At 43.2% G+C, this 58,626-nt stretch overlaps 1 protein-coding gene across 1 annotated transcript; it reads left to right on the plus strand.

Moving 5' to 3' along the window:
* The first annotated feature begins 3,550 nt into the window (after positions 1–3,550).
* LOC140125652 (TRPM8 channel-associated factor homolog) lies at positions 3,551–28,167 on the plus strand. Its single transcript, XM_072144521.1, has 8 exons — positions 3,551–3,580; positions 6,925–7,551; positions 7,708–8,657; positions 9,726–9,820; positions 12,301–12,514; positions 15,897–16,136; positions 25,514–25,848; positions 27,791–28,167. The coding sequence occupies exons 2-8, from the start codon at positions 6,938–6,940 to the stop codon at positions 28,040–28,042; spliced, it is 2,700 nt and encodes an 899-aa protein (XP_072000622.1). The 5' UTR covers positions 3,551–3,580; positions 6,925–6,937; the 3' UTR covers positions 28,043–28,167.
* The last annotated feature ends 30,459 nt before the right edge of the window (positions 28,168–58,626 follow it).

Consider the following 58,626-nt stretch of genomic DNA (forward strand, 5'->3'; position numbering starts at 1 on the left):
ATGCTACACTATCCTTGTAGTGCCTATTCAGCAGGGTAGGCATAGTAGGAAGTAGGCACTGATGCGTATTTGGACAACTCGGAAGCACCAGAGTATATAGTGGCTCAAGAACAAGTTTTCCTTCGTGGAAGGTTTCTCCACCTCCTCTCCAGAGATGCCCGTGAGATGCTCTGGGTGTCACCCAACTCCACCTTCTCATTCTCCTACTCCAAAACTGTTTCCTGACTGGACTGAGCAGAAGTAGACCAGTGATCTAGGAACCCACCCTTTGAGCGTTATGTGGAGCTTTGTGTGACCTGTTCCTCCTCTTCTTCCTTGTCTACCACCATTACATCCTCCGCCAAAACCTGAAAGGCTTTTTCAAGCAAGGAAAAAATGGGGATGGTAGAGCTGACGATGGTGTCATCGGCACTGACCATACTGGTAGCATATTGTAAGCAGTGATACTTACCCTTGCCTGGCTGACCATACCCTTTGACAAAGGCAGTTTGGATAATCTCTTACATGATAACATCATCATCATGCAGCTGCATATCCAGGGTCAGAGTGCGATGTGTATGTGGTATCCACTTCTTAAAGATGCAAATACTATTAACTGTTTTAGCTACATTATTACTATTTGAGTGGCAGCCTTTCTATCATTGGGAGAGGCCTTCTATGGGGACTAGTTCCCTGCCATAGTGCCAGGTGTATATAAGAAAACAGTGAACTGCACTCTGGACAAATTTCCAGGAATATAGGACAATTTTTAGCCTTTGGCTGGCTGGAATATTAATCAGGTGAGTTTACTGATTCTAATGTTTTTCTCATAATAATTTCTTAGCTATTGGTGAATATCACTAGGATTCATGTAATGTCTAAAGTTAAGTTTGACTGTGACACATTGGGGGACATTTACTTACCAGTTCCTTGGAATTCACTAAGATTTTGCTCCCAATATCCTGTATTTGTCTCTTCCCCGCTCAGGTCCGCCGGAGTTCACCTTCTTCTTCCTGGTGCATGTAAGTGCATTGTCTTGCGAGACAATTTGAAAGTTAAATCCCGCGCTAAGTCCGAATCAGTCGGATCGTCGGTCGGCACACTCCCCAGTTTGTTAAATACCTATCAAAGCCGCGCAAAACCCGAAAATGTTGCAAAGTCCGAGGAAAGTGAGTAGTGTGACCCTTAGTAAATAAGCCCCTTTGAGTTAATGATTGTTTATGGAGGAAATCAGCATCGTATTAATCAGTGGACTATTTTTCTCAAAATGTCTCTTATCTCAATCTCTTTATCAACATTTCATTATAGGGTATTTTTCATAGGTAATTCCATTATCTCATAATTCAAGGACATAACTCCTGGACATAAGTACCTGGGCATGTAGTGACATATTACCAGCAGTGTTATAGACAAGTGTTGCAATAAATCTGCTGTAAATACTTCTGTAATTCAGGTTATTATTGATTTCTTACCACAGACCATGGATTATGTTTCATTCATGTTAACAGGTGGACACACATTATGAATTCTTTGTTTTGCTTTGCATTCAGAGGAAATTATATAATTACTAGTGTAGGATATCAGTATAGATGAAGTCTTAAATAATGAATGTTATGCTTGTTTTTCAGTAGATTCCCATAGTAACTGTATTTAACAATATAGAACTAAATACTAAAAGGAACCTGGGATGTAAATGTTCCACTTAACCCTTCACTGCTATGTAAAAGAATCCTGAATTGGGATCAATCTGTTTGGAGATTTTAAACTTTAGTCAAGGTAAGTTGACCTTGACTAGCTTTTGGAGCTTTGTATTGGAGCACACTTAAAAGTCGTATGTTTATGTGCATAACATCTGTGTGAAGCAGATATGACATTATTTTACCGTATCAATGACTACTATATTTACATAAAGCAAATACATGGGCCATAATCTGATATCAGAACAAAACAGAGACACTAAAGCAGTGAAGAAAGAATAGAGGGGAGGTGCTTAAAGGGGTATTCTCGTCTGGGCATTCACATTCAGTTTCATTAATCTGACATACGTAAACATTTCTTCAATTAGATGTTATTAAAAAAAATGTTCCTGTGTGAAGATAATTTCTCAAAAATGTAGTTATGTTGTCCCTTAGTAACCAGATAGCTTCCTCAGATACGGCCACCTCTGTTGGAGTGATTGCACAAAGAAACAAATTGTTTTTGTATATGAAATGTCCGGGAGTTACTACATGTCGCGCAGCCGTCCTATGGTAATAATTGCTGAATCCACGTGGTCAGGCAGGACTCTATAGCGCAAGTCAGGCCACCGCTGCCAGTGTGTGACGTGGTCGTATCCGAGGAAGCTATGTGGTTTCTAAGGGACAACATGACTACATTTATGAGAAATTATCTTCACACAGGAACATTTTTTTAATTAACATCCAATTGAAGAAATGTTTATGTAAGGCAAATGAATTTATGTAAATGTAAATGCCCAGATGGGAATACCCCTTTAAGTATCAGGACATTGAGTCAGTCAGTATTTCTTATTTTATTGTTATCAATTCATGCAGTTCTCTGGTTTTGGCCACTTTTTTATGCATTTGGACTTTCCTGTAGAACACATATTGGACTTCAGGACACAATAATCATTTTGCTTTTAAGTACAAATATAACATAAAAAGTGTTTATGCTTACAATTATATGGCATATTAGGGCCTATTTTTTGCTGAATAAGTTGTATGAGTTGCAGTGTACTGTAGAACATCTGATACTTAGGGGCACATTGTGCAGTATGCCTGTATAGTGTGAAGAGTGCCCCAGATTCTGGATTTCTGGGGCCCGTTCTTCATGAATCTGGCGCCCTCTGCACTGCTCCCACAGAGTGCAACACTTTTTTTTGGTGCACCTTTAAGATAGGGCGTGCAACACAATTCTGTCAAAGTTTGCATGATAAAACGGGCGCACAGTCCGACAGTGCAGAAATTTGTGTCACATGAAAAACTATCCCGTGTGCCACAATTGTGTTGCGTGCTACAGAAATATGGCACAGACACTTCTTAAATACCTGTGCTAGCAGTTTGCACGGAAAAAATGTGCAAAGTCAGATAGAAAACTGGCGCAAGGTCCTTAGTAAATTTGGGTGATTGTTTTTCTTAACGGAGGAGGAGACTGAATATACACAGCAAGTCTGCCATTGAATTTTGATTTTGTCTTTATTTTTATGGCCCTTATCATGCTAAATACCTGACATTATAACTTTTGTTTTGTGGGTTTAGAATCACTCTATTTCATCAAACGATACTATAGAAAGTCGTTGCAAATGAAATGGTTTAGAGCCAACGGCGGGATATATAATCTCTGACTCTTAATACATCATTTGTGTTATAATGTTAATTACATAGTATGGTTTGTACTCAGTTTTATGCTGTTTTGGAATCAGTTTCCACTTACCTACATCACACCACTCTCAAATACTGATAACACATAATACATTATGTGAAGATTAAAATTGTTGCTATGAGATGCAACCTAAGCAAGGTATAAAAGTGGAAATTTTGTTTGCAAGAAAACCTTTTCACAGAGCTTCATTTTGGCGTATTTTATTGAGCAGCTACAAAAGGTCTGTATAATTCTTTCTACAAGTACCATAAGGATTCTGGGCTAAGTAATATTTGAATCTATAACATTATAAAGCCTTTGAATTTTTATGGGTTCTAATCGTTACATTGTTGTACCAGGTGTGGTAAATTTTAAAACTGTACAAGACTGTATAGCATTATTACGTTAGCACAAAATAACACTGTTATTCAGAGACTAAAGAAAACTTTTATATGCATATTATAAGCACTATTATGTGGGCACTATTATTGGCATAGTATAATGGTATTATTATGGCAATTTATGGCACTGTTATTGGAGTAGAATTACATTCTCTATATCCCAAACATTGAGAATATATATTTGACCAGTGGCCGGTGGCTGGATTTTTTTCCAAGGTACCACACAACCTGAAATTCTCTTGGATTGGGAGCTGTATATGAAAATTGCATTCCCAACTATAACAGTGGATATCTCCAGTTCTGTGCAGGAGTGGGATTCAAATGTTTACCAAAAATCTCCCTACTTTACATGCAAAAAGTCCATTGTACAGCAGGGTGTGATTGAAGAATACTTACTGTATACCTACTTACTCAAGTAAACACATACTATATTACACTTACACTATTCAGATGTTGACAAACATGCCTGCTTTCTTCCAAAAACAGCAACACACCTGACCATGGTGTGTGCCCGTATTGTAAATTGGCTAAATAGAGATTAAGTCAAATACAGCCCATTTAATACCCCATAAATACAAAATTGTTATGTTTAACTCATAAATCCAAACTAGAACCAAGTTAAATACAGCACCAGAGGCAAGCTTTTGCCCCATAACACCAGAACCAAACCCAGTACATATAATAAATACAGTACCAGAACCTACACTATACACTAACGTATAATACCGCACCTTATGGATGCAGCCACTTTGTGGCTTCTTTGTACTGTATCACTTAATATGGTTATAACTTTCGAACCTTTTAATTTACCAAAGTTATTTTGAGATTGCTTTTTGTGACATGTTGTATTTCATGTTAGTAGTAAATTGTGGTTGATATGTTTTTATTTACTTAAAGAACTTTAAATTTGTCAAACTTATGGAAATATTCATCATTTTAAAACCTATAAATAATTTGCTTTTGAGACAGATTTACTACTAACTGACAAACATTTACTGACTAACATTTCCTATATTTTATTACAACATTAGACTGCTTACTTGATCCAGGATTCAGGAAATTTAAGAATAACATTTTGAGATTTGAAATATATAATACGGTATTTGAAACTGCATTCGAATGACCCCATTTTTAAAAAGCACACCCCTCAAACTATAAAAACCTGTTTAAACAATGCTTGTAACCCTTTAAGAGCTTCATAGTAATTAAAACAAAATGTAGGTGAAATTTAGAGTGGACTAATTTTGTCAGTTATACGTTAATTTTTGCAGGATTAGATGTATCTTTCAGTGATACTATTTTTGTGTGGCTAGGTCTTATTAATGAAAATTAAACATGTTATATTTATTTAATAGGCCAGTATGATTAGGAAAATACCTTATATCTATATTTTTACTTATACGTTATTAATTTTGGAGATGGGGTGAAAAATCTATTGTGTTTTGCATTACTATGTTCCACATGGCACAACATTTATTTTTTATCTACGGAGCTGGTTAAGGGCTTGATTTTTGATGGAGACGTTGTACTTTACACTGGTATCATATTGGTGCTTTGTTACTCTTAATTATATTCAACTCTAAATTAAATTCTTTTGAGACTTTATGGTCAAGCCATTTTTTCAGTTTTTCTTTTGTCACATTCCAAGAGCCATTACTTTTTACATTTTTGGTTGACATAGCTGTATAGTAGTTTTTTTTTTTACAATAACATTTGCAGTGCCTATTTCGCTTAAAGGGCATCTACCACCAGGTTGAAGGACTGTATGCAGATGAGCCTGAGGGGCTCCAGGCTCCATAAATGTTAATGAAGTCTGTAGTGCCCCCAGCTCATTTGCATACAGTCCTTCATCCTGGTGGTAGATGTCCTTTAAAATTAACCTATTTGTATGACAGAGCATCGTTAAGATTGTATGGCGGTGTTCAGAAGATGGCACTAATCAAACCCAGCTGTGGCACCTAAACATTGATGTGGACACCACCAAATGTGCTTTAGACTGTCATCAGATAACTGCGATCCTTTATGATGACACTTGAGAGGCTCTCAGAGACTTTCAGTGGATTGCAGGCTTGTTATTGAATACCTTATAGGAAAGCAGTATATTTCCAATACACAACAATACAATTGTATTGTAGCATATTATATGACTAATAAGACCCCTTTGAATTTCACACATTATAGGGGCCTAAATAAATGTAAAGAAAAAATAAATAAATATTAAAAAATTAAAAATAGTTAATTGACCTACACTCAATCTTAAGGAAGAACTATTTTGTTTAGATTTTTTCATTTTCTATCTTCCTATACCCAGGTACAATCTCAACTAACAGTATATTTCTCATTGATTTGGACAATCCTTTTGGCAGAGGCACAATTTTCTCTGTTCCTTCTTTGTTAAAACCACCCCCATCCCAACTTCCCCGAAGTAAAGACAGGTATCATAAAGCAATCCTGTACTCTTTGTGTTTGCCACAGTAGCACCATTGATGTGTCTGGAGGTAGTACACAGATAGTAAACTGGTTTCCTAGAGACCAGACATATAGAATTACTGCAGTATATGATGCAAGCGATCAGAATGATCGCACATGAAAGTCACATAGTGGGACTAAACAAAATAATAAAAATGTAAATAAAAATTAAATAGAAATCCCCAAGTTAAAACAAATTCCAGTTTCCCTTTAAATATTGCATTTAAAAAATAAATAAAAACTCCACATAATAGGTATCACAACATCCGCAAGAACCTGACCATATTAACTAATACGTTATTTGTTCAGTACAGTGAAAATGTAAAAAAAAATAACGCTGCAAGATTTGACATTTTTTGTGCAGCTACCTCGGAATAAAATAAAAAGTACCTCCAATTTTGTAAGAAAATCATAGGAGAGTATAAATAGGTAAAACGGAAGGCAATATATCAGTATCTGCTCCACTGCAGTGAAATTTCTGCATGTACTACTGGGCTTATCATCAGATTATTTGTGGCTGCACAAATCACTTCAAATTACCAGTAGCTGGTTAATGTCAAAACCAATCACCCTACTAATCAATAACATTGTCAAAAATAATATGCAAATTTAGTCTGCCTATAGGGACTCTGTTAACAAATCTGTATATTTTATATACTGTTTTGACAAATTTAGATTTGATCAAATTCTTTTTTTCTATTTATTATCTTTACAGTTACCAAAAAAGTATGTTGACTAACAAAGATTACCTTTCACTTACCAAAGGCATCTCAGATCTGGATTTCACAGGAGATAGTATTCCTTGTAAGCTCCTTGTTACTGGTGACACGGCATTCCCAGTACTGGTGACGCCTGCAAATGATGTTCTCATTGCTGCATCTAGATATGGCAAGGGCCGCTTGGTTGTCATGAGTCATGAATCATATCTCAATGTGCCACAGTTTATGGATTTTCTTCAAAATGTAATATCCTGGTTGAAACCCTCCTCAGAAGCGGTAATTGGTGCTCAACATGACCTAGGTCTTCTGGCACACACACTTTCTATTTTTGGACATGAAGTTGAAGTGACATCTTCATTTCAGAAAGATTTGGGTGTATTCTGTACAAATGGATATGAAGACACTCAAGCATCAGAAATGATGTCATTTGTGAGAGAAGGTGGTGGTCTCCTTATTGGGGCACAAGCCTGGCATTGGTCTGAATGCCACCCAGAATTGAATGTTTTCTACCATTTTCCTGGCAACAAAATAACATCTATGGCTGGTATCTATTTCACTAATAAAATAGCAGAAAGTGGGAGTTTCCCAGTGCATGAGAAGCCACCATTTCCCTTTCTTGATGAGTAAGTATAAATTATAAATTATTTTTGCTATTATTTCATTATATTTTTACTGCATTCTTTTTTTGCTGTTTTGTCTTCTATACAGTACATAATCTTGTGTCCATTGAAAAAGGCATTGTTGTCCATAACAAATAACCAAGGCTGATCTTTTTGCAGTGTGGACTTCTCCGTGGACCTAAAACAGCTTTTGAAGGGAGTTACCAGCTTGGATATTAATGGGAGTGCTATTGGATCAGAACTTCTGCTACATGGGCCTCTGTCATTTCCAATTGGGATAACTGACAGCCAACAGTGTTTTTTTGGTGCTGCATACTTTGGTAGAGGGCGTGTTGTAGTGGGTACACATGAATGCTTCCTTGATAAGCAAGAGTTGAAGTCATTTATTCTTAATGCCATTTCATGGTTGGATGCAGGAAGAAATGGAAGGATAGGTGTTAACAAGCAATTGCAAAGCCTTGTTTCTATGCTGCAGGGTGAAGGCATCTCCTGTGCCATATCCAATGCAAGTCCTGAGTTCAGTGTATATTGTTGTAAATCTTACAATGATGATGAAGTAGACAAAATCCAGCAGTTTGTCACAGAAGGAGGAGGCCTTCTCATTGCTGGCCATGCCTGGTACTGGGCTTATTCTCATCCAGATGTGCTTTCTCAGTATCCAGGGAACAAAATCCTTAATAAATTTGGGATTAGCATTCTGGAAAGAACTGTGAATAAGGGCAATTTTAAAGTCCCTGATCCAGAGTCAGCTAATAATACATATCATTTTCTGCGGGCAGTCTGTCACCTTCTTTGTGACCTGAAAAATGAAGTGGAGCTCAGGCCACCTCTAACCACCTGGCTGTCAAAGATGAGACAAGATATCTCAAGTTTTCTGAAATTGCCAGCCAGCCCCATCACTGTCTCCTTGTGGCAAGAGCTTTCACATCAGATACAAGGATGTAATTTACCCAAAGTCAGTAAAGAACACCCAGTGAAAAGCTGCTCCAAAGAGGCTTTAATACTAGGTTTAGCTCAAGAAATCAACTGTTTATATGAATCAGATCAAGAGGATACAGGAAAGCTTGATGGGAAGCCAACAATGGTACAGATTGATGTCGAAAACCCTGGTAAAGTATAACTGGCATGAATGTACGAAAATCTGTGTATGAGATAATCTGAAATATTTTCTCATGAATTTAGCATACTTCTTTAGCAAACTCTTTTTTGAGTTTATTGTACATGAACTACATCACCAGCTCAAAACTTCCTTCCTCACCTCACACAACCATTTTAGTTAAATGTGTTTTGGAGTTTACAATATATATGCCCGCTCCTAAATGATTTTTACCAATACATGTGATTTTTACCAATATATGTGATCCCCCTTTGCAAAACAAGTAGAACAATGTCCATTTTCTTTTGGTTTTAATTTTTTCCCCAGAGTCCTGTCATTTTTTTCTGTTTTGTAGCTAGTTTTCAAAAACCTTCCTAAGCAGTAGAGAAGTGAGCAAGGTCTCACCTTTTCCTATCTTTGCCCTCTATTGCATACAATTCTCCATTGGTGTCTTTTGTACTTTCATGAAGAACCTTAACAACAAATCAAATGAGATTTTAACACGTAAGTCTACTAAATTCCACATAGTATGTACATACATGATCAAAATTGCTCAATTGAACATTTCTGAGAGTTTCAGAAGCTAGTTCTCAACTAGTCCTCCACTGATGTGAAGTGACATCTCAATAATTTGGGCACTATAACTACATATGAAAAAATGTAACCATTACCAGTGGCTTATATTGTATAGGAATATATTTCTTGACACATCCTTTTCAATAGGACTTTTAATTTGTTTCTATTACAAATTTTTAACATTGCATGAACTTTGTGCAGTCTGTCTGCAAAGAGTCATGGGGGTGAAAAGTTACAACTGTCAAACCCTAACCCATACCCTCCTCTGTGGCTTTAATATCTTATATATATCCTACAGACTGTGGTACATCATTAGAAGCCAACAATGGTATAAAGCTTTACTGTATGGTATAGCTTATATGTCCATTGTATTACTGTCTGGACTCCACATAAACCTAAAAAATACAAGTCATGAACATATTATATATGTTTATGTGAGGTAGGATACAAGTACTACCTGCACTACTTTCACCGTAAAGAGTTAACATCTGTGTTATACCTCCAGGTGGTGATGCATGGAGAAGTACTGGACTTTACCTGCCTCCCAACAAAAAAGCAACACTACTATTCCCAGCCTCTGCTGTTGGGAAAGGTCTCCAGGTAACACTCACCTGCTTTTTAAAGTCAATAAACCAATGCGATATACACTAACCGGCCACTTTATTAGGTACACTATGCTAGTAACGGGTTGGACCCCCTTTTGCCTTCAGAACTGCCTCAATTCTTCATGGCATAGATTCAACAAGGTGCTGGAAGCATTCCTCAGAGATTTTGGTCCATATTGACATGATGGCATCACACAGTTGCCGCAGATTTGTCGGCTGCACATCCATGATGTGAATCTCCCGTTCCACCACATCCCAAAGATGCTCTATTGGATTGAGATCTGGTGACTGTGGAGGCCATTTGAGTAAAGTGAAACCAGTTCAAGAAACCAGTCTGAGATGATTCCAGCTTTATGACATGGGGCATTATCCTGCTGAAAGTAGCCATCAGATGTTGGGTACATTGTGGTCATAAAGGGATGGACATGGTCAGCAACAATACTCAGGTAGGCTGTGGCATTGCAATGATGCTCAATTGGTACCAAGGGGCCCAAAGAGTGCCAAGAAAATATTCCCCACACCATGACACCACCACCACCAGCCTGAACCGTTGATACAAGACAGGATGGATCCATGCTTTCATGTTGTTGATGCCAAATTCTGACCCTACCATCCAAATGTCGCAGCAGAAATCGAGACTCATCAGACCAGGCAACGTTTTTCCAATCTTCTACTGTCCTATTTTGATGAGCTTGTGCAAATTGTAGCCTCAGTTTCCTGTTCTTAGCTGAAAGGAGTGGCACCCGGTGTGGTCTTTTGCTGCTGTAGCCCATCTGCCTCAAAGTTCGATGTTCTGTGCGTTCAGAGATGCTCTTCTGCCTACCTTGGTTGTAACGGGTGGCGATTTGAGTCACTGTTGCCTTTCTATCAGCTCGAACCAGTCTGCTCATTCTCCTCTAACCTCTGGCATCAACAAGGCATTTCCGCCCACAGAACTGCCGCTCACTGGATGTTTTTTCTTTTTCGGACCATTCTCTGTAAACCCTAGAGATGGTTGTGCGTGAAAATCCCAGTAGATCAGCAGTTTCTGAAATACTCAGACCAGCCCTTCTGGCACCAACAACCATGCCATGTTCAAAGGCCTCAAATCATATTCTTCCCCATACTGATGCTCGGTTTGAACTGCAGGAGATTGTCTTGACCATGTCTACATGCCTAAATGCACTGAGTTGCCGCCATGTGATTGGCTGATTAGAAATTAAGTGTTAACGAGCAGTTGGACAGGTGTACCTCATAAAGTGGCCGGTGAGTGTATATGCGACATATATGAAAATGACAATGTTTTCAATATTTTTTTTCTTTAATGGATATAAATAGATTATTTATGTTTGCTCAGAAGGATAGCAGTATACTTTTAAACCTATAAATCTTTGTACGTTTATAGGCATATAGAGGTTCTCTTTTTGGAGAATCATACAGAATAAATGTAAACATATGTATTCATTATAGAGCCTTTGTCAGGAACCTGGCTGCTCGCTGAGTGGATCTGACTTAGGTTCAGGAAAGGGACCTGCCGGGTTTCACTGGAACGTACTCTGACAGCTCTCTGCCCTCCAAGAACCTGAGTGATATAGCTGCTACCACTTGTAATACATTATGTGACGCTTTAAGTCTGGTGCCTGGGGAAGCAGAAAGGCCTGATCAAACCGTCCACCTAGGACCCCCAAACAATGACCATTTTTTAGATGGAAACCTTCATCTAAATAGATTCTAATATTTCCTGACAACCCCCTGCTTGTGATGACACCAGGAGGCCTGGCATATGATAACTTCCTTTTATTACTAGGAGGTGTAAACCAACCTTGTCTGCCTCATAATATTTCTTGGCTGATATCTTTCCCTGAGGGCATCCAATACACTTGGTTGTAATTCCAGCTTTTTCCTCATAATACCTGCAGGAATACATACTATGCATGATGAGTTTAGTGGTAATAGTTTAGGGGTTATGTAATTACTCCCTGTTGTAGTGAAGCCACCTCTCCGCTGTTGACATATTTACTCCAGAGGTCTACCTGTAGTTATACGGGGACATTGGTGAAACTGAAATATGGATAGTGCCACATATTCCGTTGATGTATAAATCCAGATGGGGACTTATACCTTGACATTTAGTGAGTAGGCCATCACCCAAGGTTGACCTACTCAAAGGATGTAAAAGGACTCTTCTTCTCCCTCCATTAATTTTATGAGGGGTCTGGGTGATGACTGCATGTGTTACATTGCCCTAGCCTTGGCCTGTGTCTATATAGGAATAGCAGACACATTTTAGAGTCTCTCTCTCTCTTAGATCTTAGCACCACAGTCAGATCCATTGTCTATAAGGTAGACTACTATGTCCTCTGGATGTGCCACCACCTATCCCAGGAACCTATGACTAGTGAGCCATAGTGGCTCTGTATTAAGCTGCAAATGCATTAAGCTTGTGGCTCTACCAGTTGCATAAGGTCTTATTATCTTACTTGTTGTGTATTGCAGGTACAGGTTGGCTGCCACTCTGATAACCTAAGTTCAGCAGAAGAGTTGTGCCGTGCTCCAGTGGTTGTGCACAGAAAGAATGTTAATGGTGAAAAGGTTGTGATATCCTCTATCTGGGGAGGACTTGTGTATGTTATTGTCAAGGGAAAAAGCCAACTAGGGACTGTTCCAGTTACAGTCTATGGAGCTGAATCAGCTTCAACATTTATTAAAGGTAAGAACAAACATTCCTTTCTAGCTAATGTATCTTTGTAAATAGACATACCCAGCCTGACTAAATGATCTAAGCCACTTTTTCGGGTAAGTTTTACTATACCTGATTACCGGTTGTAATGCTTACAGACTCTAGAAGAGGTACAAAACTTACTGGTTACTGTGGTGGGGACAGTGTCTTGGAAAATGGAACAGAAGGGCAATTGGAGACTTGTCCAAATTTGTTCTGATTGCGCTTAAGATTTCTGGAATCTTCTGTATTGCAGATGGATCCACGGAAGACTTCCTCCTATCATAGCATGTTTCTTGTATCTTCTCAAATAGCCACTTTTATGTGCTGCCAAGTAGATGAAGGGGTGCTTTTAACTAAAAGGTCTCTATACGTAATTCAAGAGTTAGGCTTTGTTCACATTTTACATTTCAGTGGGCAAAACGAATGTACCATACACTCAATAATGATGGGTGGTGCAAATGTAGGATTCTCAATCCAGTTTAGTAGAGTATGAAGACACGACACACAAGAATTGCTTCCGCTTTTTTCCTTATTTTATTCAAGCATGATATTTAGCCTTTACTGAAAAAGCATTGCAGCGTCACCTGTCCTATGTCGTAATTTCCTGATCTGCAAAATATTGTACAGGAATATGCTTCTTTTGTGAAAACTAAATGTTATATTATGCTTGAAAAAATAAGAAAAAAAATTGGAGGCAATTCTGGTGTGTTGGAAGTGCAATTTAGTGGTGTTCATTCCAGAATGCATTTGTTTTATTAGAAATGCATATGTGTTCTGGCCAAGCCCCTCCTCATATGAGTTGCATTTAAAAATGCAACTAAAATGCTATGTGTGAATGAGGCTATACCTGCATCTGCAGAATGCCAGTTTCTTTCAAATAATCAACAGTTGCAGTTTTTATAGATGATTTTCTTTCAGAGTAGTATAAGTTCAAATTGTCAGTAGCTTCTGGGCCCCCCTTCTCTTTAAAAAAGATATAAATATTTGTACACACATGTTTATAGAATCACACACATTCATATACTCATATATACTGTACACACATTCCTATACTTATATACACATAGATAAAGTTCTACACACATACAGTACATACATGTATATATTTATATACACATTTATGTACTCATACTGTATATACATTTATACACTCATACATAGAGTATACACAAACTAATACAGCATATACACCAGGGGCGTTGCTAGGGTCTCAAGAGATCTGGGGCAAGGGATGGATGGTGCCAAACTGACCTTAACTGACATTATGTTATTTTTACATTGAAGTCAATGGGACAGATAGTAAGTGCCAGCTTTACATTTTTATATGAAAAAATAGACAGATATAGATAGACAGAAATGGTTAGTATACCGTATATACTCGAGTATACCCAAGTATAAGCCGAGGCCCCTAACTTTACCACAAAAACCTGGTAAAACCTATATATTTTTTTTACTCGAGTATAAGCCGAGTTTGGGCTTTCAGCACATTTTTTGTGCTGAAAAACTAGGCTTATACTCGAGTATATAAGGTATATATATATATATATATATATATATATATATATATATATATATCGAGTATATAAGGTATATATATATATATATATATATATATAGAGAGAGAGAGAGAGAGAGAGAGAGAGAAAAATAAAATAGATCATGGATAGACTATAGAGAGAAAGGTATAGAGAGAAAGATAGGTAGGCAGATAGAAAAGAAAGATGGATAGGTAGGTAGATAGATCGATAGGTAGATAGATAGATAGAAATGCGAGGTAATAGATAGAAAGATACCGTATATACTTGTGTATAAGCCGAGTTTTTCATCACAAAAAATGTGCTGAAAAACCTCAACTCGGCTTACACACGAGTCAATACTTAAAAAAAAAAAAACACTTAAAAAAAGAAAAAAGGCTTACATACTCACCCTCCGGTGGCCCCAATGTGCAGCGCTGCTCCCCCATTGTCATCGCTAATCCTCTTCTGGCTTCCCCGTGGCTCCTCTTCTTTCTTCTGTAACAGGCGGCAGGATGCATCCATGTTACAGCCGGCGCATAGTATGACATCGGCAGCGGCCGCATCATACTATGCGCCTGCCGGCACACATAACCCCTTATAACCCCTCACATTCAGTCATAACCCCCTCACTAATACCCCACAAAATTTTGTAAAAGGCCCCACACTCAGTAATAGCCATCCACTCACTCATAGCCCCCCAAACTTACTATTAGCTCACCACACTGTTTCACACCATCTTGTGCATTAAAGGAAATTTACCATCAAGATCAAGCAGGATAAACCAGGGGCACTTACCCATAGATCCTGGTGTCATCACAGCGGCCGCGTCATTCTATGCGCCTGCCGGCACACATAACCCCATATGACCCCTCACATTCAGTCATAACCCCCTCACTAATACCCCACAAACTGCAACACCTGCACCAATTTTTACATGTGGGGCTGTATGTATATGTATTACTAGGGAGGGGCTGTATATAGATGTATTACTTGGGGGGAGGAGGCTGTATAAAGGTGTATAACAAGTAGTGGGGGGCTGTTTATAGATGTAATACTAAGGGGGAGACTGTATGGCACTGAAGAGCTTTGGAAACTCCCACCAGAGCCCTTTAGGATCATTAGAATAATTATAAAAGTTAAGTTTAGAAGAAAGGAAGCCATGGATAACAAATAAAAGAACATTGCCACAGACACTGGGGCACATTTACTTACCTGGTCCCTTAGCGATCCCTGAGGTGCGTTGTCCGCCGGAATGCACATCTTCTGTGATTCATGAAGATCCTGTGCCCGATTTCCTGCATGTGTCGCTTCCCCACTCAGGTCCGCCGGAGTTCACCATCTTCCTCCCGGTGCATGTAAGTGCATGGCTTGCAACACTATGCAGCATGATACCCGGCGCGATTGCTACACAAAACGATGGCGTGCGGCGCAATCACCGGCGAGATCCCCGAAAGTGTCGGAAAACCCGACGGAAATGCAGCCGCGGGACCTTAGTAAATAAGCCCCACTGTGTCTACATCTATGATTAAGTGCCCCTGATTTATCATGCTTTATTTTGATGGTAGATTTTCTTTTTGAGGGAGATGTGTACTTATAAGAATCAAATAAATCAAGGTTAACAATCAGAAAAAGATCAAATTAATTGAAATACTATGTGGTCCGAAGCATTAAAGCAAAATATCATCAAATGATATGTTGCTGCAAGTTCTTTAGTAGACAAAAATACTTAGAAATGTAGGAAAGAGTTAAAGTTTTTACCTTATATTTTACTACATAAATGGAAAAATAGAATGTTATTGCAGCACATTATTTTATAGTATTGTGTCATGTGCCTAAATGTCTCTTTTTACCAGGACAAACCAGCAGTTCCTTATGGATGGAAACACTTCGCTCTTTAGCAGCTCCTTGGGCTGAGCTCATTACAGAGAACATTATCCTTACTGTCCCTTCTGATGCAATCCGCTCACTAGAGGATCCGGAAGCTGTGTTGTCTTTATGGGATAAGATTATGGAAGCAATAGCTGATCTTGCTTCTGTACCAAAGAAACTGCCTCGTCCAGAAAGAATTGTTGCAGATGTTCAGATCTCTGCAGGTAAGGAATAGTATAAATGCCCATGACTGGGTATAATCAGGGGCGTAACTTGAGGGGGTGCAAAGGTTGCGATGGCACCAGGCCCAAGAGGTTTAGGGGGCCCTTATGGGGTCACTATAAACCATACATAATAGTCAGGGGCCTGGCACAGACTTTGCACTGGGACCATCAGCTTCTAGTTACGCCACCGGATATAATTTAAAATACTCTTCCCGACCAAAGTACTGTGACCATACAGATTATTCCTCTAAATCAAAATCAACACACAACCACTGTTTCTATAAAATGATTTTGCCCCATTCAATATTTTGTAACGTAACAGATAAAATATATCCAAACTTAGTATTATGAATAAACTCTTGATAGACAGTCCTTGATGGTGGGTCCCATGTTCCCAGATGCAGTTTTTGATGTACAAACTTGGAATGGATAGACAACTAGCACCTCTCAATTATATTTTCTTACTCATTATGATCTATACCTGCTTTTGGCTTCAAAAACTGCTTCAGAAAAACTGATGTGGGAATGCAGCCTGAGGCTACCTAACAAATCACTAATTTTAGCACCAGCAGTCACCACCAGCTCTGAGGCACCAAACCAGCCATATTAAGCGGCTACACATTTTCTCCTTGACTATCAGGGGCTCCACCCTATAAGTAAACCAAAAATACTGTAGTACACCATAAATTTGAAGGTGGGGTATACCAACCTCAATAATCTTCTACCTACCATAGGAATCATGTTTGATACCTTAGGCATGATCCACAACCCACAAGAGCAGAGGCCTCCCCTCCTGCAATTGCAATACCCGCAGATCAATGCCAACAGCGTTGAGGTGTACCCCGTTGTTAAGCCAATAATTTCCCTTACCCTTCTCTAAACACCATTGTTGTCACAACACATGCTTCCATAAAAGGGCCAAAATAGCACAGTCAACTTTCACACAGGCCTTATTCAGATTGTGAACATATTGGGGCACATTTACTTACCCGGTCCATTCGCGTTCCAGCGGCGGCTTCTTTGACGAGCGTTCGGGTCTTCCGGCGATTCATGAAGGTCCTGCGCCCAATGTCCACCAGGTGGTGCTGCTGCGCCGAAGTCCGCCGAGGTGCCCCAGAGTTCATCGTCTTCATCGTGGTGCATGTTGTCTTTATGGGATAAGATTATGGAAGCAATAGCTGATCTTGCTTCTGTACCAAAGAAACTGCCTCGTCCAGAAAGAATTGTTGCAGATGTTCAGATCTCTGCAGGTAAGGAATAGTATAAATGCCCATGACTGGGTATAATCAGGGGCGTAACTTGAGGGGGTGCAAAGGTTGCGATGGCACCAGGCCCAAGAGGTTTAGGGGGCCCTTACGGGGTCACTATAAACCATACATAATAGTCAGGGGCCTGGCACAGACTTTGCACTGGGACCATCAGCTTCTAGTTACGCCACCGGATATAATTTAATATACTCTTCCCGACCAAAGTACTGTGACCATACAGATTATTCCTCTAAATCAAAATCAACACACAACCACTGTTTCTATAAAATGATTTTGCCCCATTCAATATTTTGTAACGTAACAGATAAAATATATCCAAACTTAGTATTATGAATAAACTCTTGATAGACAGTCCTTGATGGTGGGTCCCATGTTCCCAGATGCAGTTTTTGATGTACAAACTTGGAATGGATAGACAACTAGCACCTCTCAATTATATTTTCTTACTCATTATGATCTATACCTGCTTTTGGCTTCAAAAACTGCTTCAGAAAAACTGATGTGGGAATGCAGCCTGAGGCTACCTAACAAATCACTAATTTTAGCACCAGCAGTCACCACCAGCTCTGAGGCACCAAACCAGCCATATTAAGCGGCTACACATTTTCTCCTTGACTATCAGGGGCTCCACCCTATAAGTAAACCAAAAATACTGTAGTACACCATAAATTTGAAGGTGGGGTATACCAACCTCAATAATCTTCTACCTACCATAGGAATCATGTTTGATACCTTAGGCATGATCCACAACCCACAAGAGCAGAGGCCTCCCCTCCTGCAATTGCAATACCCGCAGATCAATGCCAACAGCGTTGAGGTGTACCCCGTTGTTAAGCCAATAATTTCCCTTACCCTTCTCTAAACACCATTGTTGTCACAACACATGCTTCCATAAAAGGGCCAAAATAGCACAGTCAACTTTCACACAGGCCTTATTCAGATTGTGAACATATTGGGGCACATTTACTTACCCGGTCCATTCACGTTCCAGCGGCGGCTTCTTTGACGAGCGTTCGGGTCTTCCGGCGATTCATGAAGGTCCTGCGCCCAATGTCCACCAGGTGGTGCTGCTGCGCCGAAGTCCGCCGAGGTGCCCCAGAGTTCATCGTCTTCATCGTGGTGCATGTGAGTATGGCCCGTGCGACCAATTTTTTTAAAAAAATGCGGCGGTTTTTCCGAATCCGTCGGGTTACCGTTCGGCCACGCCCCCCGATTTCCGTCGCGTGCATGCCAGCGCCGATGCGCCACAATCCGATCGCGTGCGCCAAAATCCAGGGGCAATTCAGGAAAAATCGGCGCAAATTGGAAATATTCGGGTAACACGTCGGGAAAACGCGAATCGGGCCCTTAGTAAATGACCCTCATTGTGTGTTCCAACATTTCTTCTGTTGAACATTTTCAGTCCAAACTGTTACCATATGTGATTATTGCAACTACACTATACAACTCTAAATCATTGCCTTCCATATGTAAAACTAGAATCCAATTTCAGATATCACGTTACCCTGATCCCATGGCTCAAAATCCTAGCTATGAAACGATCGCTGTGTCCCTGGGAAACCCAAGCTGCCTTCCATTTGGTCACACTTCTGCTTGTAGCCCTCCCCAGTGTATGAACAAGTGTCCTAATATCTTTTTTTAAATCAGGTAGCTTTTATTTAAGCATATAAACTTGTGCCATACAGCAATGAAATAAGGCTCCTCATATTTTGTGCTTGCACTACTCCATTCATAACTCCCAATGATGAAAAACTGACCTCCTCAGATTCGAATTGCATCTGTAAGCTGTGGCGCAGCTGTAGGTACTGATAAAACATAGTCCTGGGTATCTGGAATTCCTCCACCAGCTGATCAAATGATTTGAGAGTAGACTCATCATATATCTGTTGTAGATATCTTACCCCCCTCTTTGACTAATTTCCAACATATACACCTCCCCCAAATGTGGATTATTCCATAATGGGGTGTACTTAGTCCAGAATCCCATCCCCGTTATCTGCTTGTACACCTTCCAAATTTTCTGCATTAACGTTAGTGTTGGATATCGACTTCCCCTATTTCCCAGCTTCCCTGCTTCTAGGGCAGCCACTGGTTCCAGCGTATTCCCCAAAATGCCTTACTACCACTGGGCACCAAGACTCTTCCACCGGTCTTTCCCACCCTCCGAAATGCTGACATTGAGGAGCTATATAATATGCCCATGCGTCTGGAACCGCCAAACCCCCTTTACACTTGGGCAGTTGTAGTTTTTCTAATTTTATCCTAGGCACACCTAAACAGGCCATGAATCTTCCTAAACCAGAATTTCGGTATCCATACCGGTGCATTGTGTAAAATATATAAAAATTGTGGCATTAATGTCATCTTAATTAAGTTTGCCCACCCTAAAGCCGAGATAGGTAGCTTATTCCACACCTGGATCTTGGAACGCGCCTCTCTTAATATGGGCAATAAATTCAGTTCCACATAGTCGGAAATTGTCCTAGTGACTCCGATACCCATATATTTAAATTCTTCCACAACAGGGATTACCCCCTCTTGTAACTGTACCGGGTAATTTCTGGACAGAGGTAGCAATGCCGATTTTAGCCAATTAATCCTTATGCCAGAAAATCCCCCCAAATGCTCCAACACCTCCATTACTACTGGCACCGTAGTCTGGGCCTCAGACAAAAATAACAGGACATCATCCGCATACAACGCAACCCTTTCTCCCCCCTCCCCTGTATGTGAACGCTCTTATATCTGGATGTTGTCGTATCATGCAAGCCAGAGGCTCCATAGCTAGGGCAAATAGAAGAGGGGATAGGTGACACCCCTGTCTCGTACCTCTCTGTTGGTGGAATTGTTCTGACACTCTTCCGTTTGCCCTCACATTTGCCACTGGTGACTTGTACAATATACGGACTCACCATATAAAATTAGGTCCAAATCCCAGCTTCTCTAGTACAGCCCATAGGTACGTCCATTCTATACTATCAAAAGCCTTGGCGGCGTGTAGAGACACCACCACGGCTTCACCACCTCTGCAGCCTGGAAATTTAGGAATAGTCGTCGCAGATTCAGTGCCGTCGTTTTGGATGGCATAAAACCGGACTGGTCCCGGTGCACCACTGTCTTTACCACCGTCCCCAACCGATTTGCTAATACTTTAGCTAATAACTTAATATCTGCCGTCAAGAGAGATATTGGCCTGTATGACTCTGGCAACTTGGCATCCTTCCCCTCTTTCAGGAGTACTACTATCAGTGCCTCATAACAAGAAGCCGGTAAACTACCTTGTTCAAGACTTTCCTTCAAAGTTTCTAACCATTGTGGTAGTAATATTTCCCCAAATTCTTTAAACACTTCTATTGGGAGACCATCCATCCCTGGAGCCTTCTCGTTGGCCATACCTGTCATTGCTTGTTCCAGTTCTTCCAAAGAAATCGGGGCCTCCAGCATTTCCCTAGCTTCTCCACTCAATCTAGACATATTCACCCCTTCTAAATAAGAGTTTGTGACCTCGAGTAATTAGCTCTAGAGGAATATAGTTGCCTCTGAAAGGTGCTCAATACCTCCAATATGCCCCTTGTGTCCGTGACCTCCCTCCAACATCCCTCAATCCATATATGTAGGAATTAGTTCGCCTGGCATTCGCCATTCTCGCTAGGAGTTTCCCAGTTTGTTCTCCCTCGGCATAGAACTGATCTTTCAGGAACATAAGCTTGTTCTCCGCCTGTTCCAGCATTTGCTCTGTTAATTGTTTCTGTGCCTCTATTCATCTAACCTCAGTTTCCCTTGTATTAATCTGAATATGCTGCTGTTCTGCTTCCCTCACCTCACTCTGCAGTTCCCATCCAATTTGTCGGGATCTAGTTTTCCCCTTCTTAATTTCCCTAGCAAGAGCCCCTTGCAGGAACATTTTCATGGCGTTCCATAATACCACTCTAGACACGGATCCCTCGTTAAATTCTAAATACTCCTTTAAGCGTTCCTTAATCGTCATCCCATCTATCAACCGTAGCCAGAAGGCATTCATGCGCCATCCACCCTTTATACGTGTCCTTCCCCTCCCACAATTTACAGTTAACAATAGAGGAGAATGATCTGATAGTGCTCGTGACAAATAAGTGATATCCACCACAGTTGGTATTACCCTTTCTGTGCCCAATATCATGTCTATTCGGGACAGGGAGCCATATGTAGAGGAGACACAAGAATACTGACGCACCCCTTTGTTGCGTTCCCGCCACAGATCATGGAGCCCTAGCTCTATACACCACATCCCCAAAGAAGTTAAATTATTCAGTCCTCCACCTCCTCCACTATTAAACCTGTCTTTCTCCTCACATAATACCTTATTGAAGTCCCTCATTATTAACCAGGGCACATCTGGCAATTGCTCCAAGTTCTTTAGTAGCTCAGGCATTGGTACACAGGAATATGGTGGTGGTATATATAATACCACTAGAACACATTCCCAACTGTATATTCTACAGGAGTACACAAAAAGAGGGGAGAGCCAAATGGGTGCGCTTGTAACCGGAAATTAAATAAGATCTTCAAATGTGATGGAATTCACACTATTTATTGATATGAACAATAATATGATCTGTTCATATCAATAAATAGTGTGAATTCCATCACATTTGAAGATCTTATTTAATTTCCGGTTACAAGCGCACCCATTTGGCTCTCCCCTCTTTTTGTGTACTCCTGTATTATTTACTTTACGGTGCCGTTGGTTACCGGTTCTTTGGAGAGCGTAGGAGTTGCTGCAGTAACCTTGGTTTACAATTAAGAAACCTCGTTTCCCCCGATTGGATTTATTTATTTACCGCTTACTAACAAGTGGTCATCAGGTGAGCACCCACCTTCTCACCTCAATCGATACTGACCTATCCCTACGTTATTACGCGAGGCGCCGTCCTCTTCCGTTGTTGTTTTTGTTTTCTTTCTTCCAACTGTATATTCGGCAATGTACCACCACATATATGTAGTGTACCACCACATATCTCTCCTCTGGATCCGAGCTAGAGGAGTAACACACAAACAGGACTGATTTGGCAATTAACAGGCTTACACCCCTAGAATATGTAGTATGAAAGGCATGAAAGCTATGCCCCACCCATGCCCTTTGGGTTAAGGAAACAGTATCCTTGGTCAAGTGCGTTTCCTGTAACCCAATCACAGTTGCGCCACTATTCCTTATATACTCAAATATGGTGCGCCTTTTCTTTGTATTACCCATGCCCCGAACGTTCCAGGACATCCCCTTAAAGGTTTCCGCCATCAAGACACCTTACTCTCCTTCTCCTCCCAGTTTCCCATCCAGTTCTCAAAAGAAAGCAATCTCTGTTTATTATTTTCAGCCAGACCAAACTTCCCCTCCATCCCAATCTCCACCCCCCTCCCCCCCCAACTCAAACAGTTTTTTCCTCCAAGGAGGAACAGGTCAAACAAATAGCATCCTAGCACATACCCACATAGCATCCTAATTTCTAAACTAAAAGTGGTGCACATAGTAAAAGGAATGATATCAAACAAAAAACATAGATCAAGGAATATGCCACATCTACATAAACTCCCTACCCTCTAAACCAGGCTTCCCTAACACTCCTGCAGCGATTCCAGCTCTTTTGGAACTCTTGGTGGTGCTCAGGTACATAGTGGTACAGCTGTCAGCACTGAAGACCAGAGCTACTGCTAATAATATGGAAATAACACCTTCTATGTCCAACAGAAGAGATTTTAGAAAGTTAAATTAGAAAAAAGTTAAATAATGTTTAGCTTAGCATAAAACTATCATAGGTTTAGGTAAGGATAGATACATATTTAGAAGATTACAAGGAACCAGCTATCAGATCTACCATAATAGGTACATTTCTGATGGTAGGTTTCCTTTAGAGGGGTATTCCCACAAAGACAAGTTTCGTATATGTACTCAGCACCTCAAAATAACACATTCTCTAATTCACTGTTATTAACAACAATGCAGCATTTCACAGATACAAGTCCAACCTGTCTCTATCAGTCCTGCTGTACACAATTTCAGTTGCCCCTAGATCCTACCTTGTAACTGTAGACTTAGAGTCAGGTGGCAGCCATCTTGGATGAGATTGTGCTGCTGAGATTTCTGTGTCTTGGGCCTGTAGCCACGCCCGTGCAGTCCTAGCCCCGGATGGCGGAGTTCACCCGAAGTGCATTGTCCGGAAATAGTGCACTGTGCCGTTATTCACTAAGATTGTGTGCCCGATATCCTGTATCTGTTGCTTCCCCGCTCAGGTCCGCCAGAGTTCACCATCTTCTTCCCTGGTATATAAGTGCATTGTCTTGCGGCACAATTTGAATATTAAATCCTGCACTCAGTCCGAATCAGTCGGATCGTCCGACGCCCCCCCCCCCCCCCGATTTCTGTCGCATGAAAGCCGTCACCGCTGTGCCAAAATCCAATCGCGTGCGACACAATCCCCTTCTGAATCCCTGTCCCAGTGGCGCAAATGCCGAAAAACATGAACAGTCCGATGGAAATGCGATCTGTGGATCCTTAGTAAATAAGCCCCATTGATTCACTTCCTGGCAGGAGATTTTGAGAAGAGACAAGCTTCAAACTACAAGCTAGGAGATAAGTGATCCAGGGGGAAGGGTGAGGCAGGCACATAGCTGTGAGACTGAGAACAGAGCAGAGTAGCAGAGCTGACTCTGTAATAGGCATCTAATGGATCTCATGCATCTCTGATCTGTCTCATCTCCATGTGTGTTAGTACAATATCAGAAGCCAAATTAAAGTGCATATACACCTTGTACCCTGATAATCTAACCACATTGTTATCCCAGAAAACTAGATGGATAATACAGTAATGTGTCTGCTTAGAGAGGCCCTGCCCACACCCTGGGATTTTGCACTGAGCACGATAGGGAGTGATAGGAGCTAAAGCAGCAATAAAACTTGTAAAGTTGTAAAGTACAGGGTTAAAATGATCTTTATTGTGTTACCATCAATAAGGGATTGAAATGTGAGAATTTTCTTATGGGGAGAAAACCCCTTTAAGGACAATTCTTTCCTGTTCCTCAAATCAAAATTTTGTCCTCAGATAACCTAATCTCCATCTGATCTGAATCTATGGTAATATCCTGAAAACTTAAACAGGTCATAGGGCCTACCATCTTGTCTGGTGCCAGTGGCAAATTAAACTTACTCACCACCCACTCCATAGGCTAAAGCATCACCCTACACTCATGTGAACTGACCTCTCAAATGTAAAGGAATCCAAATAATAGAAGGAGCTCCCAGCTATGTGTCTTATCAGCCACACCAAAATGGAACTAAACACCTTGAAGTAAGCACATAAGATAACGCAGCCCATTGGTTGACAGCGATTAATGTTGAAGTTTCCCAATAACACAGGCGTGTAATGTAGAAGTCTCCCAATAATGTGCCAAAATACGCAAACTATCTCTGTAAACAGTTAACAACCTAAAGCGGCATTAATGTCGGTGTTGGGCATCAAGGCCTATCTTTTTAACTAATTTTAAGGCTGTATCAAAAGAAGTGTAAGCTACTGAACACAACCACTTGTCAAGCCAATCAGTAACAGATAGTCCCTTGGGACTATGTAAGTGAATTTGATAAGTTATGTGTCATAAATATAACAAATAAACAAATATAACATGGCATGTTGAAGTCATTATAATTGTCAAGAATGATATTTACATCATTAGTTCCATTAACCAGGAGAGAGCAGAAAATCTTTTGAGTTACATGAATTTTAATCAATTACTCCATCAATTTTCATTTTTGACAGTACTATCTATTCACTAGGCTTAGTTTACACTATAGAAATACAACACAGTTGGGAGTCAAAAACTTGAGCTATATAATAACATAGAAGCATAGCACCGTTATTTTGGCATCATATAATATATATGAATCTCATCATTCAAATCGCATCAAGGTTGTGGTTCTGTTATAAAACTTTAGATACAGGCGATAAACACATAGTTAGGAAAGTGAACTGCAGAACAAGCCCCATGCATTTTGAAAAATAAGCTACTTATCTTAAATATGATAAAACATATATCATGTTTATGTTGATTGTATTGTTTAGTCTTTTTGTATTGCTGTAGGTTGGCTGCATGCCGGACACCCAATTATGTGCCATTTGCCATTAGCACCTACTCTAGTAAGTGTTGAAAATATAAAGAAAGGTCTCTGGGGGCCCATACATGAACTTGGTCACAACCAGCAAAGGGGAGTTTGGGAATTCCCCCCTCACACCACAGAAGCCACCTGTAACCTGTGGTCAGTATATGTGCATGAAACTGTGCTGGGAATCCCAAGAGATAAAGCTCATCCTGCTCTCAAGCCAGAAATCCGAGAAAATAGAATCCAGCAGTACATGAAGAATGGAGCGCAGCTTAATGAGTGGAGTGTATGGACAGCACTTGAGACTTATCTTCAGGTAGTGTTGACTAATACATCATTTGTACCTTTTTGGCACTAAGATATTATATGGCATCATACAGGCGGTCCCCTACTTAGGGACACCCAACTTACACGGCCCCTACTTAAAGATGGACCCGTCTACCCACTATGACCTTTGGTGAAGCTCTCCGAATGCTTTTCTATAGTCCCAGACTGCAATGATCAGCTGTAAGATGTCTGTAATGAAGCTTTTTTGATAATCCATAGTCCCATTACAGCAAAGAATTTTGAAACTCCAATTGTCATAGGGGCGAAAAAATTTTTGTATGGATCTACAACTATAAAATATACAGTTGCAACTTACATACAAATTCAACTTAAGAACAAACCTGCCTGTATACATAAAATATCATCCTTCAAATAAATTCTACTTTCTGTGAGTTCACATTGTCAATTCATTCTAATTTTTTGGAAAGGCAGTTAACCCCTTCCCGACGCGCGCCGTACTAGTACGGCGCGCGCCGGGTCCCGGTACATGGAGAGGGCTCGCGGGCCGAGCCCTCTCCATAGCCGGTAAGTCTTTGCTGCATATTGCAGCAAAGGCTTACCGGTAACACCCGCGATCGGTGCTAGCACCGATCGCGGGTGCTTTCACCGCGATCACCTCCGGCAATGCTGCCGGAGGCTTCAAAAAGATGGCGCCGCATGGGCGCCGCCATCTTGGCGCGGATCTTCGCTCCCCGATGACGTCACGGGGAGCGGTGATCCGTTGCCATGACAGCATCGGGCCTCACGAAGGCCCGAAGCTGTCTCGTTTTAACCTATTCATTACAATGTGCTATCAGCACATTGTAATGAATGAGGAGTAAAATCCCCATATACTGCCATATTGCAGTATGGCAGTATATGGTAGGATCGATCAGACAACCTAGGGTTAAAGTACCCTAGGGAGTCTGAAAAATAGTTAAAGTAAAAGTAAAAAAAAGTTTTAAAAAAAAAAATTATATTAAAAAAACCTAAAAATTCAAATCACCCCCCTTTCCCTAGAACTGATATTAATATTAATAAACAGTAAAAATCATAAACACATTAGGTATCACCGCGTCCGAAAATGTCCGATCTATCAAAATATAATAACGGTTTTTCACTGCGTTTAACCCCGTAACGGAAAATAGCGTCCAAAGTGAAAAATGACATTTTTTTGCCATTTTGGAAAATATAAAAAAATTAATAAAAAGTGATCAAAAGGTAGCACAGTCCTAACAATGATAGCAATGAAAACGCCATCAAAAGTCGCAAAAAATGACACCACCCACAGCTTTGTACACCAAAGTATGAAAAAGTTATTAGCGCCAGAAGATGACAAAATCAAAAAAAAAATTTTTGTACAGGAGGTTTTAATTTTTTTAAATGTATGAAAACATTATAAAACCTGTACAAATGTGGTATCCCTGTGATCGTAGCAACCCAAAGAATAAAGTAGACCTGTCATTTGGGGCACACAGTGAAAGCTGTAAAATCCAAGCCCACAAGAAAACGTCGCAAATGTGTTTTTTCACCATTTTCACTGCATTTGGAATTTTTTTCCCGCTTCCCAGTACGCGCCATGGAACATTAAATACCGTCACTACGAAGTGCAATTTGTTACGCAGAAAATAAGCCATAACAGAGCTCTTTATGTGGAAAAATAAAAAAGTTATAGATTTTTGAAGGTGGGGTGTGAAAAATGGAAGTGAAAAAACTAAAAAAGGCCAAGTCATTAAGGGGTTAAAGGGACAGCACTGTGAACCCTCTTTACCTTCCAACGCATAACAGTTAACTGAAGAAGTAGAATCTTGTGAAGTGATAAAATAGTTTTTAAATTGCTCTTTTTCACCTCTTTCTTTTATTGTTTCTCCTCATAATTTTCTTTGTGGTATTTCTGTACTAATTTCTCTTTGTTATATCAACTTTTTAATGTATTATATTTTGTCTTTCAGCTACAGGAAAGTTTTGGTTGGAGTCCCTTTAAGCGTGTTTTCTCAGAGTATCAGACAATGACCAATGTCAGCAGTAACAAGAATGTTAAGATGAATCTTTGGGCGGAGAAGTTTTCTCAAGCAGTCAATAAAAACCTGGCACCATTCTTTAAGGCCTGGGGGTGGCCCATTGATGATGAAACCAGCAAAAAACTGTCCACATTGACTGCATGGGAAGAGAATCCAATGAAGAAATATCTTAATCAGATTTAATTAGAGAAATAGTCAAATAGAAATAGAGTCAAATAATTATATTACATTTATGCACAAGGTTTAACTAAACTGTATGCATATAGGCTAGTAAAGAATTATATAAAATCTTGACAGTTATCTTTATATGGGGATAATCATCATTATATACTGAATTATACACTATGCATATTGTGTTGAATAAATGATTACAGTTTATGTTCAATTCATATTTGCTTTTTTTTCTGGTGACCCAAGTAATATTTGGTCATAATCCATGTATGTTAATATAACACAGCATATAATAAAAATAGCTATATAAATCAATAAACACAACCACAGAAAACAGTAATAGTAAAGGCTATATCCCTTTTCCAGCTGTCCCTACCTAATTGTCCAGCCTACCCTAAGCTGTAGGTGACAACTGGTTGACATTTCCTTCCTGCACCAAAGCACAAACACAGAGACAAAGAATAGACAATGCAAACAAAGAGGCTGTACCGCACAAATGGATGGTCAAAAAAGTGTCAAAAGGTCAAGGAATCCAAAATAAAGAAGTCAAGATAAACACCAGCAAGCTCCAGGTAAAATGGCATTTAAACCTTATATGAGATGTCAGTGCCCCGGGCCAGAAGTTTACAGGCCTTGTTTCCTGACATACAGACAAAGCAGACCAGTAGGAGAGCAGTGTGAATGGAGAAAAATTTGTCCATATCACCTTTTTTTTAGCAACCCCGAGCAAAATCAACAAGAGATAAACAAGAGTGGTTGAATTCAATTGAGTAGGCCAGAATGTAACCTAACAAAATAAAACACATCAGCGCATCCACAGCTGTACTTTACAGACAGATGGCACATAAGTTACAGAACTCTCCAAAAAATTGTTAGATACAAGATACAGGACACCATTTAGAGCCAGCTGACCCAAGATAAGGAAAAGAAATGAGGGCGGAAATAAAAATTTGCATTTATTAAATAATAACATAAAAAAATATCAGTGTGGATCACCACTAGAATTTTTGAATTGAGATTACTGTACTCTAACTCTCAGTGTACCCCACATTACAGTACCCCTTTGTAAAAATGTACCCCTATGATGCCTTATGATTCCACTGTCAGTAGAAACATACAAAGATACCCTCCTATGTTATTGACCCCACTAGTAGACTGATTTACTGTAAATAGCTCAGATTCTAATATCTAGAGGTCACACAGCTAAGCTATGTTTGGTGCTGGCAGCTGAATTAATTGATGTAGCAGTGTATGCTGTAAATGTCTTATACACTAAGGGAACCTACAACAGTCAAACTGATGCTGAGGGATTTGGCTTCTTCTGGGGGCTCTCACACATTCTGGTATTATCACAGTTTGACTCCTGTATGTCCCCTTAGCAGACAAGACAATTAAAGCATATACTGCTATGTCAATTAATTCACCTGCCAGCACCAAACATTTTAGGAGCTGAGCTATTTGCAGTAAACTAGTCTACTAGTGGGGTCCCCTATATAGGAGATATGTACAAAGAAGGGTCACTGGCACCACCTCTTCACCGCGTTACATCTAGTAACCAAATGGGAAACAAGTCACTATCACAAACAAATGGAGGTGCGCTCTTCAGTAAGATCCTTAGTGAATGAATTTGACCCCATTGAATTTGAAGTAGACCTGTTTAAATTTGTGCGTAAACTTAACCTAAAAAAAATTTTTTTGGGTCAGGGTCAATTTACCACAAAACCTAAGGAAGGGGAAATCCCCACTTCAATAGGTCCATTGGGTTTTATACCACCGGGTAATCCATACCAGAAAGAGAGTGAAGATATAGAACTCCTACTTAGCATAGGTGAAATTGATGCAACAAAAGTGGTACCCTCAAAGAAAGAATTGATGAAAAATTATTTCCAACATATCCAAGGTACCCAAGTTGGTACTTCTTACCTAAGAACCAAAAGCGCTCTCCAATCCCCCAGACCGTCTGATTGTCACAGGCATAGGTTCTATTACTGAACCCCTTTCTCAATATCTTGATTGGCTACTACGACCAGTGTTGAGTGGTATTCCCTCGTATTTAAAAGATACTGGAGATTTTCTTGGAGCCATACAAGATATTGACTGGCAGGATGGATTCAGACTAGCATCAATTGACGTTAAAAGCCTGTATACTTGAATACCACACGACCTGGAGGTGGAGAGTGTTCATACAGTGCCAAAGAATGCAAATAAAAAACAAATTATGTGGACTTCATATGTGAGGGTCTTCGCTTCATACTCGCCCACAATACGTTTGTATTTGATGATAAGTGGTATGCCCCCAAAAACGGCACAGCCATGGGCATCCTGGTGGCATGCTCCTTGGCGAATATTTTTCTTGCAGTCTTTGAAAGCAGGTTTGTTTTTACATAGAACAACCCATTTTTCAGATACATAAAAACCTTTTTGAAATTTGTGGATGGCGTATTTGTCATATGGGATGGCACAGAGCCACAGTTTGAGGAATTTGTAAGATACCTGAATGAATCCAATGATATGAACATGCAGTTTACCTCCATTTTCAGTACCAAAAGTTGGAGTTTCTAGACATGGAGGTGAATCTGCAAGATCACAGTCTTGTAACCTCTACCTTCAGAAAACCGAGGGCCACGAATTTGTTGTTACGTCCATCCAGAACATACAAAAGAAAGTCTACCATATAGCCAATTTCTTCAAATAAAGAGATTAAACAGCACAGAAATTGGCTATAAGCAACAAGCCCTGGAACTTCAAACACGACTTAGGGAGTGTGGGTACCCGAAAGATATTATTAATAAAGCCCTTGACCACCACCACTGGTCCACTGGTCCACAGACTCCTCCCTCCAGACTTTTCCATAGAGACTTTTAGTTCAGTTGTCTGTGTGACCCGTTACAGTAAGATCCAGCCATGGACTCCACCAAGGCTATGGATCCCATCATGGACTGTTCCAAAGACCCATAACAGTTGTTGACAGATGTTCTCGCCCAGCAATCTCATCTGATTTTTTCTTGGGGAGAGGATCTGAGCAGGGTTGCCACGCTGCTCCAACAGCTGCTAGACTCCCGGCTACCAGAGGCTCCATTCCTGCAGCTTCCCAGTGCTGCTCCGGCTTTCCAAGAGCCTCCAGCCACGGTGTCCTAAAACCTCACCTGCAGACCATCATTCTCTGGTTCTCAACAACAGAGTTGAAGGCCAAGTACTTCCTTTTCTTCTTAGGTCTTATCTTTCTGCCAGGAGCACACAGCAACACAACCACTACTGACAAGGAGCGCCCCGGATTGCCTAATCTGGGAGACACATGGCCACATAGCTCCCTTTGTTACTGGCTTTCGTTTTAGTTTTAATTTATTATATTTTTTTATGTTAGGAGGTTTTATTGGAGGTCTATGGCCTCTATTCCCCTTCTCTTCTTTTTGTATTTACAGGTGGTATTTCTGGAAGGCTCCAAGTTTCCTGGCAGAGAATCGTCGGCAGCTTCCTGATTGGCAGCTGTCAATCAGGAGAAAGAGCTGGGGGAGTGTTTAAGGGGCTTCATCACGGCCAAATTTTAGTCAATGTCCAGACGTCATAAAAAAGAGCTCCCTCCCGCCTGTCATGGGTGCTTTCGCGATCCATGTCTCGGATCGTGGGTACACCCGTGCTCCGCTGGCTGCCTGTCCCCGTCCCCCTGCCCACACTTACCTCTCCTGGCTCTTGGCTGTACTCCTCCTGCCTCCTGCCTTCTAGGCTGACTTCTCTGAACTTAAAGGGCAATCGTCACTTCCGGGTTTCCTATATATACCCGGCGTCTCCATTCACTCCCCGCCGGATCTTCAAGTATTCCCACTGAAGTGAAAGCCATTCCAGTCTCCAGCGTGCCCAGAGCCGCTCCACTCTCCGATGTACCAAGAGCCGCTCCACTCTCCGATGTACCAAGACCCGCTCCTGTCTCCGGTGGGCCAAGAGCCACTTCAATCTCCGGTATGCCAAGAGCCGCTCCAGTGTGCCAAGAGCAGCTCCAGCCTCCAGCTTTCCCAGAAGGTGCTCTAGAGCCTCCGACTTTCCCAGAAGCCACCCCAGAGTCTTCAGCTTTCTCAGAAGCTATTCCTGAGCCCCCAGCTGTCCCAACTTTCCAAGAACTGCTCCTGCCTCCGCTGCCCCCAGCGCTGCTCTGACTTTTCAAGAGTCATTCCAGCCTCCACAGCTTCCCAGTGCTAATCTGACTTGCCAAGAGCCACCCGTGCCTCCACAGCTTCCCAGCACTGCTCCAGCCTTCCAAAAGCCATTTCAGCGTTCGGCCGAACTGCTTGTTTAAGAGTCATTACAAGTTATCCATCTGTTGGCCACAGGACTCTACAGACGTCTGCAGGGTATCCTTGGCTTGTTCCCTGCCAGGTCCAAACACCTCATCTAGGTTTGTCCTGTTTCTGCTTTCCTCCTCAGGTGTCCCGTTACCAAGATGAATTGGAGCAGGCGCAAGAAGAGGCTGAAGAAGAAGGGAAGAGGGGCCCTAAATGAGGGGTACTGTCACGGGTGCTCCCGCGATCCATGTTGCGGATTGCGGGTACACCGGTGCTCCGGTGGCTGCCTGTTCCTGTCCCTTCCAGGCCACGTGCTCCCACTGCTAGGGCGCGCTGACTTCTCTGTATTTAAAGGGCCAGCATCCTTCCCATTGGCACTAGTCACTTCCGGGTTTCCTATATAACCTGGCGGCTCCCTTCACTCTCTGTCGGATCTTTAAGTCTTCCCACTGAAGTGGAAGCCTCCCGTGTGTTCCTGGGGTCCCATTCCTGTGTGTCTCCCGAGGTCCCGTTTCCTGTGCATTTGCAGATGCCTCCGGTGGTCCGTATCCTGTGGTCCGTATCCTGTGGTCCGTGTCCTGTGGTCAATATCCTGTGTCAATATCCTGTGGTCCGTCTCCTGTGGTCCGTCTCCTGTGGTCCGTCTCCTGTGGTCCGTCTCCTGTGGTCCGTCTCCTGTGGTCCTTATCCTGTGGTCCTTATCCTGTGGTCCGTTCCCATACCACTGTGCTTCTGCTGTGCCGTCCAGGGTTCCAGCCCAATGGTGACCTCCTGCCTTCCTGTGTTTCTGCAGTGCCTTCCAGGGTTCCAGCCCAGCTGTGTCTTCACTCCGTACCAGTGCTCCTCTGCGTTCCTGCTGTCATCTCAGGTTGTGACTGTTTCCTGCATTAGTTACCTTGGCTGCCACCACGGCTGTCATACCAACCCCGCGGTGGCCCAAAGAGTCCACAGACTCTTCACAAAGAGACTTTGACAGTTCTACCCTCACAAACTGTGTCACCGCCCATTGAATATACCTACGTTTTTTGTTGAAGAATTGTCGTTATTTTTAACTGATACATTAATTTTAGGAATTGACAATTTAGATAGCTTTTAGTGTGAATTTTTTAATCATGTATTATTTATAAAATGTATTTTTGTCATTTATGAACTTATGCTTAACCCCTTAAAGGAAATCTACCATTTGATATCATGCATTATGAATCAAACATACCTTGAGCTGTATCTACACTGACACATATGTCGTTTAATCCTTGTGTTTAGTGGTGTTGCTGAAAAAACAATTATAACATTTAGGACCATGGGGAAAGCTGGATTGCTTCAGCCTGCCATTCATAAACACATTACAAGGAGCTGTCTGCGTTGTCCAGACAGGACTAATCAACCTGAGCTGCATCACTCATACACAGCAGCCGGGGTATGGTGCAGCGATTAATTACTTCTGTCTGTCAGGCACAACACAGTGATTACATAATTCTCTCGAGCAGTGCATACTTAATGTGAGCGGAGAAGTGCCGGAGCCAGGCACAGAAGCAACAGAGTCTCATTATCTTATTTTATAACAGTTTTTTTCAGCAAAACCACTTAGCTCATGGATTAAACAAGATATGCTTCTGCCTCAGTGTACCTACAGCATTCCCAAGGTATGTGTCATGGGTGCGGGTGCACCAGTGCCTCTCCATGTTCCGGTGTCCGGCTGCACTCACCTCCCCCAGCACCAGCGGCATCCTCCGCAGCTCCTGCGACTCGGTGTGCGCGTCCCTGTCTCCTAGGGCGCGCGTCCCCGTTTTCTAGGGCGCTGGCCTGATTTAAATTCCAGCCTCTTCCAATTGCTCTTGCCGGATCTTCATACTTCCCTGAAGAGAAAGCTCCTGTGATTCCTGCGTTCCTGTGATTCCTACGTTCCTGTGATTCCTGCGTTCCTGTGATTCCTATGATTCCTGCGTTCCTGTGTGCCAGTCCGGCCTAAGGGCCGAACTTCCACATGCGGCTTCTTTTCCCCATCTGAAAGAAATTATTCGCTAGAAGAATGGCGGTATCTTCTGGAAGGTGCCCTCCATCCTGTGAGTGTGTACACTGACCACAAAAATCTGTTGTACCTCCAGACAGCCCAGCGCCTGAATCCCAGGCAAGCCCGGTGGACTTTGTTCTTTTCCCGTTTCGACCTGCTGGAGAGGGTGAACCTGACTTTGGGCTGTTACCTCCGTCACCTCATCTCAGCTCGACAGGACAACTGGGCTGACCTGCTACCATGGGCTGAGTTCTCCTACAATTCCCTGGATTCGGAGTCTACCGGCTCGGCTCCGTTCTTTGTGGTCTATGGACGTATTCCTCACCCCCCTCTCCCGTTGGCTACTTCTTCTGATGTCCCTGCGGTAGAGGAATTGGTACAGGACCTCCAGTCTATTTGGGATCAGACCCGCCAGTCTCTTCTGTGCTACGGACCATACCAAGACTGATAAGAAACGTCAAGCTCCTCCTGTCTTCTCTCCTGGCGACAAAGTATGGTTATCCTCCAAATATGGCCAGCTTAAGATACTTAGTTACAAACTTGGTCCCCGGTTCCTTGGTCCCTTTTAGGTAATCAAGCGCATCAATCAAGTAGCCCACAAGCTCCGCCTTCCTCCATCTATGAGCATCGCAAACTCCTTCCATGTCTCCCTCCTGAAGCCAGTCATCTTGAACCACTTCTACCAGCAATCCCCTCCTCCTGCTCCTGAGGCGGATTCCCCAGATGTCTATGAAGTTAAGGAGGTTCTGGACATGAAGATCATAAGGGGTAAGCATTTCTTTCTTGTAGACTGGAAGGGGTTCGGGCCTGATCTTAGAGATCAGGAGAGATCTTAGGATCTTAGGAGCCCGAAGAGAACATTTTGGATCGGACTCTCTTCCAGAGGTTTCTTGGGACCAAGAAGAAGAGGGGGAGGCCAAAGGGGTGCTCCCACGATCCCTGTCTCGGATCACGGGTTCACCCGTGCCTCTCCATGTTCCGGTGGACGGCTGCACTCACCTCCCCCGGCTCCAGCGGCGTCCTCCGCAGCTCCCACGGCCAATAATTGACACTGGCCTGATTTAAATTCCAGCCTCTTCCTATTGCTCTTGCCGGATCTTCATACTTCCCTGAAGAGAAAGCTCCTGTGATTCCTGCGTTCCTGTGATTTCTGCGTTCCTGTGATTCCTGTGATTCCTGCGTTCCTGTGTGCCAGTCCGTTCCTGTGTGCCAGTCCGTTCCTGTGGTCCTGCGTTCCTGTGTGCCAGTCCGTTCCTGTGTTCTTGTGTGCCAGTCCGTTCCTGTGGTCCTGTGTTCTTGTGTGCCAGTCCGTTCCTGTGGTCCTGTGTTCTTGTGTGCCAGTCCGTTCCTGTGGTCCTGTGTTCTTGTGTGCCAGTCCGTTCCTGTGGTCCTGCGTTCCTGTGTGCCAGTCCGTCCCAGTGGTCCTGCATTCCTGTGTGCCAGCTCCTGCGATTCCTGACGTGAGTCCTGGTGTGCCTTTCAGTGCTATTCTCCTCCCGTCACTCCGTGTACAGACTGTCTCCTGTATTACTACCTTGGCAGCCACCCCGGGCTAGTCGCACCTGTGGAACAACCTTGCGGTTACCCACCACAGCAAGTCCATCTCGCTTTGCGGCGGGCTCTGGTGAACACCAGGTTCCACTTAGACTCCGGTCCCAGGTCGGCTAGTACCACCTTCCGCGGTGGTCCAGAGGGTCCACAGACTCCCAGTCCTGACAGTATGTTTGGTTCATAATGCGTGAAATCAAATGGTAGATTTTCTTAAATAAACACCACGGCCATTAACTCCTTAGCCCTCCATGACATTCCCCAATGTCATTGTGCGGCAGGGGTATTTGAGGAGGGCTCACGGGCTAAGCCCTCTTCTTACACATAGGATGTTTGCTGCATAGTGCAGCAAACACCCACTGATAACACCCGGATTGGTGTTGGAATCAATCATGGATGTTAACTAGAGATGAGCGAGCACGAAAATGCTCGGGTACTCGTTATTCGAGACGAACTTTTCCCGATGCTCGAGTGCTCGTCTCGAATAACGAGCCCCATTGAAGTCAATGGGAGACTCGAGCATTTTTCAAGGGGACCAAGGCTCTGCACAGGGAAGCTTGGCCAAACACCTGGGAACCTCAGAAAAGGATGGAAACACCACGGAAATGTACAGGAAACAGCAGGGGCAGCATGCATGGATGCCTCTGAGGCTGCTTAATCGCACCATTATGCCAAAATTATGGGCAACAGCATGGCCATGACAGAGTGACAGAATGAAGCTAGATAGCATCTAACACATCCAATAATTGACCCTGACACTATAGGGGACGGCATGCAGAGGCAGCGGCAGCAGCGGCAGGCTAGAGAGTGGCATGTCGACATGCCCTAAATGGACTCAGGCTTCAAACCAATGGGTGGCAGAGAGGAACCAAAGGAGGTGAGCAAGAAGCACTCAAATAATATCGGTACATGATAAAAGTTTGCCAGTATATTTTGTGGATTACACAGCAGGGTGGCGACAAAGTTAACATGGAAGCCATGAAAACAACCCAAAATTCTGCCTGACACAGCTCGTTTGATAAGGGGACCATGTATGGAGGCAGTGAACTAGTAGTAGATTAAAGGTGCTGCAGTTTAAACTATGTTACTTGGATCTTGGCATGGAGCTGGCGCTCCGCTTCCAGGCGAGCTTTCGCCAATCCAAGCCCCTGTCTCTAGGCTACTCCCCAAACAGCACTTCTAAGAACCTTTTGTATAAGATCAAGTGTAGTAGCGTTCTTATAAGTTTGGGATATGGCGGGTGAGGGGAATGTAAACAGATGCGCAAGAAGCGCTGAAATAATATCGGTAAATGATAAAAGTTTGCCAGTATATTTTGTGGATTACACAGCAGGGTGGCGACAAAGTTAACAAGTTTGATGTGGAATGGCCTGTAATAGCTCTTGGGCGGTGTGCCTTTTATCGCCTAGGCTCAGCAGTTTGAGCACCGCCTGCTGTCGCTTAGCGACGGCACTGCTGCTGTGCCTAGAGCTACCGACTGATGGCGCCATGGCCACGGATGGTAATTCGGAGGAGGAGGAGGTGGAGGAGGGGTGGGAGGAGGAGGAGGTATAGTAGGCCTTTGAGACCTGGACCGAGGTAGGCCCCCGCAATCCTCTGCGTCGGCAGTATATGACCAGCCCCAGGGTCAGACTCGGTCCCAGCCTGCACCAAGTTAAGTGTAGTAGCGTTCTTATAAGTTTGGGATATGGCGGGTAAAGGGGAATGTAAACAGATGCGCAAGAAGCGCTGAAATAATATCCGTAAATGGTAAAAGTTTGCCAGTATATTTTGTGGATAACACAGCAGGGTGGCGACAAAGTTAACAACTTTGATGTGGAATCCATGAAAACAACCCAAATTTCTGCCTGACACACCTCGTTTGATAAGGGGACGATGTATGGAGGCAGCTATATGGACGACTTTTGGAGGTAGCAATGGAGACAACGTGTGGAGGCTGCTATGGAGACAATTTAATTTGGATAGTGCCTGTATGTGGCAGTCCAAAAAAGTTTTCAAACCAGAGAAGCAGGTAGGTGGCCCTCCAGAAAAATGAAATAGATTGAGTGCCTGTATGTGGCAGTCCAAAAAAGTTTTCAAACCAGAGGAGCAGGTAGGTGGCCCTCCAGAAAAATTGAATAGATTGAGTGCCTGTATGTGGCAGTCCAAAAAAGTTTTCAAACCAGAGGAGCAGGTAGGTGGCCCTCCAGAAAAATTGAATAGATTGAGTGCCTGTATGTGGCACTCCCAAAAATTGTTTAAAACAGAGGACCGGGTAGGTGGCCCTCCAGAAAAATTAAATGCATAAAGTACTATAGCTAGAGCCAGTGGGCCCTGTCAAAAAATAGCCAGTTTCCTCTGCTTTAGTGTACAAAGAGGAGGAGAAGGAGGAAAATGAGGAGGAGGAGGAGTGGATAAATTATTCAGGTTGAGCTTCCTTCACCTGGTGGAGATTGGAAATTATGAGAAATCCAGGCTTTATTCATCTTAATAAGCGTCAGCCTGTCAGCGCTGTCAGTCGACAGGCGTGTACGCTTATCGGTGATGATGCCACCAGCTGCACTGAAAACCCGCTCGGACAAGACGCTAGCGGCAGGGCAGGCAAGAACCTCCAAGGCGTACAGCGCCAGTTCGTGCCACATGTCCAGCTTTGAAACCCAGTAGTTGTAGGGAGCTGTGTGATCATTTAGGACGATGGTATGGTCAGCTACCTCACCATCTTTCTGTAAAGATCAGCCCTACTCTGCCGAGACTGGGGACAGGTGACAGTGTCTTGCTGGGGTGACATAAAGCTGGCAAAAGCCTTGTAAAGCGTACCCTTGCCAGTGCTGGACAAGCTGCCTGCTCGCCTACTCTCCCTCGCTACTTGTCCCGCAGAACTACGCACTCTGCCGCTAGCGCTGTCAGAAGGGAAATAGTGTTTCAGCTTGTGCACCAGGGCCTGCTGGTATTCATGCATTCTCACACTCCTTTCCTCTCCAGGGATGAGAGTGGAAAGATTTTGCTTGTACCGTGGGTCCAGGAGAGTGAATACCCAGTAATCGGTGCTGGAATAAATTCTTTGAACGCGAGGGTCACGGGATAGGCAGCCTAGCATGAAATCTGCCATATGCGCCAGAGTACCAACGCGTAAGAATTCACTCCCCTCACTGGCCTGACTGTCCATTTCCTCCTCCTCCAACTCCTCCAACTCCTCTTCTTCTGCCCATACACGCTGAACAGTGAAGGACTCAACAATGGTCCCCTCTTGTGTCTCGCCAACATTCTCCTCCTCTTCCTCCTCATCCTCCTCCACCTCCTCCGATATGCGCTGAGAAACAGACCTAAGGGTGCTTTGGCTATCAACAAGGGAATCTTCTTCCCCCGTCTCTTGTGACGAGTGCAAAGCTTCCGACTTCATGCTGATCATAGAGTTTTTCAACAGGCCAAGCAGCGGTATGGTGAGGCTGATGATGGCGGCATCACCACTGACCATCTGTGTTGACTCCTCAAAGTTACTCAGCACCTGACAGATATCAGACATCCACGTCCACTCCTCATTGTAGACTTGAGGAAGCTGACTGACCTGACTACCAGTTCTGGTGGAAGTTGACATCTGGCAGTCTACAATCGCTCTGCGCTGCTGGTAAACTCTGGATAACATGGTTAATGTTGAATTCCACCTCGTGGGCACGTCGCACAACAGTCGGTGAGCGGGCAGTTGGAGGCGGCGCTGCGCTGCCCTGAGAGTGGCAGCATCTGTGCTGGACTTCCTGAAATGCGCACAGATGCGGCGCACCTTCGTGAGCAAATCAGACAGATTGGGGTATGTCTTGAGAAAACGCTGAACTATCAGATTTAACACATGGGCCAGGCATGGCACATGTGTCAGTCTGCCGAGTTGCAGAGCCGCAACCAGGTTACGGCCGTTGTCACACACAACCATGCCTGGCTTCAGGTTCAGCGGTGCCAGCCACAGATCAGTCTGCGCCGTGATGCCCTGTAATAGCTCTTGGGCGGTGTGCCTTTTGTCGCCTAGGCTCAGCAGTTTGAGCACCGCCTGCTGTCGCTTAGCGACGGCACTGCTGCTGTACCTAGAGCTACCGACTGATGGCGCCATGCCCACGGATGGTAGTTCGGAGGAGGAGGTGGAGGAGGGGTGGGAGGAGGAGGAGGCATAGTAGGCCTGAAAGACCTGGACCGAGGTAGGCCCCGCAATCCTCGGCGTCGGCAGTATATGACCAGCCGCAGGGTCAGACTCGGTCCCAGCCTCTACCAAGTTAACCCAATGTGCCGTCAGCGATATATAGTGGCCCTGCCCGGCAGCACTCGTCCACGTGTCCGTGGTCAGGTGGACCTTGTCAGAAACGGCGTTGGTCAGGGCACGGATGATGTTGTCTGACACGTGCTGGTGCAGGGCTGGGACGGCACATCGGGAAAAGTAGTGGCGGCTGGGGACCGAATACCGAGGGGCGGCCGCCGCCATGAGGTTGCGAAAGGCCTCGGTCTCTACTAGCCTATAGGGCAGCATCTCCAGGCTAAGCAATCTGGAGATGTGGACATTAAGGGCTTGGGCGTGCGGGTGGGTTGCACTATATTTCCGTTTCCGCTCCAGCGTCTGGGGTATGGAGAGCTGAACGCTGGTGGATGCTGTGGAGGATCGTGGAGGCGACGATGGGTTTTTTGTGGCAGGGTCCTGGGCAGGGGGCTGACTATCAGCTGACACAGGGGAAGGAGCAGTGGTGTGCACGGCCGGAGGTGAACGGGCTTGGTGCCACTGAGTGGGGTGTTTAGCATTCATATGCCTGCGCATACTGGTGGTAGTTAAGCTAGTAGTGGTGGAACCCCTGCTGTTCCTGGTTTGGCAAAGGTTGCACACCACAGTCCGTCGGTCATCCGGTGTTTCCTTAAAGAACCTCCAGACTTCTGAAAATCTAGCCCTCGCCGTGGGAGCCCTCGCCACGGGAGCTTCACTACGTGACACATTTGGCGCTGATGCACCTGCTGTGGCCCTGCCTCTCCGTCTGGCCCCACCACTGCCTCTTCCAACCTGTTCTGGTTGAGGACTCTCCTCCGTCTCAGAAGCACTGTGTTCACCCGGCCTCTCAACCCAGCTTGGGTCTGTCACCTCATTATCCTCCGATCCCTCAGTCTGCTCCCCCCTCGGACTTCCTGCCCTGACAACAACTTCACCACTGTCTGACAACCGTGTCTCCTCATCGTCGGACACCTCTTTACACACTTCTTCCACTACGTCAAGAAGGTCATCATCACCCACAGACTGCGAATGGTGGAAAACCTGGGCATCGGAAAATTGCTCAGCAGCAACCGGACAAGTGGTTTGTGACTGTGGGAAGGGTCCAGAAAAAAGTTCCTCAGAGTATGCCGGTTCAAATGCCAAATTTTCATGGGAGGGGGCAGACTGGGGGGGGAGGAGGCTGAGGTGCAGGAGCTGGAGGAGTGCCGATTTCGGTGACATGGGTGGACTGCGTGGAAGACTGACTGGTGGACAAATTGCTCGAAGCATTGTCGGCAATCCACGACATCACCTGTTCGCACTGTTCTGGCCTCAACAGTGCTCTACCACGAGTCCCAGTAACTTCAGACATGAACCTAGGGAGTGTAGCTCTGCGGCGTTCCCCTGCTCCCTCATCAGCAGGTGGTGTCTCACCCCACCCAGGACCACGGCCTCTGACCCCTGCAGTAGTTGGATGCCCACGTCCCCGCCCTCGTCCTCTACCCCTAGCCCTCGGGTTAAACATTTTGAAAATGAAAGTTAGAACTTTAATTTTTTTTTGTGTTTTTTTTTTGTGTTTTTTATTTTTTTGGGGGGGTTTTTAGTTTTTAAAACCAAACAATGCTATCCTACTGCTATGGCTATTTTCTAGCCAAGTATGAAAGCACACTGCTATGCCAGATGAGATGACGCTGAGTTATGAAAAAATAAACGTAAAATAAAAAGAAACTGCCAGACTGTGCCTAATTGAAATCCAACCCCTAATAAATTTTCCCACTTCGGTCTTTGCGATGGATATGTGCGTCACTAAGCGCTAAACACAGCGGTCGCAAGTCTCACTCCAAATTCCTCACAATTGGCTAGTATATGCACTGCAGCAAGGACAGCCACCAGCAGATCAACCAGAAATAAAATATATATAACGCTATTGTAGGCGTAAGTAAGCCGTTTGGATTCTCCTTTGGCTATTTTCTAGCCAAGTATGAAAGCACACTGATGAGATGACGCTGAGTTATGAAAAAATAAACGTAAAATAAAAAGAAACTGCCAGACTGTGCCTAATTGAAATCCAACCCCTAATAAATTTTCCCACTTCTGTATTTGCGATGGATATGTGCGTCACTAAGCGCTAAACACAGCGGTCGCAAGTCTCACTCCAAATTCCTCACAATTGGCTAGTGTATGCACTGCAGCAAGGACAGCCACCAGCAGATCAACCAGAAATAAAATATATATAACGCTATTGTAGGCGTAAGTAAGCCGTTTGGATTCTCCTTTGGCTATTTTCTAGCCAAGTATGAAAGCACACTGATGAGATGACGCTGAGTTATGAAAAAATAAACGTAAAATAAAAAGAAACTGGCAGACTGTGCCTAATTGAAATCCAACCCCTAATAAATTTTCCCACTTCGGTCTTTGCGATGGATATGTGCGTCACTAAGCGCTAAACACAGCGGTCGCAAGTCTCACTCCAAATTCCTCACAATTGGCTAGTGTATGCACTGCAGCAAGGACAGCCACCAGCAGATCAACCAGAAATAAAATATATATAACGCTATTGTAGGCGTAAGTAAGCCGTTTGGATTCTCCTTTGGCTATTTTCTAGCCAAGTATGAAAGCACACTGATGAGATGACGCTGAGTTATGAAAAAATAAACGTAAAATAAAAAGAAACTGGCAGACTGTGCCTAATTGAAATCCAACCCCTAATAAATTTTCCCACTTCGGTCTTTGTGATGGATATGTGCGTCACTAAGCGCTAAACACAGCGGTCGCAAGTCTCACTCCAAATTCCTCACAATTGGCTAGTATATGCACTGCAGCAAGGACAGCCACCAGCAGATCAACCAGAAATAAAATATATATAACGCTATTGTAGGCGTAAGTAAGCCGTTTGGATTCTCCTTTGGCTATTTTCTAGCCAAGTATGAAAGCACACTGATGAGATGACGCTGAGTTATGAAAAAATAAACGTAAAATAAAAAGAAACTGCCAGACTGTGCCTAATTGAAATCCAACCCCTAATAAATTTTCCCACTTCGGTCTTTGCGATGGATATGTGCGTCACTAAGCGCTAAACACAGCGGTCGCAAGTCTCACTCCAAATTCCTCACAATTGGCTAGTATATGCACTGCAGCAAGGACAGCCACCAGCAGATCAACCAGAAATAAAATATATATAACGCTATTGTAGGCGTAAGTAAGCCGTTTGGATTCTCCTTTGGCTATTTTCTAGCCAAGTATGAAAGCACACTGATGAGATGACGCTGAGTTATGAAAAAATAAACGTAAAATAAAAAGAAACTGCCAGACTGTGCCTAATTGAAATCCAACCCCTAATAAATTTTCCCACTTCTGTATTTGCGATGGATATGTGCGTCACTAAGCGCTAAACACAGCGGTCGCAAGTCTCACTCCAAATTCCTCACAATTGGCTAGTATATGCACTGCAGCAAGGACAGCCACCAGCAGATCAACCAGAAATAAAATATATATAACGCTATTGTAGGCGTAAGTAAGCCGTTTGGATTCTCCTTTGGCTATTTTCTAGCCAAGTATGAAAGCACACTGATGAGATGACGCTGAGTTATGAAAAAATAAACGTAAAATAAAAAGAAACTGCCAGACTGTGCCTAATTGAAATCCAACCCCTAATAAATTTTCCCACTTCGGTCTTTGCGATGGATATGTGCGTCACTAAGCGCTAAACACAGCGGTCGCAAGTCTCACTCCAAATTCCTCACAATTGGCTAGTGTATGCACTGCAGCAAGGACAGCCACCAGCAGATCAACCAGAAATAAAATATATATAACGCTATTGTAGGCGTAAGTAAGCCGTTTGGATTCTCCTTTGGCTATTTTCTAGCCAAGTATGAAAGCACACTGATGAGATGACGCTGAGTTATGAAAAAATAAACGTAAAATAAAAAGAAACTGGCAGACTGTGCCTAATTGAAATCCAACCCCTAATAAATTTTCCCACTTCGGTCTTTGCGATGGATATGTGCGTCACTAAGCGCTAAACACAGCGGTCGCAAGTCTCACTCCAAATTCCTCACAATTGGCTAGTGTATGCACTGCAGCAAGGACAGCCACCAGCAGATCAACCAGAAATAAAATATATATAACGCTATTGTAGGCGTAAGTAAGCCGTTTGGATTCTCCTTTGGCTATTTTCTAGCCAAGTATGAAAGCACACTGATGAGATGACGCTGAGTTATGAAAAAATAAACGTAAAATAAAAAGAAACTGCCAGACTGTGCCTAATTGAAATCCAACCCCTAATAAATTTTCCCACTTCGGTCTTTGTGATGGATATGTGCGTCACTAAGCGCTAAACACAGCGGTCGCAAGTCTCACTCCAAATTCCTCACAATTGGCTAGTATATGCACTGCAGCAAGGACAGCCACCAGCAGATCAACCAGAAATAAAATATATATAACTCTATTGTAGGCGTAAGTAAGCCGTTTGGATTCTCCTTTGGCTATTTTCTAGCCAAGTATGAAAGCACACTGATGAGATGACGCTGAGTTATGAAAAAATAAACGTAAAATAAAAAGAAACTGCCAGACTGTGCCTAATTGAAATCCAACCCCTAATAAATTTTCCCACTTTGGTGTTTGTGGTGGATATGTGTGTCACTAAGAGCTAAACACAACGGTAGCAAGTCCCCCTGCAAATTCCTCACAATATGGTACTAGCTGCACTACTAGTGCCAGCAAGCCCAGCCACAAGCAAACAAAAAAAAAAAAAGTATAACGTTATTGTAGCCCTAAGAAGGGCTGTTGGGTTCTTGTTGAATCACTCCTGCCTAACACTATTCTAATAGAACACCCTAACGCTTTCCCTGACCAGCAGCAGCTCTCTCCCTAGCGGCATCCAGACACAGAATGATCCGAGCAGCGCGGGCAGCGGCTAGTCTATCCCAGGGTCACCTGATCTGGCCAGCCAACCACTGCTATCGACGTGTAAGGGTACCACGTCATGCTGGGTGGAGTGCAGAGTCTCCTGGCTTGTGATTGGCTCTGTTTCTGGCTGCCAAAAAGCAAAACGGCGGGAGCTGCCATTTTCTCGAGCGGGCGAAGTATTCGTCCGAGCAACGAGCAGTTTCGAGTACGCTAATGCTCGAACGAGCATCAAGCTCGGACGAGTATGTTTGCTCATCTCTAATGTTAACCCTTTACATGCTGCTGGCAAAGCTGCTGGCGGTATGTAACAGACAGTGGCAATTGGAGCTGTCATCTTGATTGTGATCGTCTCTCCCCATGTCATTGGGGAGCGACTTCACAAGACCCCAGGAGTTGTAATTTCTGAAGATCTGTTACATAGTACCAGTGACACATTGTAACAGATCATGTGCAAAACCCCCATATACTACTATAATGTAGTATAGCAGTATATGGTAGGATCAATTAGTCAACCTCGGAATAAAGTACCCTAGGGGGGCTAAAGAGTAGTAAAAATCTTTTTTAAAAAAATATTTAAAAAATTTCAAAAACCCTAAAAATTTAAATCAACCCCCTTTACCTAGCACTGATATAAAAATAAATAAACAATAAAAATCATAACCATGTTAGATATCATCGTGTTCCAAAAGTCCAAATCTATCAATATTTAAAAATGGTTATTCCGTTGGTAAACTTTTTTTGCCATTTTGCGACACATCAAAATTTTAATAAAAAGCTATCAACACTTAACCTCACCCCGCAAAAAATGGCACCTTACACAACTCAATACACCAAAGTGTAAAAAAAGTTATTGGGCTCAGAATATAGCAAAATTAAGAATTTTGCTATTTGTACAAGAGATTTATATTTTTTACATCTACTAAAATATAGTAAAAGTTATGCAATTTTTTATCTCTGTGATTGTACCAAACCAAAGTATAAAGGCATGAAAAAAGTGCCAAAAAGAAAATGGTGCAAATGTTTTTTTTCGTCAATTTTACTGCATTTGGATTTTTTTCCAGCTTCCCAGTAACCGCTATGAGATATTTAATACAGTCACAGAAGTACAGGTTGATACACAGTAAACAGGCCTTTATACAGCTCCTCTACCCCTTCCAGAATCTTTCTCTGTACTCTGGTGGTACCTACTGGATAAAGATTCAGACTGCATCCCCTTGTTACATGGCAATAGTACGATTAGTACTACCAGTAGTGTGAATCCATGAAGAGCACAGGGCACCAATGTCAAATCTGCTAATCTTGGTGTTCTCTGGCAAATTTTAATCATCCATCAAAGTGTTAGACTGTAAACACAGCACAGACTTGTCCTGCTGCTATGCTGTTGCCCTCCTATGGCCCCTTTCACATCTTCTGATGTACTGGACTGTCTCCTGTTATCTGCTCAATACTCTGGATTTTAAGCTGACATACTGGCCCATATTTATTAAAGTGTTTACACCAGTTTTCTTTCTGACTTTGCACTAAAAAGTATGAGTAAACTGCTTGCACATGTATTCATAAAGTGTTAGCGCCAGTATTGTGTCATGGCTGCACTATGTCCACTGCGCCAAAAACTTCTGCCCATAAAGTGGCGTTCTGGTGCCAATTCGTACCGTGCACCTTATTTATAACAGAGATTTGGCAGAATTGTGTTGCACACTCTGGGGCAGATTTATCAGAATATTCCTAGTTGCTCATGGCAACCAATCACAGCTCAACTTTCATTTTATCAGTGCTCATAAATATTTTTTTTTTCTAGTTATTGGTTGCCTGTAGTATATAGGCAGCCTGCCCCCCTGTAGTATATAGCCAACCTACCAGGTCCCTGTAGTATATAGCCAGCCTGCCAACCCCCTGTAGTATATAGCCAGCCTGCCCCCCTGTAGTATATAGCCAGTCTTCCCCCCTTTAGTATATAGCCAGCCTGCCCCCCATGGAGTATATAGCAAGCAGGCCCCCTGTAGGATATAGCAAGCCTGCCCCCTGTAGTATATAGCTGGACAGCCCCCCCCCCCCATAGTATATAGCCAGACAGCCCCCCCTGTAGTATATAGCCAATAAGGCTCCCTGTAATATATAATCAGCCTGCCTGTCCCCCTCGTAGTATATAGCCAGCCTGCCCCTTGTCCACAGTATATATTTAGCCCTGCAAAAAAAAAATAAATAAATAATACTTACTTACCTGCGCTCTTTACATTGCATGCTCTTTCCTGCATTGTCAGGTCATAGAGGGCGCAGACTGCGTCCAGAAACCAGCGATATGTGTATCTTAAAGAGTTGACGTTACTGAGTGCTGGGACGGCGCCCCATGGTCGAAGGCAAGGGTAGCACCCTAAGCGATCGCCTACCCCCCAACATTTATTCCCGGACCAGATTCAGCAACTTCTGTCAGTTGTAGACACCTCTTCTTGTAACCTGTAGGGGTAAGAGCAATGACAAAATGCAAAAGTGGCAAAAAAATTTGTTAAAAATGATGAAAACAGAGAAATAGTGTGAAAATTAGCGAGAATCCAGCAGGATGGCCACCAAGTAATCGGCACTGGTGGCTATGAGAAACACCTGGCTCTTCCTTTCACTACCACTGCAATGAGTATCCAGATTTTCCCCTAGCACCGACAGAATAAATTTTTGACTAAGTTTTAACCGGATTTGTGGAGTCCTATTGTGCTGGTTCCCCTGCCCTCCCTATTGATCACCATTGTAGTAGTTATATTCTTTTACATAGCGGGCAGTATAATAGTAGTTATATTCTTGTACATAGGGGGCAGTATTATAGTAGTTATAGTCTTGCACATAGGGAGCAGTATTATAGTAGTGATTCTTGTACATAGGAGACACATAGGAGTACATAGGAGACAATGGGGGTCATTTACTAAGGGCCCGATTCACGTTTTCCCGACGTGTTACCCGAATATTTCCGATTTGCGCCGATTGTACCTGAATTGCCCCTAGATTTTGGCGTACGTGATCGGATTGTGGTGCATCGGCGCCGGCATGCGCGTGACGGAAATCGGGGGGGGGGGCGTGGCCGAACGAAAACCCGACGTATTCGAAAAAGCCGCCGCATTTAAAAACGGAAAATGTGTCACTCGGGATGCGCTTACCTTCACTCAGCCGGCCTCGGTGAATTCCGGCGCGTTCAGATGCTTTTCAGTGCAGCAGCGCCACCTGGTGGACGGCGGAGGAACTACCTTATTAAATCCCGGCCGGACCCGAATCCAGCGCAGAGAACGCGCCGCTGGATTGCGAATGGACCGGGTAAGTAAATCTGCCCCAGTATTATAGTATTTTTATTCTTGTACATAGGGGCAGTATTATAGTAGTTATATTCTTGTACATAGGGGCAGTATTATAGTAGTTATATTCTTGCACATAGGGGGCAGTATTATAGTAGTTATATTCTTGAACACAGGGGGACAGTATTATAATAGTTATATTCTTGAACACAGGGGGACAGTATTATAATAGTTATATTCTTGAACATAGGGGGCAGTATTATAGTAGTTATATTCTTGAACATAGGGGGCAGTATTATAGTAGTTATATTCTTGTACATAGAGGGCAGTATTATAGTAGTTATATTCTTGTACATAGGGGGCAGTATTATAGTAGTTATATTCTTGTATATAGGGGAAACATTGGAAACATTAAGGCACATTTACTAAGGGCTCCGCGGCCGCACTTTCGTCAGGTTTCCCAACTTTTGCGTCGTTTTGCACCGAATTCCGCCAGGATTTTGGCGCACGCGATTGGATTTCGGACGGCTTTCATGCGACAGAAATTGGGGGCGTGGCCGTCGGAAAACCCGACGGATTCGGAAAAAACTTAGAATTTAAAAAACTTATTTTGTGGCAAAATCAATCACTCACTAGCACCAGGAATAGGATGGTGAACTCCTGCGAACCTTGGCGGATCTCGGTGCAGCAGCGACACCTGCTGGATATTGGGCGCGCGACGTTAGTGAATCGCCGGAAGACCCGAATCCTCATCAGAAAACGCGCCGCTGGATCGCGACAGGACCGGGTAATTAAATGAGCCCCATTGTGCAAAATTGAATGAATTTGGTGCAAATTTCTCTAGCATTAATGACTTTATAAATCTTTCCCTGTGAGTTAAATGTGGCACAGTACACCAGATCGGAGCGAGCAGGATTACATCCTGCTCCTTTTACAGAATGTAAAGAATTGGCATTGGAGAAGGTAGGTAAAAGGTCATAAAATGCTAAATTTACATAGTCCCATCCTTTTTTGGTCCTGTACCAGGAAACTTGAGGTCACTGGCACGCATACCTGGTACCTGTTTCCACTCTAGTGTGATGCTGGAGGCTGCTTTACCCTAATGTCTCTTACAAGTCTCCTTCTCACTCCAGTCCAGTGTACTGTGCCACATTAGAGTCTAAGCAGGGAGATTGTTCATGAGTAGAATTTATAAAGTCTGTGAAGGCACAATTTGCACCAAATGAATTAAATTTCACACGATGGAGGTGATTTTTTTTTTATTTAGGACATTTGAACTAGTCTTTTTTTGCTTTTCCAGGGTTTACGACTTGTTTCACTTGTTTTAGAGGGTGATATATAAGGCATTTGTGACTATTGGTTTTTGAGCCTTAGGGTACATACACACAGCCGTATGCCTGCCCGGCTACAGCTGGGCAGGCAATCTGCTGTGGGCTGGAGAGGAGGAGGAAGTGACCTCTATCTTTTCCCCGTGTACAGCACCGTACCGCCGCCGGGCTGCCATTGCATCAAGCAAAACATAAGCCACAAGATAAATCCTTGCCAGTCGCTCTCTAACTATACATCTTGTGACCCCCATTAACCCATGCCAGCTTACAAACCACTCTCTGTAAAATTTTTTGTCACTTATATGTGACCCTCAAACAGTCCATCTTTAAGGGATTGCACACCTGGTGCATCATCAGACAGATCTGAATGTGGAAGCTTTGGTCTGGAGTGGTGATGACACTTCTGTCTCCCTCCAGCAACTAGAGTCCTGCACCAGAACTTCCAAGAGACCAACACTTAGGAATAGTCTTCTGTTTTAATAGTTTTTATTGAGGTTAAAAGCTCAAAAATCCAGTACATTATAGCAGGTACATAGTAATGAACAATTACAAGCGTACTTCTTTAGACTTACATTTTAATGACCCAACGCTACATGTTCTCATATTAGGAGTTGTGCACATATACTGGTTTTCTGTAAGGGTTACTCAACCATTTTAAAGATAGAATCAAATGGTTAATCAAAATAAACTGTATAACAACAAGGAAAAAAGAACACTTGCAGGAAATTATCTGAACACATAAGTTTCTTCCACAAAGTGGAAGTTCTTACAGAAATAGTTTTAAGTATGATCTAATGCACAGTGGCTACTGTCGGGGAGGGAGGGACAGTCTGGCTACAGGGGGAGGCCCACTAAGACTCTGTTACCCAAGGACTGCTTCGAGGAAACGAGGAAAGGTGAATTTTTTTTCTTTCCCTGGGGGGCAGTATGGCTATGGGGGAAGGGAGAAGGGTGGCTTATGGGTGGCGGGGTAGTATGTCTTATGGGTGGGGGGCAGTGTGGCTGCTGGGGGAGGGTGCAATGTGGCTTTCTAGGGGGGACAGTGTGGCTTATGGGTGGTCGACAGTGTGACTATGTGGGGGGGGGCAGTGTGGCTATGTTGGGGGGGTCAGTGTGACTACCTTAGGCGGGGACAGTGTGGCTTATGGAATGTGGCTTATGGGGGGCAGCGTGGCTATGTAGGGGGGTAGTGTGACTTATGGATTGTGGCTTATAGGAAGACAGTGTGGCTACGTAGGGGGTAGCATGGTGGCTTATGGGTGGGTGGACAGTGTGGCTATGTGGGGAAACAGTGTGGCTTCTGGAATTTGGCTTATGGGGGACAGTGTGGCTAAGTGAGAGGGAAAGTGTGGCTATATAGGGGGGGGGGGAGTGTATCTACGTGTGGCTACGGGGGGAGGACAGTGTGGCTACGGGGGGAGGAAAGTGTGGCTATGGGTGGGGGGGCAGTGTGGCTACACAGGCAGGGGGGCAGTGTGGCTACCGTGGGTTCAATGTGGCTACTGTTAGGGAGGGACAGTGTGGCTACTGGGGGAGGCCCACTAAGGTTTTGTTACCAAGGGGCCTACTTAAACCTGGAGCCGGCCCTGTATCCAATAGTGACCTTGTCACAGTGCTCAGTTAACTTAAAATGCTATCCGTGCTTACTGTGCAAAATTCAAAAATTTTGCACAATTTTGGTTTAAATCATCTCAGTATGTCAAAAAACTCTAATTTGCAACTTTTTAATCTAGGATTTGGAGGGGAGGTCTTTATTCATTTTCCACACAGTGTCTGTCTGGGCTTTTTCACTAACAAATGTACAGAAAAGAGTGGTCTTTGGTTGAATAGGGGGTGGTCTCTTCATAGACTATTATGAAAAAAAATTGGTTGGGTGTTCTTCTCAAAGAGTCGATCTTTTGGAGAGGTTTTACTTTATATTTTTACAGCCTCCAAAACAAAGTATTTTGCACACTACAGTAAATCAGTGAATGGTCGGGTTGGGGACATGTTATTGGCTTGGGAAAGAGAGGTTAAAGAAATGATCAAAATGTATTGTTCTCCCACTAACATTTCTGTTACAGAATTCCTACATAAATTATGACATGATGTGACTGTACTGTACACTTCATAGGTCTACATACAACTTTGCACTTTAACTTAATCTACGAGGCTCATTTCGTAAGGGTACGCACTTTCGTCAAACTTTGCACTTTTTTCAGGGATTGCATGGCTCAGACAGGAATTAACAGGTGTGATTGTGTCACACACGATAGTTTTTTGGCACAGCTGTGCTGGCTTCTGTGCAACTGAAATTGAGGGGGTGTGCCAACTGATTCGTACTGAGCGACGGCTTTAACTTTCAGATTGTGTCGCAAGACAATGCACTTACATGCACCAGTAAAAAGATGGTGAACTCTGTCGGACCTGAGCGGGGAAGCGACACATGCAGGATATCGAGCGCATGATCTTAGTGAATCGCGGCACAGTGTATTATCGTCGGACAATGCACTTTTGGTGAACTCATCGGACAGGTAAGTAATTGTGCCCCTCTGTGTAATATGTTTATTGTTTCTTAAGAAAATTTTACTTTCAACCTGAGATAACTGTTAAATAGATTTCTATTTCTTAAGAACTTTACATTGTTAAAAAAAATTGTGAATCAGGTCTCCTTATCAATTTTACAACATAGTTTTCTCTAGATATAAAGAATAATGTCAAACATTTTTCTATAGAAGTTGCTCAGTAAATGGGGTTGATGGCTAAATCATACATTCTGCAATTTTCTTACAGATAAGCGTGTAAAGCAATTCCAGTAACTGATTCATAGCCTTATAAGCTCATACTCTATAGTAATCTTTCTCACAAGGAAAGAAAGCACTGAAATATTTACTACCAGCACTACTTCCAAGGTCACACAGAAACTCAACCTTTTTGCTTTGATGAAAGAGAGATGTTATAAACAGATTAAATTAAAATGAATAATAATATCTGTATGCAACTTAGGACACTTTCACATTGGTGTTGTTTTTCACATCCGTGGTTCAGCGATTTTCACAGATGCCTCGGTGAGCCATTGGTCTGCGGAGTTCACTGAAAGTGTATTGTTCGACGATCATGCACTCTGCCGCGATTCACTAAGATTATGCTCCCGATATCCTGCATGTGTCGCTTCCCCGCTCAGGTCCACCGGAGTTCACCTTCTTCTTCCTGGTGCATGTAAGTGCATTGTCTTGCAACACAATTTGAATCTTAAAATCTTAAATCCTGCGCTCAGTATGAACCAGTCGGATCATCCGATGGCATGCCCTCCGATTTCTGTCGCATTGAAACCAGCGCAGCTGTGCCACAATCCGATCGCGTGCAACACAATCACAGCGAAATCCACTGTTAAATACCTGTCAAAGTTGTGCAAATCCGGAAAACCGCGACCAGTCCGATGAAAATGCGGTACGCAACCCTTAGTAAGTGAGCCCCAGTGGCTTTTATTTTCACTGATCTGATGTCCGTGGAAAAAAATTTGAAACCTGTCTTAATTTTCACTGATGCGGATCACGGAAGGCAATAGAAGTCTATGGGGATCATTTACTAAGGGTCCGTTGGACCTATTTCTGATTTGCGCTGAATTGCAATCCGAATGATTCGGACAAACCGCGGAATTTAACTTTTAAAATTGTGTCGCAAGATCAACACTCACTTGCATCGGGAAGAAGATGGTGAACTCCGATGGACCTGAGCGGGGAAGCAACACATGCAGGAAATTGGACGCACAATCTTAGTGAATCGCGGCAGCTCCGAATCCTCGTCGGACATTCCGGATCGGCCGTGTAAACAGGGAGGATAAGTAAATGTGCCCCTGTGAGTCTGCAAAAAACACTGATGACAGGTCAGTTTTTTTCACTGATGAGACTGAGAAACCAGGTATGATGTGTTCAAAGCAATTTTAAACCTTCAGGTTTTTTTTTTTGCAGACGTGGAGACAAAATGGAAGCAACAGGCAGACAAAATGCAACCTACACTCACCGGCCACTTTATTAGGTACACCTGTCCAAATGCTCGTTAACACTTAATTTCTAATCAGCCAATCACATAGTGGCAACTCAGTGCATTTAGGCATGTAGACATGGTCAAGACAATCTCCTGCAGTTCAAACCGAGCATCAGTATGGGGAAGAAAGGTGATTTGAGTGCCTTTGAACGTGGCATGGTTGTTGGTGCCAGAAGGGCTGGTCTGAGTATTTCAGAAACTGCTGATCTACTGGGATTTTCACGCACAACCATCTCTGGGGTTTACAGAGAATGGTCCGAAAAAGAAAAAACATCCAGTGAGCGGCAGTTCTGTGGACGGAAATGCCTTGTTGATGCCAGAGGTCAGAGGAGAATGGGCAGACTGGTTTGAGCTGATAGAAAGGCAACAGTGACTCAAATCGCCACCCGTTACAACCAAGGTAGGCAGAAGAGCATCTCTGAACGCACAGTACGTCGAACTTTGAGGCAGATGGGCTACAGCAGCAGAAGACCACACTGGGTGCCACTCCTTTCAGCTAAGAACAGGAAACTGTGGCTACAATTTGCACAAGCTCATCGAAATTTGACAGTAGAAGATTGGAAAAACGTTGCCTGGTCTGATGAGTCTCGATTTCTGCTGTGACATTCGGATGGTAGGGTCAGAATTTGGCGGCAACAACATGAAAGCATGGATCCATCCTCCCTTGTATCAACGGTTCAGGCTGGTGGTGGTGGTGTCATGGTGTGGGGAATATTTTCTTGGCACTCTTTGGGCCCCTTGGTACCAATTGAGCATCGTTGCAACGCCACAGCCTACCTGAGTATTGTTGCTGACCATGTCCATCCCTTTATGACCACAATGTACCCAACATCTGATGGCTACTTATAGCAGGATAATGCGCCATGTCATAAAGCTGGAATCATCTCAGACTGGTTTCTTGAACATGACAATGAGTTCACTGTACTCAAATGGCCTCCACCGTCACCAGATCTCAATCCAATAGAGCAGTGGTTCTCATCCGTTGTAATGCTGTGACCCCGCAATACAGTTATTCATGTTGTGGTGATCCCAAACCATGCAGTTTGCAGTAAAAACACAATAAAATTGCGTCTCCAAAGGCTTTAGGCGACCCCTGTGTTTTGGTCGTTTGACCCCTGCTGGGGTCACGACCCACAGGTTGAGAACCACTGCAATAGAGCATCTTTGGGATGTGGTGGAACGGGAGATTCGCATCATGGATGTGCAGCCGACAAATCTGCAGCAACTGTGTGATGCCATCATGTCAATATGGACCAAAATCTCTGAGGAATGCTTCCAGCACCTTGTTGAATCTATGCCACGAAGAATTCAAAAATAAAATAAAACATAAGGAACAGGGTGAAAAGAAAATCCATACTGATGATGCACAAATCCAATATCATGTGCTTAAAAAAGTAAAGAAAGAAAAAATAATTGTTATTATCTTAATTATCTTTATTCATCAAACACTCTTGATTAAAAACACTCCAAATACTCATGAATGGGTAAAAAAAATTCTGAGCCCAAACCTGTTTCAGTCTGTTTCAGTTTTGTATGGGACAAAACATTGTGAATCATAAAACTAATAAGAAAGCTAATAATGTAAGGTGGATCAACAGTATAGATAGAACTAGTACAGCTAGATAACAGCTAGGGCAGTGATGGTGAACCTATGGCACGGGTGCCAGATGTGGCACTCGGAGCCATTTCTGTGGGCACTCAGACCATTGTCCCAGGACAGAGTTCACCAAATATGACCAAATCCACCAAACCTTCCTGCAGTCCCAGGCAACTTAGGAGATGCTCTCAATGCTATTTTAAAGCCACACTTCATTGTCTGTTTGGAAATGCGGGAAAAGTGAGAAGGTGTGGACAGGGCTGCATTATCTTTGGAGGTCTTCCTGCTGGAGCCACTGTTTTTCCTATACAGAGAGACCCTGGAGAGAATCTATAATGAGAGTCTGAATTTGCCCTCCTTCTTTCAACTGTATTCAGGGGCGGACTGGCTATAAGACCCACCAGGAGAAATCCCGGTGGGCTGACTCGTTTGGGGCCATTCCGGGCCAGTCTGACACTGGTCGGGCCGGTGAAAGAAAAAAAAAAAAAAAACATGAAGTCACAGACCCCGCTGAAGGCCATAGGAATGGGAAATCGGGCATAGCGCTGCAGGGACTTCCCCCTGCTGTGCTGCTGTTCTCTGATGCCAGTGTCACGTGATCCGCGTCATGACGTCCCGGCATCTCTCCCTGCTAGGTTTGAAAGTCCCGAGCACTGCTGGGAGCAGTCAGCTCAGAACCCCCCCGCGCAATCGCCCCCCCCCCTTCCCTGGATCTCGAGAAGCAGCCTCCTCTAAGTCCAGGATGAAGACGAGCTTTGGCAATGAGAAGAGAACTTACAGGGATATAACTACTGTATAAATGGGATTGTATGACTTTATGGGACTGCGTGGCCGGTGCGTGTGCTACATGGGGCTGCGTGGCCGGTGCGTGTGCTACATGGGGCTGCGTGGCCGGTGCGTGTGCTACATGGGGCTGCGTGGCCGGTGCGTGTGCTACATGGGGCTGCGTGGCCGGTGCGTGTGCTACATGGGGCTGCGTGGCCGGTGCGTGTGCTACATGGGGCTGCGTGGCCGGTGCGTGTGCTACATGGGACTTCGTGGCCGGTGTGTGTGCTACATGGGACTGCGTGGCCGGTGTATGTGCTACATGGGATTGCGTGGCTGGTGTGTGTGCTACATGGGGCTGCGTGGCTGGTGTGGGCTGAGGTGTATGTTACATGGGACTGTATGTAGCAGTGTTGTATAGTAGTTTATAGTTTATAGTAGTCATATTCCTGTGCATAGGGGGCAGTATTATAGTAGTTATATTCTTGTACATAGGGGACAGTATTATAGTAGTTATATTCTTGTACATAGGGGACAGTATTATAGTAGTTATATTCTTGTACATAGGGGGCAGTATTATAGTAGTTATATTCTTGTACATAGGGGGCAGTATTATAGTAGTTATATTCTTGTACATAGGGGGCAGTATTATAGTAGTTATATTCTTGTACATAGGGGGCAGTATTATAGTAGTTATATTCCTGTACATAGCGGGCAGTATTATAGTAGTTATATTCTTGTACATAGGAGCAGTATTATAGTAGTTATATTCTTGTACATAGGGGACGGTATTATAGTAGTTACATTCCTGTACATAGGGGGCAGTATTATAGTAGTTACATTCCTGTACATAGGGGGCAGTATTATAGTAGTTATATTCTTGTACATAGGGGGCAGTATTATAGTAGTTATATTCCTGTACATAGGGGGCAGTATTATAGTAGTTATATTCTTGTACATAGGGGGCAGTATTTTAGTAGTTATATTCTTGTACATAGGGGGCAGTATTATAGTAGTTATATTCCTGTACATAGGGGGCAGTATTATAGTAGTTATATTCTTGTACATAGGGGGCAGTATTATAGTAGTTATATTCTTGTACATAGGGGGCAGTATTTTAGTAGTTATATTCTTGTACATAGGGGGCAGTATTATAGTAGTTATATTCCTGTATATAGGGGGCAGTATTATAGTAGTTACATTCTTGTACATAGGGGGCAGTATTATAGTAGTTATATTCTTGTACATAGGGGGCAGTATTATAGTAGTTATATTCCTGTACATAGGGGGCAGTATTATAGTAGTTATATTCTTGTACATAGGGGGCAGTATTATAGTAGTTATATTCCTGTACATAGGGGGTAGTATTATAGTAGTTATATTCTTGTACATAGGGGGCAGTATTATAGTAGTTATATTCTTGTACATAGGGGGCAGTATTATAGTAGTTATATTCTTGTACATAGGGGGCAATTTTTATTAGTAAAAACAAACAAAAATATACAATACATTCTTGTCAGGATGAAAAAAACAAAACAAAACAAATTATTTAACAGAGATCAAACACATCAGCAAATAATGAATTTAGAGTAACTTCAAATTAAAAAGTCCATCACTGGTAATAAGGGAAAAAAGAAATAAACAGAATTCCATGACATATAATCCATCACTGTAGATTTATGTTCCTCCATAACTGAACATTCTCACTCTTTTTCCTTAACTCTAATGATTGGATCCACCTCAGCTCTGATAGTATTTGTGTGACTGCGTTCATGGGCTGGAAGGACTCATTATGGACGGACACTCTGGTCCTGGTGTGCCAGTGGTAGTACTTAATTACTGTGATGATCAGGTACATGGTCCCCTTGTCAATGCCGGCTACCTGTGGTGTCACCCCATAGATTACATCTGGGTAGGTCAGAGACTGCAGTCTTGGTATCCTAAGCCTGCGGGACACCTCCTGCCATATCTGCCTCCCTCCCTGGCATTTGGTAATGAAGTGCTGCATCGTCTCCTCCTGCTGACAACCCAAGGGGCACATATGCTCAGAGACGCTCAAAAACTTTAAATTACCCCTAACAAAAAGCTTCCCGTGCAAAGATAACCACGCAATGTCAAATAGCTTTGCTGGGAGTCTCGGACTATTGAGGAGCTTCAGACTTTCCTGCAGGGTGGCCGTCGTGCAGTCCCTCAGAGCTGGCTGTAAAGTATAAAAGTTCCTACAGACACTCATATAGAGGTCCTTCCTGGTCTTACTCTCCAGATATGTCTTATCTATTCTCCACTTTTCTGAGACCATACTCCAGATACTGGGGGAGAAAGCCAAGAGTCCACTCACCCATCTTGAGACTGCCACCTCGCATCCTAGACTCTGCAAAAGGCAATATCCAGTCCCTGACACTACTTACCCACAGGAGACCATTATTTGAGTCCAAGCATCCAAAATTTACTTTCAGAAACATGGAGTCAAAAAAGACCCTTGGATTTAACATATCCAGTCCACCCTCTCTCCTCTGCAGGTAGGTGATCCCTCTTTTTACTGGGTTTAACCTGTTCCCCCATAAAAGCTGGAAGAACAGGCTAAAGAGCCTAGCGGAGAAAGATTCTGGCAAAGGAAATACGACAGAGATGTACAAGAAGACAGGGACCAGGTAAGTCTTCAACAG

The sequence above is a fragment of the Engystomops pustulosus genome, chromosome 4 (assembly GCF_040894005.1).
Source record: "Engystomops pustulosus chromosome 4, aEngPut4.maternal, whole genome shotgun sequence".
NCBI lineage: Eukaryota > Metazoa > Chordata > Amphibia > Anura > Leptodactylidae > Engystomops > Engystomops pustulosus.

Coding starts and splice junctions, on each gene's coding strand:
- LOC140125652 (XM_072144521.1), top strand. CDS start 6,938: ATGTTGACTAACAAAGATTACCTTTCACTTACCAAAGGCATCTCAGAT. Junction 8,658..9,725: donor GATTGATGTCGAAAACCCTG/GTAAAGTATAAC, acceptor TTATACCTCCAG/GTGGTGATGCATGGAGAAGT. Junction 16,137..25,513: donor AGATGTTCAGATCTCTGCAG/GTAAGGAATAGT, acceptor GTATTGCTGTAG/GTTGGCTGCATGCCGGACAC.